We start from the raw sequence: 69438 nt of genomic DNA on the forward strand, positions 1-69438 counted from the left end.
GTGAGAGTAGGTGCGAACTGAAGCTCCTTTGGGCCTTTTGTGTGTGCGTGAGCGAGCGCGTGAGTGGGCACGCACATGCCTGAGCGCCATGTGTGCGTAAGTGGGAACGAACGCGGTTGTGTTTGCAGGTCTGAGTCTGCGAAATTTACCGCGTTTGCCTGTGCATCAGTGTACGCACGAGTGCACAAGTTAGTGAATGCGCCCCGCCACTTGTTGAAGGAGCCCGTGGGGTCCTGGTTCCCCGCAAGGCCAGAGGTTCTCACTCGCTCCCCGAACGACCCGCGGCGCCGGAGACAAAGCTGCAGCGATCCGCCCTGCGCTTTCGTTTTCCGCCCGCGCTCGGCTCCAGCGGCTGCCCGCCTGCTCGCGCGCTGCTGGGCGAGTCCGAAAAGTCCCGGGCGCGGCGCAGTCCTTCCCGGGGCGGGGAGAGAGGGTAGGCGGTCCCTCGCTGGAACACCCGCCCGCCGGCCGCGGGGACTCGTAGCCGAGCCGGCTGTGCCCGCGATGGCCACGACCCGGCGGTCACAGCCGCCACTGCAGTTGCGATTCGCCACCGGGCAGTACGCGTCGGGGAAGGCCTGGGACTCCGGCTGCGTTTTCCTCCGCGCGGCCCGGGTAGGGAAGGCGGGGTGGGGGGCGGGGGGTGGTGGCCAGCGCCCAGCTGGGCTGAACCCCGGGCCGAGGGCGCATTAACACTTGCTCGCCAGGTTGGTGGAGGCGGGGCGGGTTCCGCAGGCGGCCGCTGGGAGGCGAGGGTGGGGGCCCTTTAAGCGCCCACCACCGCGGGGTGCTGGAGGGGGGCTGGGAGGGGAGGGAACTCCTGGAGGGTCTTACGCCGGCCCGCGCGAGACGCAGCCGCCGAGAGACGACACGGAGCGGGCGGCCTCGGCTGGAGTCGTGGAGCCGAGCGCCGCGGGTGGCGAGGACCGAGCGCTGCTCCCCGCGGGGGCGCACGGCCACAGGACCGAGAGGGGGGCGCCTCCCCCCTCAAAAAAACCGGTGTGTGTGTGGTGGGGGCTTCCTCGCGGCCTCCGCCCAGGCTGCAAAGAGGCTGTTCTCAGCCTCTGCTCGGCTCCTTCCTTGTGGGAGGGCGGGAGGGAAAGAGGGAGGAGAGTAGGGGGGAGGAGGGAGCGGGAGGGAGAGCGGGGGGCTCTGCGCCAACCGCCCGCGGACCCGGCCGCTCCTCGGGGAGGACGGGCGGGCGGGGGAGGGCGCGCCGAGGCTCGCTCCGGAGAAGCGGCCGCCGATGACGGCAGAGGTGCAGCCAGCCCCGCGCGCGCAGCCCCCTCCCCCTCGGCCCCCTCCCCCTCCCCCTCCCCCTCCCCTTCCTCCTCCTCCTCCTCCTCCTCCCGGCTCGTCGGCCGCGCAGAGCAGCAGCGGCAGCGGCGGCGGCGGCAGCAGCCACCCGATGTCTTCGGCGCCCGAGAAGCAGCAGCCACCGCACGGCGGCGGCGGCGGCGGCGGCGGCGGCGGCGGGGGAGGCGGCGCGGCCATGGACCCCGCGTCGTCCGGCCCGTCCAAGGCCAAGAAGACGAACGCCGGCATCCGGCGCCCGGAGAAGCCGCCCTACTCGTACATCGCGCTCATCGTCATGGCCATCCAGAGCTCGCCCACCAAGCGCCTGACGCTCAGCGAGATCTACCAGTTCCTGCAGAGCCGCTTCCCCTTCTTTCGCGGCTCCTACCAGGGCTGGAAGAACTCCGTGCGCCACAACCTCTCGCTCAACGAGTGCTTCATCAAGCTGCCCAAGGGCCTCGGGCGGCCGGGCAAGGGCCACTACTGGACCATCGACCCGGCCAGCGAGTTCATGTTTGAGGAGGGCTCCTTTCGGCGGCGGCCGCGCGGCTTCCGAAGGAAATGCCAGGCGCTCAAGCCCATGTACAGCATGATGAACGGGCTCGGCTTCAACCACCTCCCGGACACCTACAGCTTCCAGGGCTCTGCCGGCGGCCTCTCGTGCCCGCCCAACAGCCTGGCGCTGGAGGGAGGTCTGGGCATGATGAACGGCCATTTGCCGGGCAACGTGGACGGCATGGCTTTGCCCAGCCACTCGGTGCCCCACCTGCCCGCCAACGGCGGCCACTCGTACATGGGCAGCTGCGGAGGCACAGCGGCCGGAGAGTACCCGCACCACGACGGCTCAGTGCCCGCCTCTCCGCTGCTGCCCGCGGCGGCAGGCGGGGTCATGGAGCCCCACGCCGTCTACTCCGGCTCCGCGGCCGCCTGGCCTCCCTCTGCCTCGGCGGCTCTCAACAGCAGCGCCTCCTACATCAAGCAGCAGCCCCTGTCCCCCTGCAACCCCACGGCCAACCCCCTGTCCGGCAGCCTCTCCACGCACTCCCTGGACCAGCCGTATCTGCACCAGAACAGTCACAACACCCCTGCTGAGCTGCAAGGTGAGTGGGGAGACCCGAGCTGTCCCCAGGACTGGGGGGTGAGGGGGTACGGTGGACATCTGTGAGCGCACTACAGACCTAGCCCCCAGACTGCTGGCGCCCTGGTCTGGAGCCTGCGGCCACCTCCGTGGGGTGCCAGTCCCCAAACTGCACCATGGAGGCCTCAGCTCCCTAAGGTGTCTCTCTGTCCACCTCTCCCCGTCTGAGGGCTGAGTGCAGCCTGGAGTCCCCCCATAGACTAACATTCTGTTTTCCTTTCTGTTTCAACACCCAGATAGATGCTGGCAGCCCCAGCCTGGCCAGGTAGGCCCCATCCTCACCTCAAAGACTTAGACTGCAATATTCTAAGTCCCCTCAGGTCCCTTAGCCCCCTGACACCTGGGCCAGTTCCCAGGATGGAGCTGGCCCGTCCCCAGGGCAGCTGACTTGTTCGCCCTGCTTCGGGAGAGCCGCCTCTGCTCTGAGCCGGGTTGGATGGAAGAGTTAGGCCCAAAGCCGGCGGGGCTTGGTGCTGGCACTCAGAGGCTCAGAGCCCGGCCTTTCGGGAACCAGATTGAGTTGGGGGCTTTTTGTGGCAATAGAGGCTAAGAGGGGCCCAGATTGAAGGTCTGAGCTGCGGGCCCCAACAGACTCTGTTTCTCAGGATCCAGGTTTCCAGGCCCACAGGTACCGCTCCGCTTCCAATCCCCCCTGAGAAAAAAGATGCACAGCATCTTCTTCTCTGGACCCTCCGTCTCAGCACGCGCTAGCAGGCTTCTGGGTCTGGTTCTTGAAAGAGCTTGGAGGGATCCAAGCAGAGGCCTGTCAGGAGTCAGCTGTCAGCAGCCAGCGGGAGGCAGGAGCCGGGCCTGGAGAATGGAGGGCTCTCTCTACAGGGGTCGCACAACTGCGGCTGCTTCAAACTCCAGTCGGGGTTCCAGAGGTCCCGCAGGCTTGGCTCCCCAAAGACCCTTCCTCTGGAGAAGTCCTCTTTGCCCCTGTGTTGGCCCCTGCTGGCCTGGCTCGTTGCTCTGGGGACACCGCTGCCTCCAGGGGCTGGAAGGTGGCTGCCCGGCGCCAGGCCCAGGCCTCAGGCTGCCCTGGAAGTGGAGGCCGCTGGACCTTCGCTGCTGGCCCCTCTCACCCCTTCCCTGTCCGCCACCGGAAGCCTCCCAAGCCAGGCTCAGTATCCACGGAGGGAGAGGCCGGGGCAGCGGGCACCCAGGGTTGCAGGGATCCTTGACCGTGTCTGGGGAATCTTCCCTCTGGGCGCCGGCCCGACTGAGACCGGGAGCTGGGACGCGGGGAGGCCTCGGCCCAGCGCCGAGCCAGGCAGGCCTGCCCCCCATAGTAACGGTGCTTCTCCACCTGGAGCCTGGGCCTCCGGAGGCCACCCTTTAATGCCCCCTTTCCTGTCGCCTTGCCCCCGCAGGCATCCCGCGGTATCACTCGCAGTCGCCCAGCATGTGTGACCGAAAGGAGTTCGTCTTCTCTTTCAACACCATGGCATCCTCGTCCATGCACTCGGCCGGCGGCGGCTCCTACTACCACCAGCAGGTCACCTACCAAGACATCAAGCCCTGTGTCATGTGAGGCCACAGCTCCGGGGCCCCTCCGGGCAGGGGCCAGCCGGGCGCAGGGACTTTGGAACCCGTCACCAGAAACTGCTTTATTTTTTATTTTTTTGAGGTATAACCGTCAGCAGAAGAAAAGGGCTTGACCCCTCCCCAACCGGATTATTGGGAAAGGGATCCCGTGAGGCAAAGACTGAGCGAGGTCGGCACCTCCCCCCACCACCACTCCCTCAGCATTTTTTTTTTAATGGTGATGGCGGGGGCCTGATCTGACTGCAGCTGTTGATAAATAAGTATCTATTTTTGATCCGACTGAAACCGGCTGAGAAGGTGCTGTGTTGGGGAAGAATTCTCAACATCTGAACACGCATTTCTGCTACGGTCTCTCCCCCTCTCCCCCTCCAACGGCAAATGTCGGGGAAGGTTTTTAGGAGAAAGGCAAACGTGTGAAACCGTCATTATCAAATACTTTTATTTTTTGGTTGAGTATTTATCGTTTTATTTTTAATTTTTTTGGAAAGAATGTCTTGGAATGCGCGTCTCCTTTTTAGAGCCGTCTTTTGTAGGGAAAGGAGGGGGCGACAAGAAGTCGCCCTCTCCCTCCCCACCTCAGAAGTCCTCCCGTCAGCCACAGGTGGATCCTTGTGCGAGTAACTTGCATTTCTGAAGCCACTGCTCATCTTAGGAAAGAAACCAGGAGCCCAGAAGCAGGCGGCTCTCCCGGCCTCTGCCACCGTCCTCCTCCGCCTTCCTCTCCTTCCTTCTCTTCAGGCTTTTTTGGTTTGGTTTCGAACTTTGTTTTGACTTGTTTGGTGGGTGTTTTTTCTCCCGAGACCCAGCTGTCTCCGATCTCTACTGTAAACCTTCTGGTGGGAGCGTGAGGCAGGCAGGGCGCCGTGGGGACGGGGAAGGCCCGCAGAGCGCCTGAGTCAGGATTGCGGTGACGCAGAAAGGTTAAGGCACTTTTTAAAAAAAACGATAGCAAGGCTCATCCTGTTATTTATTCTACTTTCTTTCCCTAATAATCGAAACACCGCATAGGCTCCTCCGTTTATCAGTATTAATGGTGTAACTTTGTTGGCAATATTTGCCGCGTAGAATTTTTTTTTAGATATCCATTGTAAATTTGAAACTAAGTCTGATCTGTGTAAAGACAAATTTCCATATGTTTTATATAAATATATATATATATAAAATGAAGGACTTCCCCCCCTTTTTTTTAGTATTTTGGCTGCTGGGGTGCAGCGTTTGTGACACGTATTTTAAATTTCCTTCTGCACTGTATAAAAATGACAATTTGAGGATGTTTTTGCCTTTTGTGTATTTTTTCCTAAAGAAGAACAAAATAAAAATGTATAACATTTGTATATGGCCTTATATTGTATCAACTAGAAATAAAATTGCATGAGTATTTTATTGGGATTGCAGAATATCTTCAAAATACCGGCCTGGGATCGCCAGTCTTATTTTTTTTCTTTTTTGTATTTAAAGTATGGATGATTCTTAATCTTTTTTTCCCCTTTTTATTTGTTGGCTAATCCTTCTCTTTTCACTCTTCATTTCACATTGAAGTGAAATCTGGACAAGAGTAACTATTTTTCTTGGCTTCTGTTTTTTAAGAAGAGCCCTTTGCCCCTCTAAATGTCATTTCTTGTTTTAAAAAAAAATAATCAAACTTAAAAAAAAACTAGTTTTTCCTCCCCCAGGGAAAATCATACATATATATATTGTGTGTGTGCATATATATATATGTATATAATATTTTACACTTTCTTTTTGGTCACTCCAGGACCAATGAGAATTGTATTTTGAGTTTCAAACTTTACTGTTTCCAACTGTTATTGATCATGGAGCATCTTCTAAGGTTTTATTTTTTGATAGGATTTTTTTTTTTTGGTGCCCTACACTTGGTTTTCCCCAATGGTGAAGCAAATAAACTTTGAGCAAGAAAAAGGCTGTTGGTGGGAGAGCAAGGTGATAGGCACGTTTCCCCCCTAAATCTTTAGGGGGGAAATCCATTTTAAAAAGTCTGTCTCCCCTACTGACCCGCTTTCTATTCCAATTCCTAGCTACCTAGGAAAACAAACACAATAAAGTCACATTGCCGGTGCAACCGTTCAAGACCCACCACAGTTTCTCCGCGTCGTGGGGTCATGAGCCTCTGAACCTGGTTCTTCTCAAATTTGACATTTTGGACGTGAGGGCAATTTATCCGGTGCTCTGTTACATCAAAATTATCAATAAACTCGCCCAGGCAATTAATGCCCAAACTAACAGCTGTCTATAAAACGGAGATAAAGGGGACAGGAAGAAGCCGGCGACTTTGTCCCTCGAGTCTCAGGCGGCCGGAGCGGCGGGCAGCGCGTGGGGAGCAGCTTCACCGAGGGCAGAGGAGGCCCTGTCTTTGGGGCGGAGGCCACCTCTCCTTATCCCCTGCCCCCACTGATGCCCTGGAGAACATGGCCAGAGAAAAGCCCTCAGGCCTAAGGTGCGGGAGCCGCTGTGCTGGGGATCCAGACTACCTCGGCAGGCAGGCGGGAGGGGCCCCCTCCTTCCTCCGTTGGAGCCTGCGCCCCAATTAGGACGGAGGCTCCGGGGAAGTGGGGCTGATTAGGAGAAACCCAATGCCAGCCCAGTCAGCGTGTTCCCCGGTCTTCTGCTGAGGCGTCTCCAGACCCCGCGCCCACTCTCTTGGCTCCTTGGCAGGCCAGAGGCCACTATGCGCCCTGGTATACAGGGCTTCGGCGCCACTGGACCAGAGTCTGGGGTGGCAGTGAACCCCGGTTTTCCTGTTCATCTCCACTGCAGCACCTTCATTTCAGCGGGATCTCCCAGCGCGCTCACATCCCCTCCAGGCTGGATGGGAGGCACCCAGAAGGACTGGGGCAGGAAAACCGGCCCTGGGGAGCCCAGGAATCAGGGATGGACCTGACCCGGGGCCTGGGGCTGAGAGGAGTCCAGCCTTTCCCTCAGAGAGGGGAGTCTGGCTTCGGGCAAACCCGGAAGGGCCAGATTCTACAGGCGTAACTGCTTCCACATCCACAACCAAGATTTCACAAGGCCTGCTCCACAGGACTGCATTTGCTCTCGCCGAGGCCTACCCAAGGCCCATTTTGGTCCGGCTCACACCGACTGCGGGACGAAACTCCCACTGCCAGGTGTCTGCACAGTTCCTGCAAGTTACCAGCCTAAAATGCAAACGCACTTCTAAGGTGGTTACAAGCCCTGCCCTGGGTATGTCGAGTATACTTCTAGCTTAGGAACATCCTCGAGAGAATTAATTCAAAAGTCCTGTGCGTACCTTTAGGATTTGTCCTGGAACAATGCAGACGAGATACCCTAAAGGTATGAATACCCTGCAAAGCAACAGGCCTGGGGGTGGGGAAGCGGCCAGGACAGAACTCGATAGGGTTTCTATAAGAGGATGACACATCCCGCCTCGGCTGCAGCTCTCTGCAGCTCTCCGCGAGGGGCCGACGCCCTGGACACAGCCGCGCCTCGGCTGCAGGCCATGGCGGCCCCAGGCAGCAGCTGCAGCAGTGCCTTGGCGCTGCGTCCTGGCTCCCCAGCCCCTGGCGGAGGCAGGCCCAGGGACCAGTCTGCACTCAGGGTGTGCGCTTCAGAAGGAAGGGAAAATGCCCGCCGGGTCCTGCTGTTTTCTTGGCTTTTGGGGGGAAACCGAAGGGGTAGGGGTGGGGAGGGTGAGGTACTGAAAGCCTGGCTCCCCACCGGCAGCACTCCTGGAGGTAGTGCAGAGGGAGCTGGAGCTCCAACCCCGCAAGGCTTGACCCGGCCAAGCCACGTCACCTCTGAGCCTCAGTTTTCCTCCTGTCTAATAGTAACGTCATGTAGACCTATGGGCATGGTGGTCAGCGAGGTGATGCCTATCGGGAGCAAGACAGCCTAGCTCCGGGGTGCCCATACGGGAATGGCTATGAGATCCAGGCATTTCTTATCCTTCTCCCCTTCATTGTGGGGATGAGTGCCAAGCAAGATGCAAGAACTCGTATTTTACAGGGCCGCCCTCTCAGGGACTTGAGTATCCAGCTTGGGGACCGCTGGATTCCCCATCTTCCAATACGATGCACCTGGACGTTTGTTCCCTCTCTTCCCAGGGAGGAGGAAGACATCATCCCATTTGGCTCAAGAGATGGAATTCTGACATGGGGTTGAATCAGAGGTTCCGATAAGGACCCACCCCAGGACCTCCTAACCTCTGGTCAGGAGACCCCTGAGCTCAAGGGCTTCCCTTCTGAGAGAGTGACTCAGGGACTGTCCCCATCAGAAACACCAGGGCTGTCTGTCTGCTCCAACTGCGGGTGGAGGGTATGTGTGTGTGTGCTGAGAGTCACTGCGTTAGAATCTCTGGAGGAGGGACCCAGGAATCCTCAGGCCCACAGACTTCCAGGGGGTCCTGATGGGCGCCAGGTTTAGAGTCTCTCCTCCAAAGTTCTCTGGGCTCCTGAGAAAACCTAGGAGAAGAGGCCTCACTGTGGCCTCTGCTGCCCCCTCCCGTCCAGCGGCCCAGCCGGCTTGTGATGTTAATGGAGAAGCAGCTGATGCAGGGTGCCTGGAGACACAAGCACAGGGCTCGCTCACATTCAGAAGGTGCCTGGGCTGGGTGTGGCCGTCCTTTTTACATGGCACCTCCGTTTACCTCCTCAGCAGCCCTACTATGCAGATCCTATAACTCACTGCTCCCGCTTCCAGATGAAGAAACCAGCTCGAGGAGGGTAGGGGACTTCATCCAGACAGTCCTGGTAAGAGGTAGAACTGAATGCAAAGCCTATGTTCCCAACCACTGTATTAATACCACATAGCTCCTGGACACCCATTTTCCTCCAGCCACGAGGCCTAGTGAAAAAAGGGAGAAGTCGAAGTCTGGTCCATGATCCAGCTTCCTACCTGTACTGAGGGAATGATGACGGGCAGGGTCTGCACAGGGGACTGGGTCTCTCTGATCCCCTTACTGGCCTTTGGATGGGGTGGGGAAGCTCCCTGAGCAGCCCCAGCTCACACCCCTGACATTTACCTCTTCTCTGGGACAATGAACCTGGTTTTCATGGGTTCCCACCATAGCCCCCCTTGAGAGATCCCTTCACTTTCTCAACTCCCGCTAATCCAGTGGAGAAAAACTCAAACAAAAGTTGAAGCTCAAGGCAAGTGAGGCCAGTTGGAGCAGGATGTGTGGCTATAGCCTCTTGCTCTGCTTCTGGCATCTTTTGGGCATCGATGGCTCAGAGTTCTGAGCTGTTTTAAGGAGGGAGGGGCTTGTTTAGCATCTCCCGCTGGCAAGGTATGATGGAACACTGACTTACTGTGGGACCATGACAAACCACGGCTGCATTGATTTCTGGGCCTTGGGGGTGGGCGGGGGAGAGGGATATTTGAGTCTGCAAATGTGGAATACTGTTTTGTCAAGAAACACGGGCAGAGGACGAGCTGGCACAAATTCACTCGTTCAGAATGCCGAGCACCCACTACCCTTTGCCACTGGGTCAGACAGGATTCAGCGGCTGACACGCCGCTGCGGTCACGGACCCACAGACCAGCACAGTTTCCAGCCCCAGGATACTTGGGGTCGGTCATGCCAACACCCCGAAGAGGCGATGTGCACCAAGGCCAAGGCACCCAAGCCCTGAGTAGAGGCAGAAAGCTGGCGCTGTTTATGACCCTGACGTTGGATGGTTGGGCTTCCCAAGTGGGCACAGAGGTAAAGAATCCACCTGCCAATGCAGAGGACTCGAGACTCGGGTCTGATCCGTGGGTAGGGAAGATCCCCTGGAGAATCTCGGACAGAGGAGCCTGGTGGGGTACAGTCCATGGGGTTGCAGAGAGTAGGACACGACTGATCGACTGAGCGCACGTGCATGTTGGCATGGTCACCAAGGTCCCCTCTGACGCACAGAGCCGGCTGTCTTGAGGACGTGCACAGGGCGAGCCTGCTGAGAGGACGGAGGTGCTGGGGGCAGGTGGCGGCCGCGCCCTGCGGCTGATTTCCCGCAGTGCCTCGTGTCAGTGGGACAGCAGCCCAGAAGCCGTGCAGGTGGACAGTGGCTGAGGAGTGACAGTGGTGATATGCCTCCCCAGGCCGGACCAGGGAGGTCCAGGGAGCAGGCCCGGACCCTGAGAGTCCTACTGTGTCTAGGACTTACCACCACAGGGCACGCCAGGCCCTTGGATGTCCCCTGGAAGAGGGTACGTTTCTGTTTCAAACCAAGCCCCAGAGTTCAGCAGGCCTGCGTTTCTGGATCCTGCAGTAACACCTTCTAACGGTCGCAACTCAGGTGAGCAGGGGGGGGGGGGGCATCTCTGCCCAAATGGTGCGAGGCCCAGCGAATCCTTCCCTGGGGGAGAGCTAGGGGTGTGCGGGTGAGCAGGGACCCTCCTCGGGAGAGGCCTCGCGTCTGAGGGTCCGGGAATTCCGCCGCTGGCTGCTTCTGGGGCGGCAGCGCCACCTGCTGTCCACTTCGCACTTTACACCGGGACAACCGCAGGGGCCCTCCATGAAACCCGATCTCACATGAACGTGGACAGAAGCTGTGCACGTGAACCCGATTTTGAGGTGTTAGGACCTTGGACTTTTGTTGAGGGGCAGCTGGCATTTTTTGGAAGAGGGTCAAACTAAATGAATTTACTCTTTTCCTAATTACACAAATGAGAGGGCTTATTTAAAATAAACAAACTGTAGAAAAGTGAATGTTAAAAAAAAAAAAAATAAAAATAAAAAAAAATAAAAAAAAAAAAAAAAAAAAAAGAAAAGTGAATGTTAAGAAAGCAAACACTGATTCAAACCCATCCCTGGAGACAGCATGTCAGCCCCAGGAGACATCTCCCTGCACACAGAGACCCTGCTGTCCCTGGAGAAGGATGACAAGCCCAGGGGTGGAGACCCTGGGAGTCAGAGGGCCTGAGTCTGAGTCCTGACTCCGCGACGCCCAGCTGTGAGCTTGGGTGGTTGTGATGGCTGAGCCTCCTCTACACCTCAGCTTCCCTGTCTGTAAGATGGGGTCATGGTAGGAGTACTTCTCTCAAAGCATTCAGTGAATCAGAGAATCGATGAAGGGCTCACAGGTGAACCAAAAGAGGGCAAGCACTCTGCCTGAGGGCACAGCAAGGGCCTGTGGAAGCGGGATTCACTGCAAACCCCGGTGTGTACGGCTCCCACACCACATACCTCCAACACCAAATCAACCGTCTCTGCTGTCCCCATGGGCCACCGTGTCTCCCAGTTCCCCAGGAGGCCTGCTGGTGGTCGAGAGGTGATGGATCCGTGTCTCCCTAGAGGACAGGCTTCTCCCTTGATGGTGGGGAGAGGTCCTGGGGCTGAAGGCCAGCTCTGCTGTGTGACCTCATCAAGTCGGATAACCTGGGAGTTGCACCTTCTGCAGTGGGGACAACCTCTGGAGTGGGGATGACAAGGGCTGCTCCGTGGGATTCTTCTAAGGGTTAAGTGAGAGAATCCACCCTCAGAGCCAGGGAGGGATGTTTTAGTTTGCTCACAACTCAGCACTTCAGGGTCTGAGTTTACTGCTTCCAAACCATCCGGAGTCCAAAATGTCCACATTACATGGTCACATGTCAGTTCCCATCATAACCTTTGTGGATTTATGGACGTTGAAAATAAAGAATTCCATTCACAGGAAGAAATCCTGCCCCACTAGAGGAACGGGAGTGTGGGTTCCACTATTTAGAAGTCTCTGCATGTTTGAAAGATTGCCCAGGCAGTCTTCAGTGAAAACCTTGGATGATGACAAGGATTGAGGAGGCGATGGGAACACAGAGGGGAGGGTATGGTGGCGTGGGGGACAAGGGGCTCTGCCTCACACCAGGGAACAAGCCAGTGAAACTCTGTGCCTGAGTTTCCTCACCTATCCAGGCAATAACACACGGGTCTGTTTCTAGCAAGAGGAGAGGCTGGCCCGGTGACCAGCAGATGGTGGGCTTCCAACGGGACAGATCAGAATGGACGGGATAGACTTGATACGGTGAGTGGACAAAACCCACCGCCTGCTGCCAGGAGACTCCCCTGCAGGCTCCCAAACTGAGCAGACCCAGCCCCAGGGGCGTGTCTGCCACTAGCATGCGCACCCTGGGGGAATCCCCCCCACCACCAATCCTTCTTCTAGAAAACGACCCGGTTTTGTCTGCCTCTTTCTACCACAGGTGGTCAGGCGACGGTGACCCACAGGGATGGGATAGAAGATACATAGATAATCCTAGTTCAGCCTATGATCAGCTACATCCTGACTCCTGGCTTCACTACCAAAGCTGGGTAACTGTGGGCAAATTACCAGTCTGTGAATAGCAATGTCCCTCAAAAGTGCCTATGAGGATCAGGTGAAATTATGCATTAGCATTATCTATTTAACTTGTATTTCTAAATTATACCTTCAGTAATGTATGGGTATTTATAAATATGTTACATATTAACATCATTATAATATAAATGAAACTGTGCAACTGATCATTAATGAAGAACAAATTACCCTCAAAACTGAAAGCAGCAAAAATCACCCACTTCACTCCTGACTGCAATCTGGGCAAAGCTCAGTGGAACCAGCCCATGTCTGCTCCAGCAGGCATCGGCTGAGGCAGCTCTTCTGGGGCTGGGACTCACTGCCAAGACGGCACGCCCACGAGGCTGGTGGGCTGGCAGCGCTGGCTCCTCTCTGTGAGCCCTCTCCACGGGCAGCTTGGGCTGGCCTCTAAGAACAAGTGTTCCAAGAAGATAGGGTGGAAGCTGCCCGTTCCGTAGCCTCCTCAGGAAAGGTGTTCGACAGTGTTCACCCACTTGTCTCAGAGCCCAGATTCAAGGGGATCTGCACAGATCTCTTCTCTCAATGGGGCTGTTAAAGAACTTTGGGTGGCATTCTACAACTTCCACAGCACTTAAAACAGCTCAATGAGTTAGAGGCATTCTTCTCAGGAGGAAAGACACAAGGTACCAGCAGAGGATGTCACCCCACTCCCAGCTCCAGGACGGGGCAGGCGTCAGATAGGCAGCGCCCCCTACGGCATGCTGTGGAAAGTGATTGTTCGTTCACGGGCACTCTGACCTCTTCTTCCTGCTTTCAAGTATGGAGTTTTGTGTAAGATTTATTTTGAAGACAGACTTCCCCACCGTAGCCCTACCCCTCAAAAAATCCACTTTGAAAATGACCAGAGAGTCCACGGTACCTGTTGTATGTGGAACACTGGACAGGTTAGATCCAGATACAGGGGGCGGGAGTGTAGCAATCCCCACCTGGTTATTTCTGCTGAGTGCAGGGGGTGTGAGGACTGAAGATCTGGAAGCATCCTCTGCAAGCCAGGTGCTTCCCTGGAGCCTGTGGGGGAGGGCAGATGGCAATGTGTGGCCATGCTCCCGAGGAATAAAAAGAAGAGATTCAGGGAAGGACCCTGTTTTGCTCCTTTGGCCAAAATGCAGAAAGCTTCAGTATTTCATACTGGTATCTCATATCTGGCCCTGGTTCCTTAAAACCCAGGGCAGTTTTCTCAAGCTTGGCCAGTAGGGGTGCTGGGATCTGTCACTGATGTCTGCGTGGGTGTGGGTGTGAACGCGGAGCTGGATTTGCCCCGTGTTTACTATCCCCTGCACCTGATTATGGTTTTCTAAAGGTTGCTCTCATCCGACATTTTATCTTCTCACCAATATCCCTCTTCACCAAATGTGCACTGTTGCGGTTTCAGCTCCACAGGCTCTATTTTCCCGGGTAGCTGACCCTCAGCCTTTCCTACTTGTAGCCTGTTGCCATGTCTCTTTCCCCCTCTGCGGCACCTGGGAGCAGGTCTGTGTGTGTCACTGGAGGGGACCCGGGGTGGCCAAACGATGGCTGAAGGACGCGAGGAGGGCGGACCTAGAGAAGTTGTGGCGGGACCCCTCCCCTCAGAGTCTAGGGGGTTGGCTCCCCCACTTCCTGGCAGCTCAGGGGTTGGGGGCTGGGTTGGGGAGGGTGCGGTGTGAACAGTGCCGTCCTGGCTCCTTTGCTGGAGGTTAAGATACAGTCATCCCTTGGTATCTGTGCGACTGCTTCCAGGAGCTGCTGTAGATACCAAAATCCACTGACGCACAAGTCCCTTGTATAAAATTGTGTCATACAGTTGGCCTTCCATATCTATGGGTAATGCGTCCTGTAGTCAAAATTCTCAGTTGGTTGAACCCAGGGATGGTGAGGAAATCAGCAGCTGTCGATGGCCAACCCATAATACAGGAAGCCAGCAGAGTTCTGGGGGCAGAGGCTGGGGTCCAAGTGACCACCTCACCTGGGCCTGGCCTTGAACAGGCCGGTCACGCCTTCTGAGAGCCCCGTTTCATCTCTAAGTCGCCCATCTGCTGGTGCAGGTAAGGCACTCTCAAAAGGCAGAGCTCTTGTCCGCTGGGATGTGCAGTCCTGGCCTCGGGGAGCCTCCAGTTCAGACGGCCCAGGTGTGAGACGGGGGCAGAAGTGGGCAGAGACCTGAAGTGACCATCTGTACCAGGCTCAGCACTGCCAGGACTGGCTGCGGGGCCAGGTGGGGGCCCACTGCCCCCTAAGTGGCCTTATATGGGTAGAGCGCTGTGCACGGCTTCACAGTTGAGACAGTGTGTGCTGGGACCTGCGCCCACAGAGAGCATGGCACACATGTTACTTGTCTGCACTGGGTGGCCAGACTCCAAGAACTAGGATGGACATGCTCACCTGCACGTACTGAGGGGCCACTAAGTGCTACCCTGAGCAGTCCAGACGCTGATTTTAGACATAGGAGACACATGCTGTAACACTCCAAAAATGATTTCAGTTCACTTCAGTTGCTCAGTCATGTCAGACTCTTTGCAACCCCGTGAATCACAGCACGCCAGGCCTCCCTGTCCATCACCAACTCCCAGAGTTCACTCAGACTCACATCCATCGAGTCAGTGATGCCATCCAGCCATCTCATCCTCTGTCGTCCCCTTCTCCTCCTGCCCCCAATCCCTCCCAGCATCAGAGTCTTTCCCAATGAGTCAGCTCTTCGCATGAGGTGGCCAAAGTACTGGAGTTTCAGCTTCAGCATCATTCCTTCCAAAGAAATCCCAGGGCTGATCTCCTTTAGAATGGACTGGTTGGATCTCCTCGCAGTCCAAGGGACTCTCAAGAGTCTTCTCCAATACCACAGTTCAAAAGCATCAATTCTTTGGTGCTCAGCTTTCTTTATAGTCCAACCCTCACATCCATACATGACCACAGGAAAAACCATAGCCTTGACTAGATGGACCTTTGTTGGAAAAGTAATGTCTCTGCTTTTCAATATGCTGTCTAGGTTGGTCATAACTTTCCTTCCAAGGAGTAAGCGTCTTTTAATTTCATGGCTGCAATCACCATCTGCAGTGATTTTGGAGCCCCCCAAAATAAAGTCTGACACTGTTTCCCTGTTTCCCCATCTATTTCCCATGAAGTGATGGGACCAGATGCCATGATCTTCGTTTTCTGAATGTTGAGCTTTAAGCCAACTTTTTCACTCTCCTCTTTCACTTTCATCAAGAGGCTTTTTAGTTCCTCTTCACTTTCTGCCATAAGGGTGGTGTCATCTGCATATCTGAGGTTATTGATATTTCTCCCGGCAATCTTGATTCCAGCTTATGCTTCTTCCAGCCTAGCGTTTCTCATGATGTACTCTGCATAGAAGTTAAATAAACAGGGTGACAATATACAGCCTTGACGTACTCCTTTTCCGATTTGGAACCGGTCTGTTGTTTCATGTCCAGTTCTAACTGTTGCTTCCTGACCTGCATATAGGTTTCTCAAGAGGCAGGTCAGGTGCTCTGGTATTCCCATCTCTTTCAGAATTTTCCACAGCTTATTGTGATCCACACAGTCAAAGGCTTTGGCATAGTCAATAAAGCAGAAACAGATGTTTTTCTGGAACTTTCTTGCTTTTTCAATGATACAGCGGATGTTGGCAATTTGATCTCTGGTTCCTCTGCCTTTTCTGAAACCAGCTTGAACATCTGGAAGTTCATGGTCATGTATTGCTGAAGCCTGGCTTGGAGAATTTTGAGCATTACTTTACTAGCGTGTGAAATAACTGCACTTGTGTGGTAGTTTGAGCATGCTTGCCTTTCTTTGGGATTGGAATGAAAACTGACCTTTTCCAGGCCTGTGGCCACTGCTGAGTTTTCCAAATTTGCTGGCATATTGAGTGCAGCACTTTCACAGCATCATCTTTCAGGATTTGAAATAGCTCAACTGGAATTCCATCACCTCCACTAGCTTTGTTCTTAGTGATGCTTTCTAAGCTCCATTTGACTTCACATTCCAGGATGTCTGGCTCTAGGTGAGTGATCACACCATCGTGATTATCTGGGTAGTGAAGATCTTTTTTGTACAGTTCTTCTGTGTATTCTTGCCACTTCTTCTTAATATCTTCTGCTTCTGTTGGGTCCATACCATTTCTGTTCTTTATTGAGCCCATCTTTGCATGAAATGTTCCCTTGGTAACTCTAATTTTCTTGAAGAGATCTTTAGTCTTTCCCATTCTGTTGTTTTCCTCTATTTCTTTGCATTGATCACTGAGGAAGGCTTTCTTATCTCTCCTTGCTATTCTTTGGAACTCTGCATTCAGATAAGTAATGCTAAATAAAATCATCCATGCATAGTGACAAATTTTAGAGAACATACAGAAATCACGATGCAGAAAACACAAGGGTTAACACTGCAGCCTGGAGAAGCGCCCAGAAGACAGCTCATCCTGGAGGGCTCATATGGATTCCAAGGGGGATGAAGGAATAAGCTCTTCCTTAAATTCAAGGTCTTGTCCATCCCTTCCTAACCCAATATTATAAAACATTCTCTTCTGTTATCCCCAAATTCCTTTACATTTATTTTTATGTTTAGATACTTAATTAGGCTGGAATTCATTTTTACACATGGTATTATTTAGCATAACTGACATAATGCACATAAATTTGAGCAAACTCCAGGAGACAGTGAAGGGCAGGGAAGCCTGGTGTACTGCAGTCCATGGGATCACAGAGTTGGACACAACTTAGCGACTGAACAACAATTTAGAAATCCAGGCTGCTTTATTCACCCTTCAAAATAACAAATCTAGAGGAGATCCTGTCACTATGTCCATTCACAGCTGAGCATGTGGAAGCTCAGAGAGGAGGTGCCTGGCAGTGGCAAGACAGATGCTCTTGGCCAAATCTGTGTGGTTCTGAAGCATGTGTGTTAATGCTAGCTATGTCTTAATACTGTGCAGAGAAAAGACCAGAGGTAAATAAGAGGCAATATCAAGGCTGCTTATGCGGTGGGGTGAGGGATGACACCCTTTGTATAATACTTCTGACAGCCCCAAACTTCCAGAATGGAAAAGTCTAAGTGATGGCGAGCAGTGAACCTCAAAAGAAACAGAATGTTAGAACTGGCCAGGACTTAGGAACAGCACACTTGACCCTCTCACTATAAAGCCGAGGACACAAATGCCCAGAGAAGCTCCACGATGTGGCCATATCATAGGAACAGACAGAGGAGATGGCACAGCCCCAGGACCTGGCCCCCGTGCAGAGCGGAGGCTGGGTTTCTGGAGAGGGTGCTGCTCCGGTGTGGTCGAGTCTCCTTGCACGCAGGCAGAGCTGCACTGCTGCTCAGGAAACAGGATGGGACCTAGGAGTCACAGCAGACCCACTTAAAAAGGTTCATGCAGTCTCAGCAACTTGTCAAGTGCTCATTTTCCATTATTCTCTTATTACGTGAATCATACGATTATGACACTGACAAATACTCAAGAACCCTGGGAACAAAAAACTGGATCCCTGATGCCCCTCCTGGCAGGGCTGAGAACTCTGGCTCCAGGGCTGCCCGAGGCGGGCAGAGGGGAGGCACGCACATGATACATCGGGGGGGCTGCTGTTTCAGGCCGTCTCCCACCTGCTAACCTACTGTCCCAATATGAAAGCAATGAATGCGTTCAGATTATCTGTGTATCAACACACCTGGGTTCTTCTGGCTAAAAGTGACGGGGAGTCCAGCAACCTGGCCCAGCCCACAGGGGTCATCCCTGAAATGCAAAGCTCAGCAGTGTGAGGAGCTGGGTCCAGGCTCACCAGACACCCGGCCCCAGGAGCAAGGCGCGGACACAGCCTGCCCCTCGGCTCTGACTGACGGGTCCCTTTATTTCTGCGCACGCATCAGCAGGCGGTTCTCGAGGCTAGGGGATGGATGGCGGAGAGCACAGGCAGGGACAGGCTCACTTCCTAACCTCCCAGGGCGCTGCTCCAATGGTGGCAAACCAACAATAAAGACATCAACCAAAACTCAGCATGTCAAACCCAAGAGGTGTTCTGGGAAAAGGGGGAAACCCAAGGGGGGAGTGAGGAGTTCAGATATCAGGCCGCTACTCTGGACTGGGCAGTCAGCTGGTCTGGAATGGCCAAACTGAACACAAGTCACCAAATGACACCAGCTGAGGGAAAGGGGCGTATGGTTCGGGCAGAGAAAGGTGAGCCCAGAGCCCTGACAGTATGGCCTGTGTTAAGATATTCTACTCCTTGATTCTGTTCACAAAAATGTGGAAAGAGGCGGCATTTAATGAGCAAATCTAAGGGTCGATTCTTTTCCCAAACTCTCCACCAATGAGAAAATGCTTTTCAAAGAGAGACTGAGTGCCTTGAGAACATTTTCTTCAAAGCGCAGGCGAGGCCTGCCCCCTTGAGGCGTAATGATGGGCTCAAATCATGCTCAGTATGACCTTCTGGTGAGAAAATAAGCACTTCCAATGAATATGCATTTGAAAAAAATAAAATAAAATCTCCACTTAAATGCTTATCTTGACTTTTCACCCAGGATCAACTGCAAAAGCGCTTCTGTTTAGAAAGCACAGTTCAGCCAAAGTCCAGCTTGATTTTAGGAGAGAAATGGAGGGAAAGATGCAGAGAACACACAGCAGTGGGCAAATGAGTGTGAGAGCATCTGTTTGGCCTCATCTGTGACACAGGCTGGGACCCCTCACTTTTCAAAGCCAGGATCTCCTAGAGGCAGAGCTTCCTGCTGTGTGGGGGCAGCTGGCCGACAGCGGGGATGGGCCAGGGGTGGGGGCGGGGTGGTGTGGGTCACCCAGAGGGAGAAGCCCAGCTGCAACGGTGAGGAGGGGACAGAGGTGAGACCACACGGCCAGGAGGCCCCGTTGGACTGGCCACCATCTCCAGCACCAGGGCTGAGATGAGATAAGCAGACTGTGCCCCAGGGACTGGACTAAACCCCCTGGCTTCTGCGGGGTGACCGTACCTTTTTCCCTCCAACAGTGAGAGGCCAAGAAGCTAGGAACAAAAGAGTCACTTCTGGTTCCACCCTGCTGTGCCTCTGCAGCTGGTCCCTGCCAAGGCCTCTCCTGGCAGGCTCTTCTGTGCACCTCCTAATCCCCCACGCCTCTCAAGTTCAGAATGCAGACCCTCTAGACTGCTGTCAGAATTTACTCCTGTTCTTTTATTGCCCACTCAGTCCCCTCAACCAAGAAACCAGCAGGGCTGTGACATTCTGCAGGCTGAAGGGCCAGGATGCGCAGAAGCCTGAATTTGAACTTCCTGTCTCCAAGAGACTCCAAGTCCCTCACAGGCTGACTTCCTGCCCCCAGGAGACACTGGGAAGCAACTGAAGCTCTGACTTCCCAGAAAGGACCAAATTCAACAGCAGCTCAGGCAGCAACGGCTCCACCACGGCCTGCTATGCTGGGCTCGGAAGATCGCTGGGGACCGGAGTGGCACGTCGTCATGGGCCAGCAATGGCCGGTTGATGGTCAGGTAGTGGCTCTGTGGTGTGGCTGCCCACCAGATCACTGGCCCTCTGCTGCCTGGCCAGCACCACCCTCACCGTGTTGGCGCCCAGGCGGAAGCCCTGCAGGCAGGCAATGGCCTGCTGGGCCTCGGCCGGGTCCCGGTAGTGAAGGAAGGCCCTGTGCTGTGGCCCCTGCCAGGTGAGCCGCGAGGGTGCCACACCCAGTGCGCTGAGGGCCTGCTTCAGCTCGCTCACCCTGGCATCCGGGGGGAGGTTCCCAATCTGAACAGAGCTGAGAGGCACAGAGCCCAATTCTGGTGGGGCCAGGTCCCGAGGGCTTCTGGTGGCACCCGGAGGGCTCCGGGGCCCGTCCCGGAGAGTGACGTCCTTCCCAGCCTGCTCCTCTCGGTGGCGCAGGCTTCTGAGGATGGGCATCTTCCCCAGCATCTCACAGCTGATCTGGAAAAGCAAAGCAGTTCCAGCTATTCTCAGGGCGTCAGTCCCAGGGAAGAAGCATCGGTCATGCAGGAGCCTCTGCCACATGTGCTCGCGGAAGACTCAGCACCCTCAGGCCAGCTGTCTCCCTCTGCCACTCTGTGTCCGCCCAACAGGACACGGCACCGGGTAGCTAGATGGCTAAGGCAGACAAAGAGGCGTCCTATGCAAAAGAGGAGCTAAGATCACTGGTGTGAGGGTTACAGGGTTGTAAATGGCAACTGCCCTGGCGACCTCCCAGGATAACAGGGCACTTTCTACCTCTGTATCTGTCCCCTCCCCTGACCTACACCTTGGGTGGGGTGAGGTCTTTAATGGGGCCGTGGGATCTCCTACCCCTCCTCCTAAGGGCCAAACCCATCTAGGCATCACCGAAAAAGCACAATTAAGGCAAATGTGGAACAGAACACTACACTGAGAATACTTTCTAGCAATGGGTCATCAGGCTACAAAACAACAGGTTCCACACACAATGTTGTATCTCAGCCAGTAGGACTTTCATACAAAGGACCCTTTTGGCTTTTTGGCTAAGTTGATCAAAGAGCACTTGTAGCAACGGAGGTGACAAAAGAGCCCCAATACTCGAGGCTGAGGCCCTGTGCTGTGTGCCAGGGACACCGGGGGCTGAGCAGGGGCAGAACTGGTCTCACGTGTCCTAAGGAACCACACAGCAGAGAAGGAACTCTCTCCACCAGAAGCCCTCACCAGCACTGCCAGGAAGACAAGCTCAGGTCTTTTTGACAAATCATTCTTTAGAGGTGCATTCTGGCTTCTGTTTGGGGCATAAAGCATGTAAACAATCAGTCACCAAGGGGATTCCCTGGTGGTTCTGTGGTTAGGACTCCTCGCTTTCATTGCTGAGGGTGCAGGTCAATTCCTGGTCAGGGAACTAAGATCCCACAAAAAAAAAAAAAAAAAAAATTCAATCACCAAGAGGCAAGCAATGGTCCAAATGCAGGCTTCCAACAGACATGAGTACAACACAGATCAGCACACAAAATGAACAGGTCTAATTTTTCTACAAAAATAAATAGTTCAAATAGTACCAGAGTTCTCAGTATATTCAGAATCACATGTGACTTAGGGCAATGGTTCTTATCCTTGGCAGGGTGTCAGAGACCCTGGAGAGAAGCTGAGGTTCCCTCCCACAAAGGAATCCCCTAAAACTGTGTACAATATCCCAACACTTGTGAATGGACCTCCAAACTGCAAGAGACACACAGGTCCCAGGTTGAGAATCAATGGATTAGGATAAGATTGAGAAGAAACAAGAACACCCAAGCATGTCAAGTACCCTCTCAGAGACCTGGAGGCTTCTAGCCCCCACTGGCTCCCACTCCCAGTGCTAGGCAGGTAGATGACTCCACCGCAGCAGAGCCTCGCCCAGGAGTTAGGCCTCCCCAGCCAGACGCTGTCCTTGGCACTGGCACAGCTGAGTCAGGAGCCATGCGAGTCTTCAGAACAGAGCACACTCTGGCACAGAGAAAAACTTCCTCCTCCTCACATTTCCCATTGAAGCCAAGTGAAGTGAAAGTTGCTCAGTCTTGTCCGATTCTTTGCGATACCATGGACTATACAGTCCATGGAATTCTCCAGGACAGAATGCTGGAGTGGGTAGCCTTTCCTTTCTCCAGCAGATCTTCCCAACCCAGGGATCGAATCCAGGTCTCCCACAAAACAGGTGGATTCTTTACCAGCTGAGCCACAAGGGAAGCCCAAGAATCCTGGAGTGGGTAGACTATCCGTTCTTCAGCGGATCTTCCTGACCCAGGACTCTAACTGGGGTCTCCTGAATTGCAGGCGAATTCTTTACCAACTGAACTATGAGGGAAGCCCCACTACTAAGATGCAAAAAGAAAACAAAAACCATGTTTTTGCCATGAAGACACCCACAAGATGGGGCCATGCTTCCTGATCAAAGGGCATGTTCCTCCACTAGAGGCTCTGGGTCCCAAAGAATCCCAGACATCCTGAGTCCGGCCAACCCGACTCCCTCCCACATCCCTGGTCTGCCTTCTTAAGGAGTTCAAATTCTTGGATTCTTTCGAAGTGTTTAGCAGCAAATTTAAACTGGTCATATATAGAGTCATAAGGATTTCTTAAGTTATTGGATCATTTAGAAAGGATGATCAAATTTAAAACAGTAATCACAGTCAGATGAAAAGTGTGTCTTATGTCCTTGTATGGAAGAATGAAACATTACCCCAGTCCCCACACCAGCAGTGGGAGCCACCAAGGCCATACCTCCTGGTAAACATCGTGCATCCACTGGGCCCGCTGTGAGGCTGTCTCGGCCTGATGACTGCCCCTTAAATACTGAAACTCCCGTGATTTTTGCCCAGTGGATCCACAGGGCTGCCTCAGGTAGACGTGCACGTTCTCAAGAAGCCTGGCCCCATGGGGCAAGGCTCCACTCTCACGCAGCAGATATCCATCCTAGAACGTGTGTGCTGCACACACGCATCCTTCTGTGCACGTCCCCGGAACTCACTGACCCGAGCCGGCACTTGGACAGACTGCCATCAGCAGCAGGACAAGGGATGCCCTCCAGCACACCATGAACCGACCGAGTCCACAGCATCGCCACGCTGAGGGGTCTTGGGAACGAAAGTGCAGAAATGCAAGCCTTTTATGTAAAACTGCTCATTTTGAGAGCACTGTGTTCTTTAGGACGGCAAAGCTCAGCGTCAGTGTCCTCTCTGCAGCCTCACAGCCCCACGCCCCATGAGTTCTAAAGGAAAAGCCTCTCTGATGAGGAGGGCCTCTGCTACTTCACTTCCCCAGTCCCCTGGCCCCCGTTGTGCTCCTTGAGGAATGGCACATGTGGGCTGATGGAGGCCCAGAGGTGACGGCCTCTGAGAGCCCAGTAGACAGGCTGGATTCCCACATGGGGACCCCCAGGGGTGCTGTTTTTCCTGGCTGGCAGTTAGGAACATTTGTTAGGTTTTTTGTCAATTTGCTATGTGAAATAAAAGATTTTGCTTGTTAATCAAACAGGAAAAAAAATTATACCTTCTGTAACTAATCATTCCATTAAAAAGCTGGTATAAAGCAAAACTGACTTTTTTGTATGCCCCAATCACTTCTTACTGAAGCATGCAGATGGCAGTCATTTATGAATACATGTTCCCTTTAGAGATTAAGTTTAAAACCTGTCCCCTACAAATGCACACTAAGCCCAACACAATCAGAAATCTGACTCTCGAGGCATCTGCCACCAACCCAAGACGACACTGGCTCTAACCTCACCCCCGGCCCACACTGGGGTCAAGTGAGTCTATGTGGGGAGCGTCACAGAAGGATCAGGATCTGCCCGTATGTGCCCAGGAGCCAAGCTGAAACAGCACTACAAGCAGCACTGAGCCGCCCCCACCACCTCCCCGTCCCCAAGGTGCTCTGGCTGCACACACTGCAAGGCCAGGCAAGAATCTGGGGGCGGAGCGTCCCCGCCTTCACAGGACCCACACAGAGGGACGGCCAGCTGGTGGCAGAACTGAGAACTCAGGACCCACAGTGAGGGATTCTCGCCATGGCTGCAGTGACGATTAGCATCCCCCAGGAAGACGGTGAGGTCCTGGCAAGCAGGCATCGGCGTGGCTGAGGGGTCTCAGGAAGCTGTGGCTGGACTGTGCTTCTCTTTCATCTAAGAGGGATTATATTCATCTAACACAACTGATGACCTAACTTGTTCCTGTTTTCATCTTTTTCTTACTAAATTACAGGTATTCTCCGAGGCAACCATCTCCTCTCCCTGGCGAGGCCCCCAGAACCCTCCCTCCCTGCACCGCAGCTGGCCCTCAGCTATGAAGAGCGGCCCCTCTGGTGCATCCTCCAAGACCACATGCTCAGCCCTGAGCACAGCCCCCTTGCTCCCATGGCCAGTGTCTGGGCCACCACTCATCTATAGGGAGACTGTGGGCCTGGATTCCAAGGAACCCTAAGTTCTAACCACCCTGAGGGATGTTTCAACAGCCATGAAGGATGCTGCACCTTCTCCCTGCTCTCACCAGGGGTGATTCCAGCAGGAGTGCAGGTGTTCTGCAGGGAGACCCTCGGGGCAGGGTGAGAGCACAGGATGTCCCCTGTGGGCCATCTTTGGCGGTGGACACTGCTGATTCCCACGCCCAGAGGAAAGCAGCCTTCCAGCCCTGGATGACTCAAGTGTAAGGAATGTGAAATATGGACAAACATGCTAATTTGACCAAAAGTTTCAATTCAATCGGAGCACAACTTCTCCAGCTTTCTCAGTAACTCTGGCTGTTTTCCAGCAGACAGCATCATAACCTAGAGGTTGGCTTCTGGGGTCAAACTTCTATTGCAGACCAGTCTGTGATACATGCTACTGCCTACTCTGGAGAGAAAGTCACCATGGCATCAGCTTATGAAGCTGTGGGTACTGCCTCCTACCAATTCCGTTCTGCATGGAGATGCAGAAGAGGCACTGAGAAAGTTGGCTTACAAAAGGAAAGCCTGATGATTGGGGCCGTGTGTAGCTGGGGTGGCAGAAGACAGCTCTTAGAGATGAAACCAGCTGGCAAGTAGATTCACGGCATTAGCTCTCCTAGTAGAGCTGGTCACCTGCCGCCGCTACCGCTGGTGTCATGAATCCTGCCTGCTTGGAGGATCTAGTGGGCTTCTTAAGTATGTTCTCCAGCCCACGCCTGGAGACTGATTCAGAAGCTGTTGTTCAAAAGCTCACAGGTGGCTCTAACACACAGTCACGCAGGCCTGGGGACAGCAGTCCTGACAGAGAACGCAGGGAGAGGAGGTGTCTGTGAGCCACAGGCCAGCGCTAGCCTCGCTCCACCTCACGTGACCCACCTTGGACCATGCGATTCCCGCTGGCTTGGGGCGCTCACACCCTGTGGTGATGACTCGAGTTGGAGTGAGGATATAGTCCACAGTGAGGTCGTGGTCCTCGAGGAGTGCTTCAGGTATGTCGACGACCTGGTTGAACAGGAGCGGGTGAGGGAGCTGCTGGGGATGCGGCCCCGGCCGCATTCACCGTGCCGCTCAATGGAAGGATGATGTCCCCCAAACCCGTCCTGCTCCAGGCCGAGCTGCCGCGCCACCAAGCACATCCAGCCCAGCAAGCCACACCCGACACGGTGCAGAGAGAAGGCAGAGGCCCAGCTGCCCCGCCCCGGCCCTCGCGCTCCATGCCCAGTGGCGGCTCTGCTTGGCCTGTTCCCAGGAAGCACCTGGCAGTCATGGACGATGGTGACCACTGGCGTCCCCTGGCTGACCGCTCCCATCGACACCATCATGGCGTATTCAAGGTCGGCATAGCCTTCTCCCTTCCCAATTCTCCAGCCTAAGAGGCAATGCAGAGAAGCAGCACGTGTGGGTTCTGGGGAATCAGGCAGGAGTGCACTTCTCATCGTGGACTTGGGGGAGTTCAAAGGGAAGTGCCATGCAGGATGGGTACCTCGGATAACACAGTCAAGGAACTTGGCACCCTGTGCACCTTTACAAAGGAAGTAGAGCTAGAACTTACGTGAGCTTTATGTTAACAGATCCACATTTAAAAGGGATGGAAGAGTAGTTTTTAATGCACTAAAAACAAGTTCCTACTAAAGGCAAGTCATTTTCATTGTGCAGAGAAAGCAGGAAGTCTGCATCAGGGGCCCGGACGTGAGCTGGCTCAGCCCTGCCTGAGGCACTAAGCAGGGGCCTCCCTGGGGGCCCGGCGCTTAGCACTCTGCGCGGCCACTGTGCGGGGCGCCGGCTCAGGCCCTAGTCAGGGAACTAAGAGCACAGCCCCGCAACTTGGAAGGAGGCAGTTTAAGCAGGGCTATGTTGCAAATTCACAAATGCGGCACCAAGAAAAGGATTTGTTATCTGAAGCTCAAGGACAAGCTAAGCAGGGGGAAAGGACACAAGACAGTGGACGTGAGCGTGCTGCGAGCTCCCAGCCAAGTCCAGTTACTCCTCTCAGTAGGACGCCCAGGCCAGCCAGGAGTTCTGACTTCTATGTGACGTCAGCACCATCTCCAAGCACGGAAGCACCATCACTCAGGCATCCTTCTAAGAGTCAGACCTGACTGTGCTACTTTTATAATGAGAAGTCTTCAACCATGCATGCAAAGAAAAGAAAGACAATTCAATAGCAGGGCAGCAGAGGGTACAAACGGACCAGAGAGACAGGCAACAGTGTTCACAGGAGAAACATTCAAGCTCACCCAAATCAGATGTAAATCAAGAGGCAACTCAAATACCATTGCTTACTATCAGACACAAAAAGTGAGGTGTGCTAATCCTAGTTATTAACAGGGGAAGAGAGAGGGAGGCAAGGCAGATGGTGTGTGAGGATGTGAGGTGGGCACCCCTGCTGCGGTGTAACCTGGAAACATCAGGACTTAAAAACCCATTGGCCCAGCAATTCCTCTCCTAGGAGTCATCCCACAGGTAGTCCTCAAAGGCCCCCCTAGACCATAGGACATGACTACACTACACCCTCTGCGTGTCTGCACACAGAGGGTACCCTGGGGACATAGGTAAAGCGTCCATAATGGGAACACGTGGAAAACAAGGAACCCAGAATTGTAACATCCTGCTCCTAGGTGTCTCACACAGTAGCTCAGAGCAGGAGCAGAGGAAAGAGTAAATTTAGGGCGATAATGTTAAAGGCTGACACTGAAAAACACAATGCTCAGGGTTGGGAGCGAGAGACTTAGAGCACTTCTCACCAACGACTTACTGGGAATCGCCAGCGAGTTACTGGGAACCTACTGAAGGAAGAATGTGACTTTGGCTGATAAACTTCCAAAGAGAGATTTGGGATGAGCATCTCCGGACAATTTCTTGGTGGGAAAAGAAGAAAGAGAACGCTTTCCTGGTGGCAGGGGCCCCAATCGTACACACAGGTTCAAGTCTGCAATGTGCTGACCCCACTCCAGAAGCAGCAGCTTGTTCCCAGACAGCATCAAGCCGAGCCTGGAGTGGCGCAGGGCAGGGGGGAAGAGGCCCCAGGAAAACAAGTCCGAGGGCGGCTCAGCACAGCACCCAGATGACCCATGCTTTCCCGGCTCGCAGGCTTGTGGGGAGAAGCCTCAGGCCCCACAGGCAGGCTCTGGACACCCCGCACTGACCAGGAGGCTACTGCTACACAAGAAAAAAGAGGTTCAGAACCCAACGTTTCTCCATTTACTGGAGGCTCTCCAAAACCAACTATTTACTGACACACTGCAAATAAATCCAGCTCCAGTTCCAGTTAACTTAAGAACAGAGAGGAAATCTTTCACCACCTGAAAAGAGATGACCTCATGTCATTTCTCCTGTTAAGGAAAAGTGGAAATGCTGTAAAGGTGTTGAGTGGGGATAAGAGTGGGAGGGACTGAGTTAATTCTTCAACGTGAGCGATAGATGCAGTGGTTTCGCAGCTAGGCATGCATCCAGAAAGCTGAAATTACTCACTGTCATCATCTGTAAGGCGACCGGAGCGCTGGGGGAACAGCAGGCTGCAGAGTCAGTGGTCACATCTCAGAGTTTCTGTTTTTTAATCTTACCTTTTTCAGAAACAGCCACGGACCCCACCACAACTAAGTCCACAAGGACCTTGGAGTCCAAGCCCACAGGAACGCTGTAGTTCCTCACGCCCTGTGAACAGACACGCGACCTGAGAGCTCCCGGCGCAGCGAGACCGCCTGCCTCATAGCCCACGGGGAGGTGCGCTCAGGCTCCAAACCTCCCTCGGGAAGCAGGTGAGCCGCCCCACAGCAAACGATGCAGCATTGCGGAAGCAGCAGCTCAGGAAACCATGCATCAGAACCATTTTAAGGCAGTTCCCACAATTCTTCACCAGGGGGGTCTGACAGCAAATGAATAGGACTTTCATTGCATAATATTCAGTAAATCATTCTCTCCCAGGAGGCAGGAGAGCACAGTGATTAGAACCCAGGGCCGGGAGTCACAGGAACTGGGTCCAGACCCCTCCTCTGCGGCCTCAGCAGAAGGAAGCTCTCTGAACATGAGTCTCTTCCTCTGTGACACAGGGACAGCAGCCCTGCCTCGTCCCGCACGTTGGAATGAGACGGCAGAGCGCAGGCAAAGCATCCAGCATGTAGGACATGGCCGTTAAGCGTGTGGGACATGTTAGTTCACCATGAACACTGGAGGCCTCTCTGCATGAACAGCCAATTATTCAACCAAAGAGCACCCAAAGGACACCCACTTATCCTAACTAACACGGCCTGAGTGGAGGGAGGCTACTGCGGCCATGACTCTGATGACAGGCCCTGGGGAAATCTAGGGAACTAGAGTTGGACACTGCGTGGCCCAGTACCCTGCAGGAGTGGACACCGGACAAGTGCCAAGTCCACGACAAGTGACTGGTCCAAGGAGCGGCACTATGATTACCTTGGGGCCTCCCAGCAGTCAAACCACAGTCATTGGCCCCAGGGGCCCCCACTGTGGGAAAGCCTGTCTTTCCTTAAGCTCATCACACCCATGCAGCCAGGCATTTCTCGCCCATGGCCGGCATCTTCAAGCCTGTTTCAGGGGGCTCAGCGCCTGGCAGCCTTGGGTAGCAGACACTGGCATCAGGTTTTCTGTGCTGTAACCCGTCTGTCAGGCCCCCCTTTCTCTCAGTGGTCAGCCTCACCTGCTCAGTCTGACCAGACAGAGCATGAGCAACCAGGAGTCTCCCTGACACTCCAAAGTCCTGTTCTATTTAACCAAGAGTCACCAGAGGGGAAGAGGGACTTAGGCAGTTAACAGACCCTTCTATCTTCCCCTGGAGTGGTTCCCAGAACACTCCTGAGTCAAAGAGTAAATGCAAAGACAATGATGGCAGACACAGGTGGCTGGGGCATGACAGTGGCAGGAGGCTGAGGCACAAACTCAGTGACTTGCCTGCCACGAAGTAAGGCGACATCACAGTCTCCTAAAGTGATATACATGGCGGCAGCATTTCACCACTAAGCTTTGGCCACCTAAATAATAATCGTACTAAACCTGCATCTGCATTAGACACATCTTTATGACTCTCTATTTGCCATTTTCCTCTACCACAGAGAAAACAACACTCTGAGGTTCATGACCCTGGATCTCTGATTTCTAGCTAGTATCTCATGATATAAAAGAGCCCAAACACTGTTCAATTTGCACTCAAGCTCAGTCGTGAGAGCTGGCCTGGCTTCACTCTGGCCAGGCCATACTTTCAGGAGTGCCCATGAGAGACCGGCCAGTGCTGGCGCGTCAGAGCCTCCTGGGAACGACCTGAGCGTTGGTCACTTTTCAAAGGGGAGGGGATGCTGTGAAGGGGGACACAGACCACTGCACCGGCACCACAGCCACATCTGACCTGGGCTTCAGTATGAGGAAAAGGGCTGCTTTTACTGTCCACAACCCATGATTATAACTGACAAGATTCCCTGCCAGCCCTCGGAAGTGTGGGCCCAGGTCTGTGGCCGCATCCACCAACTGCAGGGGAGCATGTGGTGGGCACTTTGAACACTGACCAGAAAGAACCAGGGTCATCTCTTATATTCTCACTTTTGTTTTCCCTTTATTTTTTTTTCCACACGTTTTGTTATCTTACTTAATTATATGTATTTTTGCATGTCACACCAAATTCTGTTTTTGCAATAAGACAGGTTATCAATAAATGACAATAAAGCTTTCACTTGTTATACACTAGACTTAGGTGGAAAATCCCTTTTAGAAAGGTATTTCTTGATGGTCCATTTCTCATTTTCACCAGATTAGGAATCAGATGATCTGGGGTCAACTCTAGAACTCTGAAAAAAGTCACCAAATTCTATTTCTTTGTCTATAAAATACTAGACAAATTTCATTATAAGGCACTCTAATGTAATGTTTACAGTATACTGGTTTCATGGCATTATGAGGCAGTAAAAAAAATACTGCTAAATTACTAAAGCCTTTATTACTTCAGCACTTGGTGAGACAATTTCCAATTGAACATATTTTGGAAATTCTATCCTGTTTCTGGTGGTATCAGAGAAAATGCCCTAGGACACTGAACAGCATCAAAAGTTAACTCTAGAGGGCGCCAGAGTACCAGAAAATTGGCTTTTCCTTTTCTCTTTCTTACCAGGAATTTACTATTTGTCACCTTGGTGCAAAAGAAAAACCAAGTGCCTGGCAGCTTTTCTGCTGGGTTCCTGTAACGACAAGATTGCTGAACACCTCACACCACTCTTCATTTGGTTTTACTAAACACAGACTTCAACCCTGTGGCGGAGTCACACTGTTCTAACTCACCGGAGGGCATGGCTGAGAGTGGTTCTTCCCTGCGGCTGGTGCTGCTTCCAAACTCACCTGGGAGGTGGCACATTTTCTCAAGATGTCTTTAGTTGCCCCAGGGGGTGGAGTAATCTTATTAAACAACCCCGTTCTCAGTCGTGGTGTTGGAACCAACAATGTTTTTTTGCTCTTTTAAAAAAAAGATAGTGAATAAATTACAAAATTTAACATGGGAACTTTCTTACGTATTGTTTTAACATTTAGAACAGAAGCAAGCTACTATTACCTGTATTTTGGGGTATGTGTCAAGAAGATGAGCTGGTTTGCAAACTCAACTAAATAACACTTGGGCACGATTTTACTTAAGAGCGGTTTACACTACCCTGACTCAGAATAAAGGGGCGAGGGTTTGTAAAACTTGCTGATTCTATTCTACTTGCCATTCAAAACTGTTCCCAGTGAAAATGATGATGCATATCCAAAAGAAGTCTGTCCTGAAGAAAACTCCAACCATAATCTTGCTGTGCCTTATGCTCCTTGAATTAAGCCCTATCCAGATACAATGATGTTTTATTTTGAAGCCACGTTAAGACATTACCCCATCAAGCACTTATATCTAATTTGCTGCTCAGTAAATCAGTCTGGGAGATCAGTACCCATTATAATCAATAATTTACACTGACTTGTATCAATAGTCGTTTTCTTCTATTTAATTCTCAAATGTTTATTGCAAGACCCAGAGCAGAGGTTTTCAGAGTGGGGGCTCCTGGGCACTGTTTGACATGATCAGAAGCTCTGGGGTGGGGCCCAGCAGCCTGGTTTAATAAGCCTCCCCAAGACTCCTGATGCACAGGCTAAGTTTGAGAACCACGGCCAAGGACACTGCTGCAGATTATACAAGGGTGGGCCATGAGGCAATTATAAAATTTATAAGCTGTTTTATGTAAAAAATAGCATATTTTACTTTTTGAGCAGGAGATGACAGCCTAAGACCAATAAAAGTCCTATAAAATTAGTTTGGCTTTCTTAAATAAAGGCTTTTCAACCCCAAGAAGTGTATTTCAACAGAAGTAACAACAGAGGTGGGTGACTTTGTCTGCAGTCTCCAGATTCTGGTGTACTGCCCAATACTCTGCTAACCCATTGGTTGCAAACTAGAGGTCCCCTGGGGAGCTCTGAGGCTCACCAAAGTCCAGGTCCACTCAAGCCTGACTCAGAACTGGACATCAGCAGCAGTCTTTCAAAGCTCCCCGGCAGGTGCTAACTTACAGACAGGATGCTCAGAACTGGCGGTCTCATAGTGCGTTTACTATGACCAAGTTCTAGTAATAGCACCAGAGGAGGGTCTGGGGTCGAGCCTGGGAAGCTGTACCCCCAGGCATGCTCTGCGGTCGTGTACATCACCATCCTAGCCTGATTGAGTATGCACCCCCGCACCCAGGATGGAAGGTGCCTGCAGAGCAAGGCTTCTCAGGAGGTGTAGGGAAACAGAGTCGCCACCTGAGGCCCAGCAGCATACGGCAGGATCCCACAGACCCCACATCAGCCATTAAATGAAATGAAGGCTGTCACCTGAACGTTACTTCTTTTATAGTTTTGTTTATATTAAATTTACATGTGTATTTTGATTTTACAATCACACTGGAGCTATGAAATTAAAATTTATGCCAAGTTTTATATTTATGCCTATTAAATGAAATTATAAATTAAGGCAACCCTGGGGGTAATTTTTCTTCTTGAAAAGGGACCTATTATATATAAGAAACACTGTTCTAATTCATGTGTTTGGGGAACTCATTTATCAGATTTCTTACTTGTAAGTCATCAAGTTTCAAAGAATTATAGTATCACAAATGTAGTAGAAGAAATATACATATTGTAATTGTTCTCTTCTGGAGAGGTACATCAACGCCTTTTCTCTTTAAATTCAGACACGTTCAGGACTTCTGACTGACAATGAAAAGAGTTCTGAATGTCCTGGGAAAAACAAGTCACGGACACATTCTGCATGGAGGGAGTCGGAACCCTCCTTCCAAATGGAGGATGGTGCCCACTCGCCAGCCACCTGCGGCGGGCAGGCTGGCTAGCAGCCAGGGCTCTGGCTCAGGGAACGGGATTACCTGCAGGGCCAGCAACCGGACGCCCTCCAGTGGTTTATCAGGGTCCACTTTAAGTTCCTGCGTTCTGGCAAAAACCTCGAGGTCTCTGATGTTTTGGCAAGCCAGATAAGAGCCCTGGTTAGGTAGAAAGACAGAGGTGCACTTACTTCAAGGACGAAGAAACGGGCGTTCTTCTGGGGAGCATCAGGGTTGACTTTAATGGTTCTGGCCATTTTGAATGCCTGCAAACGTGGGAAATGCTCGGCAGCCCGAGAAGCACCCTGTTTTTAAATGCAAGTGCATGTTACCAAGAGGCCACTGCCCTGAGCCACCTGCAGCCTGACGCTCCAGCACCTTCCCCGTACAGGCATGGGGGCCAGTGCTGAGACCAGGTCTGGGGCCACCCGAGAAATGTCTAAGGGGGCAGCCAAGGTACAAAGGGCTTAGAAGCCAGCCCCACTGGCTGGGGCTCCCTCTCAGAGTACGTCGGCCCTTAGGAGCCAGGTGTGTGAAAAGGCACCACAGGATCGAAGGCTTCCAGCAGGGAGAAATATTCCACTCTGTACCAAATGGGTAGCAGTAGCCTCAGTACCACCTCAGGGCAAGATGCAACTCAACCACCAATCCTGCACAGAAAGGCAAGAGGCGCTTGAGAGTGAGTGTTAAGTACTAATAACATGATGAAGGCCATCTCTAAGCATAGAGACATCCTGGCCAGCTGGTTCAGATTTCACACCACTCACTGTTCAGCGAGTTCAAATTCACCGTGAAGCGGGGTGGCAACTGTCTTACTACTGTTACTCCTTCAGGAATATCCCAATTTCCTTGTGAATGTTCCAGGAATGCCTCAGTACCTTGAAGTTGGGAATCCTGTGATGAACAGGCCGGGGAAAATCAGCTAAATTTTGTGATTCCATGTAGTCCCAAATTTGCTCACGAATGTCCTGTTTGGAAACACCTACAGCAATAAAGGGTGTGACTGATAAACACACAGACAGGAACCCCACAGCACAGCAGTCCCAGGGCCCAGGGCCCGCCTGCTCCCACTGCACCCTCAGCTCTGCCACGCCAGACAGAATCTAGGGCTTCTGACCCCTACGTTGAAAAACCAAGGCCGGTGACATTTTACACCTCAACAGACTGTTATAGTCCAAACACAGTACACATTTAACATAACCCAAGTGCTTAATGAAGCCTATTCTATGAACCTGTAGCAGCAGTACAAACACCACTCAAGCCATCAACCCAGGCATTCCTAAGTCCTTTCTTGGAGACATGATCCTGCTCAGTCAAGGCTCTGTGATCTCACTCTGTCCGTCAGTCTTGAGACAGCTATGATTACTTCCCTCCTTCTGCAAGGCCTGTTCACTTGCCTGAGTGATGTGTAAGCCAGCTGCTACTCTGGATTACCTACTGCAATCCACTTTATTGCAAGAGTCTTTATTCTATATCTCACTTTGGAAATGAATTTTCAGGCAACAAATATTCCTTAATTATTTGATTAGGGAAAGCCTTTAGAAACCCTGCATTAACTACATGCTCCTCTTGAAATGGAGAACTACAAAAAGCAGTTTCCAGTCGAGCAGGAAAAAAATAAAAATGGCACATTCATATAAACTCATTTATATGGAGTTTTGTTTTTCTTAGTCCAAAGGGCTATCCTTGCACCTGTGCAGAAGTTTGCGCCAAATCACTCTGCTGTGACACGGCACCTCTCAACACCTGGGCGGGAAAGAGGGGCAGCTTCACCCTCTCAGGTCCTCAGTCTCCCCTGAGTGAGCAGAGGCTGCTCAAAAGTGACACAAGGAAGCGGTCCCATAGCAGACCTGGAGCCACCAACCCGGGCGGTGGGATGTGGCTGGTGGCTGGCTTCTCACCATAAACATTTATGAATTATGCGACTTTGAATCTTGTGAATAAATTACATTTTAATTAACTGTTTTGTAGATGGAGTTTTAAAACACACAAAGGCATCTATATAATGAAGAGCCTCTCTGTCTACTGAGTACCAGGTCCCTTCCCCTGAGATAGTCAGTTGCATCCGTTTGTCCTGATGAATTTTTCCCCAGGCATCTCAGGCTTCAGACAAGAGACACTCCACTCCTGTCCCTCATTCTCTTTCCCTAAGAGGGCGCCTGAGACAAGCAGCTACATATACTGCATTGGGTTCTGTTGCTGTTTACTTATTATCCTGCAGATTGGCCCATACGGTATATAAAAAGCACCCTCATACTTTTCTGCAGTTGCATAGTATTCCATGATGCGGGTAGGTCAAATTTTACACAAGCAGTCCTTGACTGATGGGCAGGGGGGTGTCCAACCTTGCTACTGACATATGCCTTTACAGACCTCGCCAATTTATAATGCTTTATTAAACTTTTACATGTAGTTTTATCATGTTAAGGACCAGAGCCAAAGGTTTCCAGTGCTTGTGCCCTCAGGCTAGACACAGATCCCTTTGGAACAGCACCCATACCAGGCCCTTCACAGGTAGACCCCAGAGCATCCTGGAGCCCACTGCAAACACTCTGGTGCCTCTTGACCCTTCTGAACCACGGCAGAAATCAGGACTGCAGATTCAGGTGTATTTAGGGAACAAGCATCTCCAAGGATGGGGAACTACAGTGCTGTCGGCCTGGTTAAGGCCACGTAGGCAGTTTCCAGGACTTGGCTTGTTCTTTCCTGCTGGGAGCTCTGCACTTTCTGGTCTCTGCCGGAAGTCTGTTTTACACCCTGTCAGTCAAAGCCTCCCTCTTCAAGGCCCAGCTTTAGCACCACCTCCAGAAGTCTCTCCTCCATGCTGCTCCAGTGCTCTGAGGATCCCTGACACAGAGTGTGGAATGAGCTACAAAGCCCTGCTGTCTGCTTCAGCCTCATCTCCTGCCACTCCCCACCTTGAATTTAAAAAGTGGCCCAGTGTTGGTCCCTGGCCTCCCACATCTGTTCCCCCGTCTTTTTCAGGTCTTTGTACCTCCTCTCCTCCCTTCTCTGGTTCACCCCTCCTCTCCCGTCAGGGCTAGCTGAGACAGACATTCCTCCTTTGGGACCTTTGATTCTTGAGGAACCCAAAACGCCCTCACTGTTTGTTGTCTTTTTTTTTTTCAAAACAGAAACCATTAAAACAAATTCCCTGGTAGCGCACTGGTCAAGAATCTGCCTGCCAATGTAGGAGACACGGGTTCGATTCCCAGTCCAGGAAGATCCCACATGCCGAGAGACAACTAAGCCCAGGAGCCACAACTATTGAGCCTGTGCTCTAGTGGCAGGAGCCACAGCTGCTGAAGCCTGAACGTTCTACAGTCTGTATGCCACAACAAGGAAAGCAGCCTCAATAAGAAGCCTGTGTCCTGCATCTAGAGAGCAGCCCCTCCCTGTCACAACTAGAGAAAAGCCCCTGCAAACAATGAAGACCCACGACAGCCAAATAAACAAACTTTTTTAAAAAGCTATGAGATTACTTTCACTAACAACTCAGAGGTCCAACATCCCCAGCACTGTGCAGGATGCTGTGTGGGACCCAGGAATTGTAGGAATTGCGGCCCTTGCTCCAGAGTCAATTAATCATCACATCTGAGTGACTCCCATTTAGAACGCAGTGGACTAATTGCAAGGGGAGGGAGAGAATAAAAGGGCAGGTCCCTGCCCTTGGAAAGTTACCAAAACATGGGAAATAATTCGGTCAATAAAAGGCGACATATATTAATGTGAGAAATGCATGAACCCTGTTCTGTAACTGCCCGTTAGGTCAGCCTGGGTCTCCCTCCTCCTTCTATCTCTAGCCCCGAGCGCAGTCCTGGCACTTGGCAAGCGTCTCCAAAGGTCTTGGTTACCATTCCACCGAGCTACCAGCACCTGTTTCCCGTAACGGAGGAGGGGATTTATTCACATTTCTCGAACTCGGCTTTAATAGACCGTGGGGCAGCGAGAGCCTCAGTACCATCTTTGCCAGGCAATCCTGCAATCAATCACCGAAGCTCAGGGGCTCTGGGGCGAGCCTCCTTAGGGCCTGGGGCAGACGACGCAGGAGACAGCGCTCATCGCGGGGAGGCGGGTGCGGAAACGGACACCACCACCTACCCAGAAGGCAGCCCCGCTTCTTCTTCTACCTACTCCACCGACAGCGTCCCAACCCCGCTCAGAACCCTCGGAGACCCCGCCCGTCCATGTCCCCTTTCTGTCTCTGGTGGTTTCTCCTCTCAATCCCCGGGGACTCCTCCGCGACCCCTTGCCAGTCCCTCACGTGGCCCTTCCGCGACCACCGGTCCGTCTCTCAGGCGGCCCCTCCGCGTCCCCCGCCCGACACTCAGGTGGCCCCTCAGCCTTGCCTGGCCCGTCTCTCAGGTAGCCCTCAGCGTCCCCTGCCCGACTCTCATGTGGCCCCTGCGCGTCCCCCGCGCGTTTCTCAGGTGGTGCCCGGGGCCGCCCCTCACCCGCCCTCGGCTCCATGGCGACGCTGTCAGTGCGCGACGCCTCCCTCGGCGGAGTCCCGCGCGAAGTGACGTCACCGGTGCGCGCAGTCCCCGCGCCTGCGCACTGGTCTGGACCAAGGGGTGGGGGCACGGTGGCCTTGCGGCAGAGGCTGGTGGGAACGCTCCACTTCACGCATGCGCCTGCGATTCCGCGCGCCGGGAGGAGGGCGGTGCGTGTGGCCCCTGAAGGTTTATTCTCAATTAGGCCAGCACTGAGCGCTAGGTCTGACGGGCATTTGCCAGGAGTGGGTGGGCAGAAGAGGGAGCTACCGAGTGAACACCCGTAGCCTAGCCGAGCCCACTGCCAGTTCAAACACACCCACCTCCACTTCTAGTCCCCAGAGGCCCCCTACTCCGGGAAGCCGACCGGGATTGCTCCTCCATGACTCAATTCCTCTCCTGCGAGACTCTACAGATGTTAAACGGCACGGTCTGCTTTCTGCTCCCTCTCTTCTCTCTGCATCATCTTCACACAAACACCTCCTAAAGTGCTAAAAAGTAAATAAGTAGAATAATAAAACAATTCTAATAACAACAGAAGCTGGCTCCCAGGAAGCTAGATTCCCTTCCCCCTGGGGAGTGAGTCACTCTGCTTCGTTCAGTCCTTTGTAGGCCCCTAGGATCCCCCTCTCTTGTGGTCACCGTGAGACCCAGTGGTCACTTTGAGGGAGGATGGTGATTCTAAGCCTGATGTATTTCCTGGAGCTCAGAATACCCAACCCACAGTCTGCAGACTCAGTGAAAAACAGCTTCCTCACCTCTTTCTCTCCCTGCCCTGTCCAACAATCAAAGCCCTGTCTGCACCTCCCAGGGAGCAGTCTGCTTTTTCTGGGCTCTGATAATGAATCCTTTTACCCCACAGGGTTAATTACAGGCTTGCAAGTTGGTGGTATAAAAAACTAAAATGTCATAGACATTGAGTCATGTGTTCAGCAGTCATGCCTTCACGCACACACTCTTGACTGTGTATATATATAGTCATGAAATTATATAAATGTATGTTTCCACATAGACTATTTACATAGAAGTTTGTATTTTAACTTTTTAAGTTGTCTCTAATTTCCAAGACACTAACCCTAATCTCAAAGAGGCAGCAGAGTAATGAGTTAAGAGATCCCAATTCCCTCACTTGTAGCTGAAAATTTGGGGTTACTTAAAATCTCTAGACTTAAGTTTCCTCACCTTTAAAATGGTGATAATAACAGTACCTACCCCAAAAAAGGATTCAATGAGATGTCACAGGCAGAACATCTTGGCACACAGTGGGCATGCATTATATTTTCTCTGTATTTATTAGGGAGAAAAGTCTTGGAAAAGTCATACATTCATTCAATAAACACTTCCTGTCCACCTGCTCCGAGGTACCCCGCAAGGCACTAGGGCTGCAGAGAAACAAGACAGAGTTGCCACTGCCTGGAGACGTAGGGCTTGTGTAGCAGACATGAGGTTGCCAAACAAAAGTCAGCTCATCATCTGCCTGGGCCCAGGGAAGACTGAACTTCCCGTCCCTGGGGCGTGTTGGGGCCACGTGATCAGCTCGGTGAGTTGCAAATGGAAGAGACACATCACTTGGACACTTAATTTCCAGGGCAGAATCTCCCTCTCTTGCCCCTGCTGAGGTGACAGGAGAGGCAGCCTTTGAAAACCCAGGCTCCTGAGTGACACCCAGCTGTTGGCTCAAGACTACGAAGTCAATGAGACTTGGGTTATCACTGCAGCATATACCAGCCTCAACTGACTGATACACTGTGTAAGCAAACCAACTATACAGCAACAAGGAAACGGCCAACTAAAAGGTTTGGCATCCATTTAGCTCTCTTTAAGAAGAAACCCTGGTGCTTGGAAAGATTGAAGGCAGGAGTAGAAGGAGATGATAGAGGACAAGATGGTTGGATGGCATCACCGACTCAATGGACATGACTTTGAGCAAACTGGGAGATACTGAAGGACAGGGAAGCCCGGCATGCTGCAGTCCGTGGGGTCACAAAGAGTCAAACACAACTGAGTGACTGAACAAGAAGAAGAAGAAGAACATACGTATATCTTTAGTACTCTGTTTTGGAAACATCTACAGTACTCTATTAGATTTCTCCAATTTTGATTGTGCTAATTGGGGCAGTGCTTGAATTATAAAGATAGAGAAGCTCCTTAGGGGCTTCCCTGGTGGCTCAGATGGTAAAGAATCTGCCTGCAATGCAGGAGATCCAGATTCGATCCCCAGACCAGGAAGATCCCTTGGAGAAGATAATGGCAACCCACTCCAGTATTCTTGCCTGGAGAATTTCATGGATAGAGGAGCCTGGTGGGTTGCAGTCTATGGGGTTGAAAAGAGTTGGACATGACTATATTTTTGAGGTCAAATCAGTGGATCCTAAAGGTAATCAACCCTGAATATTCATTGGAAGGACTGATGCTGAAGCTGAAGCTCCAATACTTTGGTCACCTGATGGAAAGATCCAACTCATTGGAAAAGACCCTGATGCTGGGAAAGATTGAAGGCAAAAGGAGAAGGGGGAGGCAGAGGATGAGACAGAAAGCCTCACTGACTCAATGGACATGAATTTGAGCAAACTCCAGGAGATAGTGGAGGACAGCGAAGCCTGGTGTGCTACAGTCCATAGGCTGCCAAAGAGTCAGACACAGTGACTGAACAACAAGGCTCCTTAGACAATCAGCTTTAACAAACAAACAAACAGAATAACCACAAGTTAATGTGATAAAATCCACGGTTGTTCAAGATTGTTTTTCAGAAACTTGGAGAACACAAGGAGACGAGACACTGGGGGCCAGGTGGGCCCCCACAGTAGTTTACAATATGGAAACCCTAATTTCCTTCCATGGAAAGATGTTTGCTCTGTGTCACATCCCTTTTTAATTTCCAAAATAACAAAGATGGTTTTCTCCCATTTGTTTTTAATTTTGAAAATTTTCAAAGTTAGAGAAAATTTGCAAAATCAATGAATACCCACATACCATAGGTTCAGCAATTGGCCTCATTTTAGATACATTTCTCTTTCTGTCTCCTCTCTATACACACCCTCCCTCTTAGTTGAATCTTTTAAAAGTTGCAGAGATGATTAATATCAGCTCTAAATATTTTGACATGCATCTTTTAAAAACAAGACATGCTCTTACTTGATCACATATAATTATCACAGTCAAGAATTTTAACCTTGATACAAGACTACTACTGAATATGATGCCAGATTAAAATTTCTCCAGGTATTCTCAAACCTGTCGTGTAGTATTGTTTTTTTAAATTTCCTCCATCTAGGATTAAGTACTGCATTCAGTTGTCAAGTTTCTTTCATCTTTTAGTGAAGAATAGCCTTTACCCCTGTTATTATGTTGTTCATGGTGCTACCTTTTATGAACGGTGGTTTGGAAAAGTTTCTAGCAGTGACCACTTTCTGCCCTGGAAAACATTTCTAGGTGCTGGATTGCAGTGGATTTTTAAGAAAGAGCATTGACTGTGATGAACCCAAGGGTTCATCAGATCCCAGGTAGCTTTTGGAAGCCTGAGACTGCTCTAATTCCTGGACCCTTTCCCTAAAACCTTGTGAGCCCAAGAGGAAAATGTACTGAAAATAGTGAAAAGAGACACAAAACTCCTTTCGCTTGTCCAATCTTTGAGTTCTTGGTTGTGCCTCAAAAGCAGAAGCTGTTGCAGAGATGTTGAAGTCTCTTTTAACTTTGGTTATGGTTATGGGTTGTTCCTGCCAATGTCAGGCACACACATGCAGCACAAACATTTTTGATGAATTCCCTGAACTCACGCTACACACGGGGCAGAAAGACAGCTGCCGCAGGGAGACATGGAGGAGAGCAATTTGTTAACAGCCCTGGAAAAAATATTGCCAGACTTGTAGACACCTAAGAGGAGCAGGTTTTATTTGCTTAAAACCTCAGCAAGTCTCCCTAGAGAGGATTTCTTGCTCCCCAAGCAGTTTCAAAGACATTTCTGTTTTCCAACACATCATGTTCTTGACACATTGCAAAACTATGGAAAATGTTTTGTTTTTTCTTGATCCACGCTAGGCACAGTTTATTTACCTTCTTTCTACTTTATTCCTGCCATGCAATGCTAAGGTGCCTCCATAAGGTGTCAGCACCTCCATTGTAACCAAAACGGTTGACCCCCCCACCCCACCCCCCAACTATTTTAAGGGTAGTTCCCTAGTAGGCCTCAAGGTGGCGCCGACACCACGGGGCCGCCCCAGCTGCCTCCAGGTGCAGGAGCCCGAGGCGCCCAAACTAGGGCTCCATGCCGGGTGGCGGGGGATTGACTTCGGTATCTTCTGCCGTTATAGTCGCTTATTATTCTAGTGATGCACGGGGCCCTCTGGGGCCCGATTAGGCTTTCAGCTCACTGACAGCAAGGTCAAGAATGGTAAAAATCAGCAGCCTCCAATCCAAAATACTTTGGCAGGAAAAAGAAAAGATCGGAAACATGGTTTTTGCAAAGTCCAGGTGTGTGGAAGGTGTTGTTTTAATAACCTGAACAAACATCTCTCCCGGAGTCCTACTGAGCGGAGAAGAAACCTAATTCCAGGGGCAAAGGAAAATGTCTCTCTCACCTCTTCTGTCTTGATTATAAGGACTTTTCCCCTCCCACCCCACATTTTTTTTTTTTTTTTTTGCATTGGGGGGATAATTTAGGCAGTTCAGCCTAGTTCTTTTCAGATATCATTGGTTTAAACCTGGACACCCTTGCAAACAGAAACTCAGACAGAAACTGCCATTTTGGGATTTATTTTCCGTGGTCCTTAGCTATTTTGGTTTTTGTCCTGTGATGTGATAAGTCTTTTAAATTTTTTTAAACGCACCTCAAAAAGCAGAGTAAATAATATTCCTGCAAGAAGTCTACAGACTGAGGGGTGTTTCCTGATCAATAGTTTGCATTTCCAGTAAAATTGTGAGAACTTGGGCTGCCTGTCACATAGTCAAGGAGAAAGACAGTTTTTGCTAAAGGTGTTTTTTTTTTTTTTTTTAATGGATGTGAAAATACTAGAGGTATGAAAAAAATAATAAAGTTGTAGTGGAAGCTGGAGGGGTGGGAGTTCAAACCATTCACCTGTGAGTGGAAGAGTGGGCAGCCTCATTTTACTTCGTTGCCCCCCTAAAAATCAAATTTGAGAAAGAACCCAGAGTGCCCATAAAAAATGGAGTGAATGTTTCAGAAGCAGAATATTCTAGGTAATAGGAATCTATTTTGTAATAAATACTTTTCCTTTGATTTTTAATTTATCAGGACATAATACCATTCATCGGTAACGAACTTAAGTATTTTTCTTTTGTTCCGTTTTTGAAAATGAATGAAGTGTCCCCAGCGCCTTCTATTCACCTCTCCAAAAGCTAAGGCTGACGGTAGATTCTCGAAAACCCTTTTCTTGGGGACCTTATAAACAACTGATGGGGACAGTGAGGAGGGGAAAAGGAATCCTGAAATACAAAAGTTTTATCCGAAGTCTTCTTCCACTACCCAACCGGGATAGACAACTTCCAGAAGAATTCTGACCAGCGTTTAGCCCGTCACAGAGTGTCCTGCCCTTCGGGGAAGCGAGCGAAAGGGGACCTGATTATTCGAGGTGTTGAAGAAATAAATACTCAGCGCACAAATAAACAAACTTCCCGGGATTCCTCGAGAGAAGGAGAAAGCGCTGAAGGGCTAGGATCTCCGAGTCGCTCTAGGTTCTTATCCAGAATAATACCGTCTCCCGAGGTGTCTTGAACCATTTGCAGTCGCTTGCCCCATCCTCGCATGGAGCCCGGGTGCCCAGATCACCTTATCAAACCGCAGCCAAACAAAAAAGACTAACATACAGAAAATCAACGCGGAGACTCCCGAGGGGGCTTCGCCAGGAGCGGGAGGCGGGGGCTGCGCGCGGGGCTGAGGGTTCCTGCCGGCGGGGCCGCGGTCGGGAGCCCGCGCCATGGACGCGCGTCCCCGGCGAAGCCCCCACCGACTGCGGCTCGGGTTTCTCCTCGCGGGCAGGGGAGCCCAGCTCTGCCGCAGGGCCGGGTGGCTGGTGCATTGTTCCCGGCTTCGGGGAGAGCGGGAGTCAGCCTGTCAAAGGGAATTTATCTCTGGGAAAAGGGAGCGACGCGGCGAGGCTGGGGTTGGTGGGCTACGAGCGTCTACGCCGGAGGGCAGAGGGGGAGATGAGCAGAATTATTTCCCTCTCTTCCCCAAACCCCACAACACAGCAACCGATGTCGGGGATGCTTTACCGAATCCACGGCGGGTTTAGAGGATTATATTCTGGAGGCATCGCTACGTTCCCCACTTCGCTTATCTGCCTATATCCCCTATAGACGCCTGGGCCTGCCTCCTCAGGTGGGGGTGAGGGGCACTCGGTTTCTATAATTCGCCTCTTAAACATTTATAGGTTATTCTTGACGGCCCTGAACCTGAAAACTCCCCGTCGATTGTTAATTATTTGCTTAAATAATGACCACATCCAGAGGAGGCCTCTCCATTCCAATTCAGCACATTTACTTGGAATCCATTACACCTGGGCCCCCACAATTAGGAAATCTAATTATTCGCCTCATCACTCATTAATAAGAAAAATAGTCCCAGGTTCTTTGCTCCTTACAAGGTCTTTGGGGAGATATTGGACTACATTAATTCGATTTTATATCTCAAACTCACTTTTATCTGCAAAGGAGCGCTAGTTTTTTTTTTTTTTTTGCTCTGGGCACGTGGGCCCATTAACCAAAATGTGATAATAAAATAAATTTTAATAAGATATAACTTTTTAAGGAAAAAAAATCTTTTCAAGTTAAGACTGGGCTGCAGGAAAGTCTGGTTCTGCGCGGCTGGGTCTTAGAGCCGACGGATTCCGGCGCTCATCGTCCTGATTGGTTCCAAGTCCCTACAGCGGCCGCCTTATTGGTCCAAAGTTCCCGGAGGGGGCGTGGCCGGGGGAAAGTAAAACCTCGCTTTCACCAAGAAGACTTTTGAAACTTTTCCCATTCCCTAAAAGGGACTTTGCCTCTTTTTCCGGGCTCGGCAGGGCAGCACTCTGGACCCCGGCTCGCCGACCCTCAGGGCTGCCGATTTGCTGAGTGGGGGGGCTTGGATAGCCGCCTTCCCTTTCCTGACGCGGACCGAGCGGCCTGCCTTGGTCCACCGCGCGCGCGGCGTCTCCGCTAGGTCCCCGGCCGCCCGCCGAGTCCCGGGAACGAGCGAGGAGTGAGCCGGGGCCGGCGCTGCGTTCGCCGGGGCGCGCCTTCCAAGATGCTGCTCCGCCCGGTCCGCTGAAAGCGAGCGCCCCTTCCCGACCCGAAGGCGGGCGCCCCGCGCCGGCGCCTCCTCCAGCTCACCCCTGAGGCTTCCAGGCGCCCGGGGCTCCCCCCACCGGCTCCCTTCTTTCCTCTCTCGCTCGCGCTCGCTCTCGTAAGGGCCTTCCTCGCGGTCCGTGCGCGCAGGCGGTGGCTAGCCGTCTCGGACGCAGCATGCAGGCGCGCTACTCTGTGTCCGACCCCAACGCCCTGGGAGTGGTGCCCTACTTGAGCGAGCAGAATTACTACCGCGCGGCGGGCAGCTACGGAGGCATGACCAGCCCCATGGGCGTCTACTCGGGCCACCCGGAGCAGTACGGCGCGGGCATGGGCCGCTCCTACGCGCCGTATCACCACCACCAGCCCGCGGCGCCCAAGGACCTGGTGAAACCGCCCTACAGCTACATCGCTCTCATCACCATGGCCATCCAGAACGCGCCGGAGAAGAAGATCACCCTGAACGGCATCTACCAGTTCATCATGGACCGCTTCCCCTTCTACCGGGAGAACAAGCAGGGCTGGCAGAACAGCATCCGCCACAACCTCTCGCTCAACGAGTGCTTCGTCAAGGTGCCCCGCGACGACAAGAAACCTGGCAAGGGCAGCTACTGGACCCTGGACCCGGACTCCTACAACATGTTCGAGAACGGCAGCTTCCTGAGGCGCCGGCGGCGCTTCAAGAAGAAAGACGTGCCCAAGGAGAAGGAGGAGCGCGCCCACCTCAAGGAGCCGCCCCCGGCGGCGTCCAAGGGCGCTCCGGCCGGCCCCCCTCTAGCGGACACCCCCAAGGAGGCCGAGAAGAAGGTGGTAATCAAGAGCGAGGCGGCGTCGCCGGCGCTGCCGGTCATCACCAAGGTGGAGACACTGAGCCCCGAGAGCGCGCTGCAGGGTAGCCCGCGCAGCGCGGCCTCCACGCCCGCCGGCTCCCCTGACGGCTCGCTGCCGGAGCACCACGCGGGCGCGCCCAACGGGCTGCCCGGCTTCAGCGTGGAGAATATCATGACGCTGCGAACGTCGCCGCCCGGCGGCGAGCTGAGCCCCGCGGCCGGGCGCGCGGGCCTGGTGGTGCCGTCGCTGGCGCTGCCCTACGCCGCCGCGCCGCCCGCCGCCTATGGCCAGCCTTGCGCGCAAGGCCTGGAGGCTGCGGGCGCCGGGGGCTACCAATGCAGCATGCGCGCCATGAGCCTGTACACCGGGGCCGAGCGGCCGGCGCACATGTGCGTCCCGCCCGCTCTGGACGAGGCCCTCTCGGACCACCCGAGCGGCCCCACATCGCCCCTAAGCGCCCTCAACCTCGCCGCCGGCCAGGAGGGCGCGCTCGCCGCCTCCGCTGGCCACCACCACCAGCATCACGGCCACCACCACCCGCAGGCGCCGCCGCCCCCGCCGGCTCCCCAGCCGCAGCCGGCGCCGCAGCCCGGGGCTGCCGCGGCCCAGGCGGCCTCCTGGTATCTCAACCACAGCGGGGACCTGAACCACCTTTCCGGCCACACGTTCGCGGCCCAGCAGCAGACTTTCCCTAACGTCAGGGAGATGTTCAACTCCCACCGGCTGGGGATTGAGAACTCGACCCTCGGGGAACCCCAGGTGAGCAGCAACGCGAGCTGTCAGCTGCCCTACAGATCCACGCCATCCCTCTACCGCCACGCGGCTCCGTACTCCTATGACTGCACGAAATACTGACCTGTCCCGGCCCTCCTCTGCCCTGGCCCGCTCCGGCTTCGCCTCCCAGACGCGACCCTCTCAGACAATTCAGGCTGCAGAGACGCAAAAAGAACCAAAACTTGCCCACCGCTTTTTCCGCAGACCCGGGAGCAGAGAGAGCGCGCATGCCAGCCTCCGCCCTCTGCGAAGCTGCAGGTAACTTTAACTCGCCGCCCCGTTCTGAGATCCCAAGAAGCCCCAGTACAGGGACGCGGCCCAACGAAATGAATAATGATTTAAAAATCCCCCTCCCCTTCCAAGATGGCTGTGCTCACTGCTCCATTCGGGGTTTCAAAAATTATAACTTATGGACCAAATCCCATAGCGACCCAGTAATGACTCTCTGTAGAGACCCCCATAGGTCTATGGGGGTCTCTATAGATTATGTATGTGCTGTGTGTAATTTTAAATTTCTCTAACCGTGCTGTACAAGTGTGTGGATTTGTAATCAGGCTATTTTTTGTTGTTTTTCAGAGCCATTAATATAATATTTAAAGTTGAGTTCACTGGATAATTTCTCATCTTGCCCGACCATTTCTAACTGCCAAAGTGAAAATTCAAGAAACCTATGTGGGGTTTCCTCCCTTCCCTGTACAATTATGAGACATAATTCTTTTCCCAGTTGTAGGTCTTTTACAAAACAAGAAAATAATTTATTTTGTTGTTGTTGTTGGCGGATAAAGAAGTCAAGTATCTGATACTTTTTATTTACAAAGTGTGATGGTGTTGTATAGTAGATTCCTCCCCCAGCATTCCTAAAAGAAAAAAAAAAAAAACACTAAAAATTTAACTTCACCTGTGTTTGTCTTATGTGGTCTTAATTGTTGTACTTGCCTTAAAATAAACCCATGTTGTTTTTCTGCCCAAAGTCCGGACAGTGTGTTTGTATTCTCAAATTTTAAAAAATGAGGTGTGGTCACCAATCCACCTGTTTTGATTATTTTTGTTACACAGGTGGGTAAATGTGTAGACATCTACAGATGAGCACAGAGGACTGCGGGAACTCCCCTATTGTCCGGCTAGTGTCAGAAAAGGCTTTTGATTAATTCAGAATCCCACCCTGACCCAGGCAGTTGAGAACCAGTCCTGGTTGGATGTGGCTGCCTGAAGGGCTGTGAGCCGTAATGACATTTGCTGTAATGCATTTTGTTAAATGCAGAAAAACAGGCCAATAGTCAAAATAAACACTACCATTCCATCCCAGTGTCCAACCAGCTCCAATTTAGGAGGTGAGGGAGGGGAAGATAAACATTTTCCATTAGCTACCAGCGAACCAGGGGGAATCCTGCTTTTCCTCAATTTCCTAAAATGCGGGCTTCCTTCCTCACTTTAATAGTTCTCCAGAAAAGGATCTGAACCAGGATTTCGAAAATCCAAAGGGGATTGATTCTGTACCATTTAATGACGGTCCCTGGGAGTGGCCAGATCAGAGGTGAATTTGAGACCTCTCTACTTCTGGATTTGATTTCTAAATCTTTACCCTATTGCAGTGAAAAACTTTAAAGCCTCATAGCACTTCAAAAATAATTTACAATGCTTTTAGAGTTTTAAATTTGTCAGACTTTACAAGATTTTAAGTGACAGATGACTTTTCAATTTTGATATCCCGTCCTTAAAATTTTAAATAGCAACACAGCCTCTGTGAGGTACAGCTGCGGGGGGAAATGGCTTTACTATCTGTTTCACTGGCTGAACCCCTCCTGGTCTCTCTGTGTGTGACTTTGGGGTCCAGAGCTCCAAACTGAGAATGTGTTTCCCACCCCAGCAGGTGAGCTGTAACCTTCCCTGGAGTGCAGCTCCCTGAACTTAACACTTCAGGAGATAATGATTTTCCTGGATACGGTGGCCTTGAATGTAACCTGGGTATTCTGTTGTTTTTAACATGCCATTTTGTCTCTGTATTATGCCTAAATAGCACTGGGGAAAGTTTGAGCATAATAATTTCCCCCATATGTGCAACACAGATTCTTTCAATCTATGGCCCCAGAGGTGGCAGCTGGTTAAGACATGAGGGCTGCATTTTATTCCTTTTTGTGACCGCAGGAGGGGTGAGCCAAGGTGCTTGGTGCTTAGTGAGTGGGAAGGACCAGAGACAGAGGGAGAGACCCCGGAGACCATTCTCTGAGCGGCAGAATCAGGCCGCAGATCGCTGCTTGCGGCTCAGGGCACTGGGGTTTCACTTTGCTCCCCTCTAGGAGAGGGTTCTGGAGGGTTCTTCTTCCCCAGATGTTTTAAAGAGTCCTCCCTGAAAGCCTGCTCTCACCTTAAGATCTGGAACTCAGAGGAGGTCTCAGAGACACAGGGAAAACAACCGAGAGAGAAGTGGAACCCACCGGTCAGACACCTGATCTGTCATGACACCCGCTGGGGTCTCCTAACTTTGCGAAAGTCTCTTAAAGAAGTCCCCGCTGTGCGTGGGCCGCTCACCTGACCGGGTAGCTCCAGAAGGCCATGGAGCCCGGGGCAAGGGCCCTTTCCAGTCCCGTAGAAACCTGGACACCTGGGGAATGTGTTGGGAGCGTCACCCTGGGCCTCTGGAGGCCGTGGGGTGGAGGCGAGTCAGAGCCTGGGGCGCGCGGAGGCCGGCGCGTGCGGGGCCCGGCGCGGCTCTCGGAGCCAGGCCCAGCCCCGGCCTTCGGCCTTCGGCAGCCCGCGCGGCCGCCGGGCTCCGCGGCCTGGGGCGCCAGTCGCTCTGCGGAGTAGGAAGGGCAAGCCGACTAGGCTGAGCGCGGGGCCGAGGCACCGCCGGCGGCCTTGCTGGTCTTCGCGTCTGCCGCCGGAGCGCCCAAACGGCGCGCGACGCGGGGCGGAGGACCCAGGGCGGGGGACGTCCTGGCCCCACGGATCCATCCACACGCAGCTCCTTCCCTCGCCGTTCTCCTCGGGAGTCCCGGGGCCTTGGAGGAACTGGGGAAAGGAGGCCGGGGCTGGAAGGGCCGGAATGCCCGTCTCAGGCTGCCAGGACTCCTTGCTTGGGCGGCTCTGCGGTCCACAGATGCAGTTTGCATGAAGCCGCGTGTGATAGCCATGTTTCTTCCTGACCCAGTAAGATACAGCCGGGCAGGTCTCAAAGATACTGCGAATAAAACAGAAGCGACCCGAGCACCACGACAGAGACCGTTTCCCATAGACATAACCCTGCGTCCCTCACTGGCCTTGGCTGGGTGGACTTTGTCTCTCCCCAAGGTCCGGTTTTGAGAGGTAAAGGCCGTCAGAGAGACCCAGTGGCCTTTGAGTACCCTGGTTCTCAGCCTTGGAGGGGCCGCAACTGGAGTAGCCGCTGCTTCTTGTGAGACTCAGAGAGCTTTCATCCAAAGCTGAGAGCTGGGCCTCTCTCCCGCGGCTAGATTTGGGTCTACGGCCCGGCGGCCCTCACTGCCCTGGTCCAAGTGGCTTGTCCCGGAAGACGCCAAAATCGGTGTCCATGTGCACTCTCAAATTGCTGGAGCAATGGGCTAGGGGGTCATAGGAGCACATCTCGCAGTGTGAACAGGTGCCTTTCCTTCCTGGCCTCAGTCTTCTCATCTGTAAAATGAGCAGGTGAGTGCAAGGGCAGTGCTGGCTGCCAGGTGTGCTTTTTCCTTCATCCTCGGCTCCTGCGATGGGTCCTCACTTAGCCTCGCTCCTCTGCTCTGCTCCTAATAGGTGACGACCAGAAGTTAGAGGGAGAAGAAAATTCAGGGTCCCAGGAACGTCAGCATTTGGCTCATAGATCTTTGGGGGTCCACCTCCTCCCCTTTACCCAAGACTGCCTGGAAGGTTGCCTCTGAGCCTGGGAGAGGTTGGTGAGCTTCACCCGAAGTACAGAACAGAGTTCCCAGGTCCCTGGAGGCTGAGTGGTCACTGCCTCAAACCTCATCTCCATCCTCAGCCCCAGCCCTCATCCAAAAAACTGGACAAGGGTATTGAGCCAGGTTGGCCAATGGGAATGTATGTGCCCAATGGCTCAGTCGTATCCAATTCTTTGTAACCCTATGGACTGTAGTCTGCCAGGCTCCTTTGTCTGTGGGATTTTCCAGGAAAGGATCCTAGAGTGGGTTGCCATTTCCTTTTCTAGAGAAGCTTCCCGACCCAGGGGTAGAACCTGCATCTCTTGCATTGGCAGGCAGATCCTTTGCAGATGAGCCACCGGGAAAAGACTCCCCTGAAGAATGAACAGAAGGCACTGGGGGCTCAGAGCCTGTTCAGGGTGTCTCAGGGGATGTGACAACCTGCATTGTCAGGACCCTGGGCTCCTGCGCTCGGAGTGTGGGGTCAGTGGAGAAGTAGAGCTCTGAGGTTCAGCGCCTGTAGGTGCGGCCAGGCCAGGGGTGCTGGGAGGCCAGACTCCAGGTGAGTGGAACACACTGGTCAGAGCCACCCAGTGTGCCTGCTGGTACCACATACTTGAAATGCTTTCCCAAACTTTGAGAAGCAATCCCTGCCGGCCTCTGTCTTGCATGGCCTCAGCTCACCAAGGCATCTGAGATGTTGCTTTTTGACAGAGGCATGTGAGAAAGGGGGGAAAGCTTCAGGCAGCTCCGAAGGCTGGGACCTCAACTCACGCAAGGCTTTTTTTCTCCGCTGCGGCAGCGCTTCTGCTCTGCAGCAGAAGGACGGCACTTGTGTGAAGTTTGGATCTCAAAGGTGTCTTACTGGTGTTACAGATTTTGCTGTGTCAGGTCTGTGGGGCTTTATCCTGGGGCTGTGAGTGTGTGGAGGCTGAAACACAGGAAGGGGGTGTGTGGACAGCTTGACAAGCTTACTGGCATCCATGGTCCCTTTGAGGGGGATGGAGTTGGGGAGCGCTTTGTGCTCTGTCCACATGCCCACCCAGGCTGGGAGGTCACTGAGGCCAGAGAGACGCGCTGACCTCAGGGAGGCTCAGTGGCCCTTGACCTTGGGTCCTACCTTTCCAGCAGCCCCTCTGGACACTCTCTGTGCCCTCATGTTATTTTTCCAGATGGTCTCCCCAGAGGAAATTTTTTCTCTAACCGGAACCCAACTCAACCAGAGCACCAACTCAAGCCCTACGCACACAGGCCAGCTGAGGGTTCATGCACCTGGGGCATGTTACCTCAAGCTCTCTGAGCCCCTTTCTCAACTGAAAAAGTGACAGGACCAAGGAACCCAACACCCGTGTGCAAAGTGCTTCCAAACGTCCAGTCCATCATAAGGACTGTTGCTATTAGGATGTACCTGGACAACAGAAGAGAAAGGATCCTTGGATCTCAATTAGCTGCGTACATCGAGCTACATGCTGATGTGCTTGGGCAAGGCAGTGCCCGGGCCCCAACTGCCCCTGCTCTTTGGGACTAAATCAGCATCAGCTGACCAGCCAGCCCTTACCTTCGTGGCTCACTGCCCCTGAAAGAAGCAGACGACACTGCTCCCCATCCTTTCAAAATGGGAGAGGAGAGCAAGGGAGGAAAGAGTCTCCCCGGTTTTGGCAGGGTGTAAGTGAGGACTCTGGGTCTCCTACTCAGGATGCCCGAAATCTCCCAGCTCTTGGGGGAGGGGCAGCACAGACCTCTCCTCTCCAGAGGGTTCCCCTTCCCCCCACCTTGATTACTCCAGACACACCTCTTAGCTTCTGTGCTCAACTGAGGGTGTCAGACCGCAGTGAACCCACCTTTGGAGGAAACCATGTGGATTCCAACCTGTGCTATTTATTACCTTCATTGTTTTCTGGTGCTCTCTGCCTGGCCTCAGTCTCCTCATCTGTAAAATGGGCAAATCCATCCTCCCATCTTCCGTAGATGGTGCCAGGGTTCTCAACAGAATTTCCACAGGGTCCTTGGCATCCACACACAGTAGCTATTATAATGTGACTGTTTTCCTGTCTTTGGAACACTTCCTCTTGAAGACCTGAGGCAAGTCAAATTCCTGGCCTCAGTTTCCTGGCCTGCAGAATAGGAATGATTTCTTTAAAAGTTCTGTTTCTTAGGATTTCTGTGAGAATGGAGTGACTTAATACAAGGAAAGCACTTAGAAGAGTGCCAGTGCATAGTAATTCAAGACAGAATTAGCTATTAATGTTATCCTTATTCTCATCATTCTCAACATTTTAGATCGTCAGTAAAGCGATCTTGCATCTTTTTAGCGCTACTCTTCTCAGACTTAAGGAAGAATCGTTCATTCACCCCACCTCTACACACACACACACACACACACACACACACACACACTGTGTTAACTGTCTTCACACTTAGAAAAGCCAGGCGGATAATCGGGAACACGACGCAGATCATGGTTCACTTGAATGTCAGCCTTCTTTATTTACCGGTGAAACAGAAGAAGGGCGTATGGGGGTGGGGCGCAAGAGCAGCCGCTCTCCCCCAACCCAGCCTTTGTCTGTGAGGCCTCTGTGGTCCCGGCTGGTTGCCTGACCAGCCCCAGGAGCAGGCTTCCTGCCAGGGCGCTGGGAATGGTTCGTCCCACGCTGAACCCAATTTGTTCTTGGGCCCCCGAGTTGGAACTGCCGCGGTCCTTCCGGAAGCATGATTTCTGGGAGACCCGCGCCCACTGACTTCACAGATGAATGTGCTTTTCCGGGATCTGAAGACTTCTGAACCTGCAGGGAACGGTCAGTGTCTCCATCTGGCTCTCTGAGTCACCCTGTCTCCCCGCCGTCTCCCAGGCTCGGCCGGTCTCCCAGTGAGAGTCTCCCGACAGAGCTTCCGCACGAGGGCGCATCCACACTCGGCTCTCGGCGCCTGTGTCCTGCGCTCCCCGGAAATAAGCCTCCGCTCGGGGCTCCTGCCGGCGGCGTCCTCGGCTTCGGTTACACACTTCACCTGGGAACCCAGGATCCGACCCCTCGCCGGAGCCGGGTTGGGGCGCCCTGCAGGAGTTCTGTGGCCAGAACCTCCCAGAGAGGTTGCTAACTGCTGCCAGCACGTGGAGCGGGACGCGCCTCTCCAGACGGCCGCTAGAACTGGGGTTGTTTTTTCTTTACTATCAGTGCCCTGCCCACCAGCCGCGCGTGTCTCCGCCTGCGTCCCGCCCATGCCCAAATTGGGCGGTGTTTATCATTGTACGAATTCAAGCTCGGATTTGCCTCCTAGTTTAGAAGGAGCGCCGCGGTGGCGCGCCTCAGGCAGGGCAGTGCGTACTGGACGCTGGGTGTCCGGAAAACTCCAGGGAGGGCTCGGGTCAGGAGGTGGGGGGCGAGGGACCGCGGAGCAACACCGGTGTGTCTCTCGCTCTGGGTCTGTTGGGGCCGGCACCGAGGCTGGATGTAAACTTGAGCTTGCAGGAGGCGCGCTGATCTGGAGGGTTGGGGTGACTCTGGAGCCCGTGGAGCCCGTGGGCTGCAGAAGCGCAGACACTGAGGTTCTTTTTCCATCCCAGGATCGAAGGGGGGTGCTCCGATAAAAGCACCCCCTTTCTGGGGATCCAGAAAGAATACAGAGTCCCGCCCTCTCTTGGCTAGAGGGCCATCCTCAAGACCGAGGCGGGGACCAGCGGGACACTGGCTTGAGTTAAACAAGCAGCGCTGGGGACAGGGGCCTGAATGTGTCCGGGGCCTGACCTGGCACTCCCTCAAGCCCTGCCTGCACCCAAACCGGTTTTTCGACCCTGTCAGCGAGTTCCTTTTAGGTATTTCAAAGGTCCCTGCTCTCCTGTGGTCTCTCCAGAACCCCCAAACACAGGCTTTACCTTCTGGATCCTCCATTTTAAAGTTGGGATTGTCCCTGCTTTTCCACGTTCAGAGATGGCCCGCGCCCCAGCGGCTGGTCCCCAGCATGGTGCTGCCTGTGTGCCAGTGGGACAGCCCTTAAGGGGTTAAGCAGCAAACGTGCCTTAAGGCACCTTTAGTGTCCTTCCTCAAGCCACCCCCACGTGCCATCTTCACCCCTCCCTCTTCTTCTTGGGCATCCACATGGTTTACTCAATGAGATGTTAATTTAGTTATCCTGAGCTTTTTCTTTCTTTTAAAATATATCCAGCAAAGATCATAAACAGGAACTAGTCACGTTAAGTGCCAATCCACCCCTCTCCCCAAAGGCAGCAGAGTAGGGGAGACACCCCCTTCTAAATCAGCATCATCAAGGTTTTTGATTCAAACCAGGACGTGGCTAAATGTAAAATGAGTCAGGGTGGGGAGTGCTTACACCCCAGGGTGAGTGGGTGGGGTGGGGTGGGGTGGGGTGGGGTGGGGGGGAAGCTAACAGGCTTCCCAAATGCTTAATGTAATCATGGGCCAGCTGCGTGCACTTGTAAAGTTGTTATAACCCCCTCCTTGTTATAAACAGGAAAGCGCAGAATATAAAGCAAGAGACCCGCATTCACAAATACCAGCTCTCCCGCGCCAGCTGCCAAATTCCCCTTTTATGGTGTTCCTCCTTGCAATCTCAGCCCCATCAGAAAGACCGTAGCTTCTCCCCCTCGACTCTCCAAAAGGGGTGATTTTGAAACTTGCCCCCAACCAAGCTGTGGACCCGCTACTGCACACCTTTGCCAACTCTCAGTGCCCTGTGCCATCGGCATCGGAAAAGCTGGGCTCCTGGGGTCCTCTTCTTGGATCCCCAGGGAGCCCTAGGGGGACAGGCCTGCCCGTTTTTGGGATGCGAGGCCCCTGGGGAGTACACCCCACCCCCAGTTCCTCCAGGGCATCCTGAGGATGTCTCCCAGGAGGGCTGCATCCTCTTCTAATCAGACGTTCATCTATCTCCTCTCCCCTGCTAAAATATCTAAGAGCTCTCCAAGACCTCAGAAGGCATTTATGAGACTGTGTCATCTCTCCATCTCCTACTAAGCCTGGGAGAAGAAGAGGTCTTTTGTGGGAGGCCATGGGATTTCGGGGGCTCCCCTAGGCCAGAGGTAAAACACCCCTGCGCCCCTCCCACCTCCACCTCGTCTTCCTGGCGGGGCAGACCCTGCTCCCGAGCCACCTCGATCCACATCCTGCCTGACTGACTGTGTGTGCTTACAGCGTCAAGGGGTGGACGTGATATTTCAAACATCAGATCAGTGCGTTTATATATTGGGTGCCCGGAAATTTTTCCAAATAAACACAGCTTGATTCAACTTGGGTGGGCGGACTTATCAACAGACTAATTCTATAAACAAATGAAGGAATAACCCTGAAACCGATTGGCTGGTATCAAAAAGACACGTGGAGGGAAAAGCTTGGAGTTTTTCAGCAATGAAATTTTAATTAATGTGGGTGGGCTGAGAACACAGCGACTGTTTATCATAGACAATTTATTTTCCAGCGCTAAGTCAACATATAATAGCAAACTTACAACAATTATTTAACATTTTTAAAGCCATGAAGAAGGGACAGAGCGCGGAGCGGCTGGGGAGAGCGGCAGAGCGGGAGGCAGACGCAGGGCAGGCTCCCCGGGAGGGCCCTTGCGGCGCGGGGCGCAGTCCCTAAGCCGCCCGGTCGCCGGCGTCGCCGGGAGCGCAGCGCGGGCTCCCGCTCGCCATGAGCCACCTCTTCAGCCCCCGGCTGCCTGCTCTGGCCACCTCGCCCATGCTGTATCTGTACGGCCCCGAGAGACCCGGGCTGCCTCTGGCCTTCGCCCCCGCGGGCGCGCTGGCCGCCTCGGGCCGGGTGGAGCCCCCCCAGAAGCCTCCCTACAGCTACATCGCGCTCATCGCCATGGCGATCCAGGATGCGCCTGAGCAGAGGGTCACACTCAACGGCATCTACCAGTTCATCATGGACCGCTTCCCCTTCTACCACGACAACCGGCAGGGCTGGCAGAACAGCATCCGCCACAACCTCTCGCTCAACGACTGCTTCGTCAAGGTACCCCGCGAGAAAGGGCGGCCCGGCAAGGGCAGCTACTGGACACTGGACCCTCGATGCCTGGATATGTTCGAGAACGGCAACTACCGGCGCCGGAAGAGGAAGCCCAAGCCCGGCCCGGGGGGCCCGGAGGCCAAGCGGGTCCGCGCCGAGACGCAGGAGCGCGTCGCAGAGGCGCCGCCTGAGGTGCAGAGCGCCGGAGGGCGCCCCCGCCCCGCGACCCCCATCCAGGAAAGAGCGCCCGCGCGCCCCTCGCCCCTTCGGGAAGCCTCCTCTCCGCCGCCGGCGTCACTCCCCTGGCCCAGGCCAGGGTCCCCAGAGGGTGACGCGGGCGACACGCTCCAGGGCGCAGCGGCGGTGGCTGTCGGCCAGCCTGAGCGCACGGTGGACGGCCGAGGGACTCCTCCGCGCCCCACCTCCCGCAGCTCTCCGAAGAGCTCGGACAAGTCCAAGAGCTTCAGCATAGACAGCATCCTGGCCCGACGGCAGGGGCAGAAGCCGGCTGGAGGGGGTGAGCTCCTGGGGGTCGCCAAGCAGGGGCCCGGCGGCTGTCTGGGCGCCTCGCTTCTGGCCACCTCCTCCAGCCTCCATCCGCCTTTCAACGCTTCCCTGATGCTCGACCCGCACGTCCAGGGTGGCTTCTACCAGCTCGGGATCCCCTTTCTCTCCTATTTCCCCCTACAGCTCCCGGAAGCGGTGCTTCATTTCCAGTAAAGCAGACGGCGGCTCCTTTCCCTCGCCCAGGTCTGAGCTCCGTGTGAGCGAGCAGGGCTTCCACCACTGGGAAAGAAGTCGCATTTTTAAATAAATGATTTCCTCTGCCTGCCTATGGATCGTGGGAAGTATTAGCATCCTCAGCTGCACGAGTGAGCACACTCCCCTGCCTCCTGCAAGACGGACCTTCCCAGAACCGGAGCAGCTTCGGAGATTGAAAAGACCCTCCCCACGCTGCGACTTGGGCATCTCAGACCTCCTACCGCAGGCACAGGAAAATTCCTTGAACCTTAGGTCAGTCTGATGGCATGATCTTCCACTAGCACCCAGACAGGTCCTGCGCGTCCGGAGGGAGTGGGGGAGGGCCCAGACAACCGGAGGGCAGACAGATGGCCGCAGTGTGGTCCTTTCTGTCTAAGAGCCATGGTCTGACCATCGCTAGCTCGGCTGTTACTGTGGCCCGGGCGTTGGCTTTTGGCCCCACGGAGTGATGGGTGTTCACAGCTGGGTTTGTCCCTAAGGTCCAGGTGTGGGGACACCAGGGCCAACCCGTTTTTTAGGTTCTTTAGCAGATCCTAGGGCTTGGTGAGGACTTAGGACCAATGTTCAGGCGGAAGCTGAGAGACCACACTTTCATTGTAAATAGAGAAATCGTCTCTCTTTTCCTTTTAGATAGTAAAAGGAACACGCTATATTCTTTGGCTAAAAGCTTGATTCTTTTTACTATAAGGGTTGCCCTGTGAACGTCTGTATTAACATCTGCTATTAAAAAAGTGCACTCTGTGTAACTTAGCATTTTGTTGCATTACAATAGATAGCTCGATAGGTCCTTAGTCAATACACATGCTCTCCAACGCCTGCTACCAACCACAGACATCCTCCTTTCTCTTAGCTTTATTGTTTAAGGGGTCAAAACATTTCTAGGGACACCGGAAGTGCGCGAGGGTTAGGGAATCTTGATTGTTGCCACGTTTTCCAGAACTGTGTAGTGAAGGACTATTTTTAATCTGAAGAGTTGGGTGAAACAAGCACACGGAAAGCAAGTGAAGGTAGGGATGGGTGAGCGCTTAGAAGAGCAAGGGAGTCCCCTGGGGTCTGCGGGGGGTGGGGGCGGGGGTGGGAGCAGCTCTCCGGGTCCCCAGGAACAGCAGGCTTGGTGGGAGGCTCTCTGGCCAACTGCAGCTGCCTCCTCCCTCCAAGCGCCAGCCAGGCAGGCCCAGAGCCTGCAGCTAAACAAACACCTATGGAGGTGACTGCCAGGCTGGGGCGAGGAGTGGGCGGGAGGGCAGGGGTCTGAGACAAAGATGTGGTTATGAAAACTGAGATTTTCACAGCCCACTTCAGCTGGGAACTTTGGGGGAATGCATCTAAGCTCTCACAGTATCTCTTCGGGTTGTTGTGGCGGTTCTGAGACTCGATTTCCTGAACCTCCAAGCTATTTTAATTTTATCAAATGTGGGAAAAGCACAGTCAGTAGTTCCTGGAGGGAGGCGGAGATGGGTCTTTGAGATAATTTTTTAAAGCAGATTAAAGCAGTTTCCAGAACTTATATAAAAGTGAATACAAACTTCACATCTGAGAGCCTGTTGGTTCATATGCTGGAAAGGATATTTCAGACAAACAGAATAATTTAAGAATTAGCAAGCACAGAGCTGACTGAGAATTCATGCTGAAGGCCATTTGCTACTGACCCCCAGGAGCGTCCATGTCCAAGTTCTGCCCAGGCTGGTGGGAACACTGTGGTGGGCGAGCTTCGGGGTCCTTGATGTTAAGAACTCTGATGAACCATGCTGAGATCCAAGATCACTGTGATTAACTTACAATGTGCTGGAAGGGCCATTGTTGGCTATTTTGTTATCCCAAAGTCTCAACCTCTGTGAATAAAGTTGTTTTTTCATTAACCTCTCAGGGACTGGTTCAGTGGATTACTGGGGGGAATAAGCAGTGTAACAGGAAAGGGGAGACTGGGATCATATCTGGGAACCCCAGCAGTGTTTCCCGGGTTCTGGCTTCTGAGGGAGGAGGGCTCGTGCGTGGACTGGAGGGCAGGACGGAAAGCCCCAGGACTGGAGGGTGTTGCCTGAGGGTCCCCAATAAGATGAAGATTCTGCTGAGTGGGATATTCTTTTAATGTTTTCTCTTTATGTTTGATTTGCTATCTTTTGTTAATGTATGATGGCTCATGTCTGGAGAAGCAAATATTCTAATACTGTCATTTAAAAAGGATGGCATCTTAGAGTTACAATTCCAAAAAGCATAATACAGACATTATTTTTCTGGCGTAGAAGGAAAAAGGCAGGAGTATGTGTCACTCCGTCAGTATTTATACATACATAAGGAGGAATTCTCTTACCTCAGCCCCTCATTCATCTGGTTGAGGAAAGCAGACAGAAATGGACAGTGGGATCATTTTCTGTGGATTCTACACAATTCCGTGTGTGCTACTCCCTGCTAAGGAGAAAGAGGCGCTTTGGGACTTAGGGATCCAAATAGCTGATCTAATGTCCCAGTTTTAGTCCTGTGCTCCTGATTATGGATCAATGAGACCAAGAACAGGTTTCCAGTCTTAATAAAAGCAAAATCAGCGAGATTTTGAGTAAACTGGAAGCAACCATATTGTCCTGTTCTTGGGCAATGCAAAGTATGTCTCTGTGTTCTCATCTACACAAAAGGAACAGATTCTGTTTCCTGTAGGTGACCTTTCTCTTGTGTACACACACACACACACACACGAGTACACTGATCATAATGGGGGATATGGCAGGTGTATGTACAATGATAAGTAAGTGTATATGTGTGTATGTACACATGTACATATCTGTATATGTGTATATATACGTGTGTATATATACTTTCTACACACACAAATGGTCAGAAATTCATCTTTTTTGCATAGTTGAGACAGATAGACTCAGATCAAGTGCTGATTTCTTTTAGAATAACCCAAATACTGGCACTTTTGGAAAGATTTTGTTTTGCTATAGAATTTGAACAAGGAATAATTTAGTTTTTTGCACTATTATAGTGAAACTAACAAAGACATTATAAGAGAGTCTTGGAAGACATACCCATCTGAGATCTTTACTTCCTGGACTCTTGCAAGGGTGCGGGGACTCTGCAAGGGCCTTTGTGTTGTTTGTTCTTGGGTATTTCCTGGCTCCTGTGGAAGCTGATGGCCTCCTGGTTCTCACATGCCCCACGAGGTTTTCCAGAACCGGAGGAACAGGATATGTCTGCCGTTTTCCAGTACAACCGCACCTCTCTGGAAAGGAGCCTACCTGCGGTCTCTAGCGTTTCACTAAGAGTGCTCAGTGTCTATCCACGTGTGGGTTAATGAATCAACCACACTGGATTTTATTGTTACAGCCGAAGGCCGGAGCCCGTGGCCAGGAATGCCCACGCCTGTGTGAGCGTCATAACTCGGTGTGCTTCACAGCAGCTAGAATCTTATTTCCATGAAGCAGGGTTTGTTTCGTACAGTCAAAAATACACATGATCATAATCCAGCTTCATTATTAAAATTGAAGAGCATGAGTTTGTTGGAAAAGTAAAACCTTTTTTTTTAATCCACATTTCAAGCAATTTGTATACCTGAATACCCAAGTGGCAAGTTCTCATCTACATTTGTCTTTTGTCTTTGCCCCAGACTTGGGGTTCTGCAGGGTCAGACAGATCCCCATAGATGGTACAGTGACCTAGAGAGGGTCACAGTGAGTGGTGGGGCCTGGGCCCAACTGGGCAAAGATTTGTCACAGCTTCCCTTTTCTATCAGTGTGAAAATCAGGGTTCCAGGAGGAAACAGAATCTGACTTAGATGAGCCACTGGAAGGAGACTGGGGTGGAGGGACTCTTTTCAGGGGAGTGGGCGGAATGAGTGTAGATGCGGCCACAGCACTGACAGGAGCGGAGCAGGGACACCCAACTCCTCTTCTGCTTTCCACCCTCACCGTGGTGCTTCCGATGGCTAAACCCACCAGAAATCCAGCCTACAGGGAGCCCAGGTAACAGCAGTTCATAGGGGTTATCCTGTAGGGGCAGAGAGGGGTACAGAACATGCCACGGTGGGGACAATTCCAACAGAGCATGGCCACGACAGGGGGGAGGGGGGTCTTTCCTCTGGGGCCTGGACCACACTGTTGACGTCCAAGGGCCAAGACCAGAATGTCTTGCTGAGTTGCTGGGGCCTGGGATGACTGCTCATAGTTTGTATCCATTTGTGTTTGTCAAGCATTTAAAACAAAGCTGTTCCTTCCTGGGTAGTAGGCAGAACATGACAGATGCTGTCTAACTCTTCCAGAACCTGTGGCCTGCATGCTGGTGTGGGTGTCCTCCAGCCGGAGTCCAGAGGAGGGAGATGAAGGGAGTGTCCCAGCCCAGCAGTGGCGAGGTTGGGCCTCTGGGAAGGGGGGGTGGCTCCCTGCTGCTCACAAGCCCATGTCACCCTGGACAACACCTAGCTTACAGCTGGACTCAGGTCCCCATCCTGTGCAAAGTGAACACTGCGCATACCCTCCTCCCGGGGTCACACTTCTTTCCCAGGCAGTGGTCACCTCCTGCTCCACACGTTCCCAGGTCTCTCCAGACACACCTACTGTGAGGAAAACCCTCCCATTAATGTCTTAAGACTCGTTACCATTCAGTGATTCAAGGTTCAGGTGAAGGAGCATGTTAACCTCATCAAGACTGTGCCCACCAGAAACAGGCTAATAATCCAGCTCCACTAATAACCCAGTTGCTGTGTGACATCAGCAAAATGACTTAACCCTTCTGTGCCTCAGCTTTCTCATCTGTACAGATGGGAGCAACGTTAGTAACCACCTCGTCAAGCTGTTGTGAGGAGTAAATTTTATGATGGGTCTAAGTTCCTAGTTCTCACCAGCAAAATGGACTAGTACTAAAGCCTTCAGCATCAGGCAGCTGTCAGAACTAAATTGGTGACCCCATGGACCGTAGCTGCCAGGCTCCCCTGACCATGGGATTCTCCAGGCAAGAATACTGGAGTGGGTTGCCATGCCCCCTCCAGGGGATCTTCCTGACCCAGGGATTGAACCTTTGTCTTCTGCATTACAGGCGGATTCCTTGCTGTCTGAGCCATCAAGGAAGCCCAAAACAGTAAATATATATACATAAAATATCTGGTGTGCAGGAAGCATTCGGTAAATGGGAGGTCTCATCTCTGTATACAGGCGTAGCCTCTAATCTAAACACTTTTGTTTTACGAGTGCATTTGTGATGTCTCAGTTTTGTAACAAAATCATGAACCCACAGTCCTGCTCGCGTTCCTAATTCCTAGGTGGCGGGAGCCTCCTGGGCGGACTTCTTCAGCTCTTCCTCCGGGGCAGGCTGGCAGCCATTTCATCTCTCCCTTGCAGTCTTACAGCTCTTTAGATGATCCAACCATTTGAACACGAAACCAAAAGCAAAAAAAAAAAAAAAAAAAAAGCTGTCATACCCGGCAGGGGATCCTCAGAAACCACAGGAGAGCGATTTTCACAGACAGAGAGCCAGTCCTTTGGTGTTTCCGAGCTTTGCCTGGGAGCTTAGAAGGGGCTTCCCAGGGCTGGCCATCCAGCCATTGTGAACTCAAGGGCCTTGGGAATGAATGCAACTCTTTATTTTTGCCCCCACCCCCACCCCCACCCCGGCTCCGAGCACCAAGATCATGCTACTGTAAGGAGAGGCTCCACCCCTCTCCCAGGGACAAAGGGACCAGACTGGGGAGCCGCTTTTCCTAAATTCATGTTTCATGGCCCGCCTTATAAAGGGTAAGGAACATTTCTTTAAATGCTGTGTCTAAATATAGCAGGGGCTGGGTCAGCTAGAACATTTTTAGAAAGTACATTACAAATCAGGAATGTTTTGAAGAAATAAATAAACTTTCCCACATTTTTGGACTTTGTGTCTGCCCTGTGGGCTCCATCTTGAGAGCATGATGAGGGGGCGGGGGGCGGAGGCAGTGATGAATAATTCATGCTGGGCTCTTGCTGGTGCCCAGGGCACCCTGCAATGACTCCTTCCCTTCCTTGGGCATGGGAGACACTGTTAGCCTAGGGATAGCCCAGCATCTGAGTAAGGGCCACTCAGTGACATAAGGAAGATGGGATTCAGGAGAAATACATCTATTTCCAGTGTGTTTCATTTCTTGTCTCTGCTGTTTGTTCTAGGGGTTCCTTGGCTTTCCATGTGGGGTGAGAGCAAATCCAGGGGCCGCGTGCTCACCCCTCTGATACAGGATGACCTCCCAGTGCTTGTGTCCTGCTCCCAAGGGCTCCCACTCCGCTGGTCTGTGGTGGGACCAGATGGCATGTTTCTGAAGGCTCCTCAGGAGGGTCTGCTCTGCAGCCAGGACCGTGAGCCACGTAGAGAGGTCCCAAGGCCCTCAGGTGCATCTCCAGGGAGGAAGGAATCGTGCAGAGGGGTTGTTCGCCTCTTACTCTTTCTTCTTATTTATCCACATTTGTACTCAATTTCCACTTGATCAAAATAGTCTCCCCACATGATGGAGGACGAATCAAGGCCACCGGTTCCTAAAGTGCCTGTTCTCTTTCACACCGTCTTTACTGCCCAAGCTAGTGCCTCACCAGTATCGACCCACACTCAGCTCGGCATAAAGGATGCACATATGTGTAGGGATTCCCAGAAAGGAGTAAAAACGTTTCTATTTTCCCACAATCGGGAACTTGTCCCAAGTGCCTTTGTCATCAGAATAGTTTGATATTCTCCATCCACCAAATAGTTATTAAGTGCCAGGCCTGTGGCACACCTTAGTCATACATAAACAGCCCAGACCCGGGTCCTATCCTTGAGGGGCTTATATTCAGCGAAGTATATTGACAGGCACCAGTGAAGGCCCTGTTGATATTTATGGTTACTCAAAATCTTTTAAACACTTTCCAATTCCTGTTAGATTCCCATTCTTTCTATCTCGTCTTTCAAATACTAAAAGAAAAGAAGGCGCCCCTTGCTCACCTGTGTGCTAGGCCAGGGCCCACCACCAGATGTACAGGTGTGGCCTTGGGAGCCAGGTGGGCCAGGAGGCGGGGTCGTGTACCTGCTTGGATGCTGTGGACCACGGGAGTGGTCCTGGGACCCGGAGCTGTGAAAACCACCCAGGATTTGAAGTTCTCAGGTCCTGCTGGAGGCGGCAGCTTCTGCGGTGGCCAGCTCTGTGGTCCTGGCAGCTTGGGATCCACGGCTATAGCCTTTGCAAAGATCCTGTGAGCGGCTTGCAAATTCTTCCTGTATAATTGAAGGAGTGTTTGCAGTAAAAACTTAAGCCAACAAAAGAGTGATAAGATCTCTGAGGGCTAGTCATCACTGCAGTGTTTGCGGAGTACTCAGTCTCTGCCGGGGTGTAAGGACTCAATGTATATTATCACTCATTTACTCTTCCTGGATCTGTGAGCTAGGGACGGTAGTTTCCCCACTTTTTTTTTTTTTTTAAACTTTACAAAATTGTATTAGTTTTGCTAAATATCAAAATGAATCTGCCACAGGTATACATGTGTTCCCCATCCTGAACCCTCCTCCCTCCTCCCTCCCCATACCATCCCTCTGGGTCGTCCCAGTGCACTAGCCCCAAGCATCCAGTATCGTGCATAGAACCTGGACTGGCAACTCGTTTCATACATGATATTATACATGTGTCAATGCCATTCTCCCAAATCTTCCCACCCTCTCCCTCTCCCACAGAGTCCATAAGACTGTTCTATACATCAGTGTCTCTTTTGCTGTCTCGTACGCAGGGTTATTATTACCATCTTTCTAAATTCCATATATATGCGTTAGTATACTGTATTGGTGTTTTTCTTTCTGGCTTACTTCACTATGTATAATAGGCTCCAGTTTCATCCACCTCATTAGAACTGATTCAAATGTATTCTTTTTAATGGCTGAGTAATACTCCATTGTGTATATGTACCATAGCTTTCTTATCTATTCATCTGCTGATGGACACCTAGGTTGCTTCCATGTCCTGGCTATTATAAACAGTGCTTACAGGCGGGGTAGCAGGTTCAGAGAGCTTAGTCACTTCTCAGGGTCCCGTGACTGATGCGTGGCAGAGCTGGGTTTGGATCCAGGCTCTCCGGCTCTGCGGCACCCTCCATCGTCAGGCTCCATCCTGAGGTCTTGTGTGCACAATCTCTTTCATATTGAGGTAAACTTGGGAGCTGGGGAGCACTGTGTCCATTTTATTACTGATATTTTACCAGTACCCACACCTCCCCTGCCCCCCCGCCAGGTTGCAAAGCAGATCCTTGACAAAGCACCACACGCAGGCAAGCATTCCTGTCTTTAAAGCTCATAGCCACTCTTCCGTATCACCCGACCAAGTGTGAAAGCAGGGAGCCTGCAGGGCGAACACCTCCTCACCTCCTGAAGTGGAAGAGACAGGCAGGGAACACACCCGCTAGCAGACAGCATCCTCCATGAGGCCTTCAGTGGGGTCTGCATGTCAGAACCTTTCAGCGAGCTTGACAAATTGTGCTGCCCAGACCCCTCTACCGGAGACGCTGGGGATTCTAATGCAGAATCTTCACCTGGTCTCACACTGGTCGAGCGGGCTGGTTCTCACCAGGTCAGTCTTACCCCTGGGGCAGTTGGCAGTGTCTGGAAGCGTTTTAGGTTGTTGTAACCAGGGGAGGGGTGCTAGCAGCATCTAGGGGGTTGAAGCCAGACATGCTGTGAACATCCTATAGAGCACAGGACAGCCCCTCACAATGGAGAATTATCTGACTCTACAGCCCTGAGATTTGAGAAACCCCAGACAGTCCCTCTGTGTGATCTCCACACCCAAAGAACGGAGCTAGTGGCATAGGCCACATTTCTATCTCCTTCCCATTTCTCTGGGATTTTCAAGCTAAAGGGCCACAGAAAGCCTCTTGCTCAGGGATGCATTTTTGGATCTTCTAGCCCAGCGAGCTGAAGAAGAGTAATTTGACAATTTTTAGGAGCCACCCTAAAAAAGAAAAAGTGAAAAGAAACAAGTAAAGTTCATTTCAGGGGTCTATTTTATTTAACCCTACCTATCCAAGGTACTGGTCTTCCCTGGTGGCTCAGACGGAGACCCGGATTTGATCCCACTTCCGCATGTGGTTTAATATAAAAATTATTGACCTGCTTTACATCTTTTTGGCACCAAGTCTTGGAAGTCCAGTGTGTATCCTGTGCTAACCACACATCTTAGTTTAGACGAGCCGCATTTCACGCACTCCGCCTCAGCCTGAGGGATGCACAGCTTGATTCTCTTCGCTTGCCCTTTCACACACATTTAGAGGATTCTGCAGCTCTTTAGAGTACTTATCCCAACTGCAATTAAGTAATTATTTGCCCAGTAATGAGTTTTGCATCTGTCCCTCCCCACGATGCAATGCGCTCTTGAGGGCAAAGGTCACATCATTCTCTGCTGTGCCCCTTTTTTCCTATCATGTCCAGCCTAGAGCCTGCCACTTAGCAGGCCTCCAAAAATGTTTGTTACAGGATTGCATTTCTCCACGCCTGGCTCTCCTGCCAGAGTGAGCGTCCCTCAGCTTGTGATCCAACGCTTGGTGCAGAGCAGACAGTGAACATTTGTAGAGTGATCCCAGGAGAGTGCTTGTCTGACTCCTGGTGCTTTTCTCCACACAAGGCTGTTCACCCCTTTACTTGCTCAGCCCAGGGCGGGCGGGTGGTGGGGCTCATCTGATGGGTAAACCTGGGCAGACCTAGACAGACATCCAGGGTCCCAGTCTGGCTCTTTTTCCCTGGGAGTGAGCTGCCCTCTATTTTGCTCTCAAGGATCTGCCCACTGCCCCTGGTCCACAGGGTGGGGGCTGTGAGAATCCAGAGCGGCTGCTGACTACTGGGCAAATCTGCTGCTTGCCATGGGTACAAGCCCCCGTCTCCAGCTGAGCTTTCAAAATACATATTTTTGATGTCTCCCTGTCCAATCCTGTCATTTCCTGAAGGGTTTGGGGTTCAGGCAAGCTCCTAGTTTCACTGGCGAGGACCTCTCCAAGAAGCAGGGAGAAGGCACAGAGTTACACAGTGGAGGGTTGCTGGGGGCCCCCAGCTCCCAGTCTGGAGTGCGGGAGGGGGGTTAGGCCACAGCTCATGAGAAACAGGCATGTCTGGACTCTGGATGCGCCTCTGCAGGCAGAGACCTCCCTGAAGAATCAAAGGGGAGGGCGGTCTTCACAGTGCAGTGGACGAGACCCAGGGGTTCCATATTTAATCTCTGCGACTTCCCAGAGGGGCAGGGAGTAGGTTCAGACTGCAGGCGCGACCTCTGGATTTATGGGTTTGCGAGTGAGCTGTATCCCAGTCCCCTCTGGCGAGAGGATGCTCCTTGGAAGCTGGAGTTGAGGGGGCGGGGGTGGGAGGGCTGGGATCAAGGAGGCGGGGTGGCAGCTGGGGACTGTGAGAAACAGGAAAAGTCCTTCGAGCTCCATTAAGAGCAAGCGGTTGTCTTTCCCAGCAACAGAAATTCTCCATGGGCCCCATAATTCATACCGCAGAGCTGAGCCTGAAATCAGCTCCGAGAAGCTGCACTTGGTATGACAGCATCATTAGGATGTGTTCTGTGGTTGCATGTGTGTGTGTGTGGTTGCATGTGTGTGTGTGTGTGTGTGTGTGTGTCAAAGCTGTGAGGCAGAAAGAGACCTGTGGGAGAGCCAAGATGCTCCGTCCCTGACTCTCCCTCCGTCCCCAGATCCCATCCCCGCCAGCACCCAGCATAGTTCTGTGAGGGTCATAAGGATTCCCTCAGTGTCTCCCAGTGCTTCCCAGGACTTTGTTTTCATTAGTAAAGCAATATGTAATAATAGTTGTTAAAATAATTGTATTTCTGTTTTTACATCTGTAAAGATTAAGTTAAACAGTATGAAGCCCATTAAAGTATTTCATGACACGCTGCTGTGAACTGCCCTTCATTCCCACTGCTACTATTATTCCAGAGTAAACTTCAGAGATCGGGCGGCTGCCATGGAGGGTTATTTATAGCGGCTCATTCATCAATAAAAAAACTTCAAAAGGAATCTGTTACTCTTCTATTGGGAAGCCAAAGAAAACTCACATAAAGACAGCCCTGTTAAGAGACAAAGCGGAGGCGACCGCAGGACGGTTTGTGAAGTGAAATCCTGATTTCTAACAAATGCCATGTCGCAGAGAGAGATTGCTGGCAACGTGAATCCATTTAAGCAACTGGCTTCCCATTGGATAGTTAAAATAAGCTGTTAAACAGTTGTATTTACGTTGGCTTCAAAGGGCCCGAGTCTCCTCTTTGGGTTTTAAAAGTGTAATAGGTTTGTGATCTTGACATAGCAAAAGCAAGCTCTTTTTCATCTGAAGCAAGCCCAGGGCCAGGCTCATCCCTGTACCTTTGGGGTATGGTTTGATCTACAGTTTTCTTGGCGCTTGGTGTGAAACTAGATGGAGAGTTAGTCTCCCATGGCAGGTGGACCATTTACTGAGCACTTGCTGTGTTCTTGGTACTTCCCCGTAGAAGCAGGTGTTACTGGCTCTGTTTTACAGATGGGAGAACCATGGTGGAGGGAGGTTGAGTCCATACCCATCAGGTGTCCCATCTATAGGACCCTGTCTTTGGTGGCCTCTTAGAACTGTAGTGACTGGGTTGCTATCGGACTTTGAAGCGTGACGAGATGCAGCCACTTGCATGTTCCCAGGCAGAACAGCCAGGCAGGCCAACGTGAGAGTGTCAGCGGAGACAGACACAGGGAGCCCCAGCATGTCGTTGCGTTTCTGTGCCTGGACCCTAGACAGGTTCTGCGAGGCGCAAGGCTGGGCTACGGAAAGGACACTGTTGCCTGTGAAGGACTCTGTTGTGGAGACACCTTGTCCTCGTGGAGGCGGAGGCTGGAGGGTGGGGGACAACGCAGGCCTGAGCCTCCATAATTATGGGGCAATTAGCCATGCTGGGAACTCTGCCCAGCAAGAGAAGCACAGGCCTTCTGTGATTTATTTTTCCCAGGCTTGGGATGTAAATACCAATGACAGGCCCATCTTACAGATGAGGGGACTGAGACTCAGTGAACGAATCTTCTTGGGGTTAGGGGGGAGGGGGTGGTGGGCTGGGCTTGGACTCTGCACTTAAGATGGCGGGGTGTCTCTGCTTTACCCCTCGACCTCTCCTCAGCTAAGGAGAGTGGATGGCCTTGGATTCAGACAGGCCTGTGGCGACTGGTCACACAGCTGGTCCATGGCGCAGAGCTGGCCGAGGGGGCCAAGGCCAGGCTGAACACCCAGCCCATGCCCCTTGGAGCGGTGGTGCCTTCGGGGTGCAGGCGGCTGGGGAGCCCGCCCTATCTGGACTGGAAATCTGGCTGTGCAGCTCATTAGCAAGTTATTCAGCCTCCTGGAGCCTCGGATTTCTTACCCCTCAAGTGGGGGTGATGACATCAAGGTGTTGATGAGGATGGAGTGGGGTGAGGTCATTTATCTGCAGCGACTGGCACCACATCACCATCAGCACCATGGGCAGGGATGGCGGGTCCCTGGGCCAGACCAACGCCGACAGCCTCACATGGAGAAACTCAAGCGGTCCCTCCAACCGTGCTCGGATGGGAGCGAATAGCATCCTTGTTTTATAGATGAGCCAGCTGGGCCACAGGGTCCCCTGCAGCTTGCTCCACACCGCATGGCTCTGCGCGGTGGAGCTGGGGGGCGGGCCGGCTTCCCTCCTCTCAGCGCTCTCACATCCGCCTCTTGGGCAGGTCCTCTGTGCGCAGGGTGGACGCGGTGACCCTGCAGACAGCGTGACATGCAAGCTGAGAACTGGGGCTTATTCTGGGAGCAGGGGACCACCGATGGATGTGTTTCTGTGCCTCTTCCAGGACACCATCCTCGAGGATGCTCGATGTCAGTCATGCTCCAGAATGGTTCCTGGTGGTGCTCTGAGATGCAGCCTGAGTGTGACCTGGGGATCGGGAATCTCAGCTCCCACACCCCGGCGTCACTGCTGCGTGTCTCGACAGGTGACCCCAGGGGCCCTGGGCCCTCAGCCCTGTCTCCTCACCGGTAATAGAAGGAGTTCTCTGGG

At 52.5% G+C, this 69438-nt stretch overlaps 4 protein-coding genes across 13 annotated transcripts; 3 read left to right on the forward strand and 1 right to left on the reverse strand.

The window, feature by feature from the left end:
* Nucleotides 1–1255: 1255 nt before the first annotated feature.
* FOXF1 (forkhead box F1) lies at nt 1256–4593 on the forward strand. Its single transcript, XM_055552051.1, has 2 exons — nt 1256–2396; nt 3808–4593. The coding sequence occupies exons 1-2, from the start codon at nt 1409–1411 to the stop codon at nt 3966–3968; spliced, it is 1149 nt and encodes a 382-aa protein (XP_055408026.1). The 5' UTR covers nt 1256–1408; the 3' UTR covers nt 3969–4593.
* A 13695-nt stretch (nt 4594–18288) lies between these two features.
* MTHFSD (methenyltetrahydrofolate synthetase domain containing) lies at nt 18289–45945 on the reverse strand. 10 transcript variants are annotated; one of them, XM_055552063.1, is made up of 9 exons: nt 36917–37461; nt 33341–33444; nt 32508–32621; nt 30406–30576; nt 27687–27777; nt 25380–25492; nt 25000–25125; nt 19939–20142; nt 18289–19654 (listed from the first exon to the last, which is right to left on the reverse strand). In XM_055552063.1, exons 1-9 carry the CDS (start codon nt 36930–36932, stop codon nt 19604–19606), a joined length of 990 nt encoding a protein of 329 aa, XP_055408038.1. In that variant the 5' UTR covers nt 36933–37461; the 3' UTR covers nt 18289–19603. The 10 variants fall into 10 exon arrangements, with proteins under 10 accessions (XP_055408038.1, XP_055408034.1, XP_055408030.1 ...); XM_055552059.1 differs by lacking the exon at nt 36917–37461 and adding an exon at nt 45927–45945 and having other exon boundaries at nt 18289–20142; XM_055552055.1 differs by lacking the exon at nt 32508–32621 and adding an exon at nt 32654–32767 and having other exon boundaries at nt 18289–20142; nt 36917–37455.
* FOXC2 (forkhead box C2) lies at nt 43944–46814 on the forward strand. The gene has a single exon (XM_055552053.1). The coding sequence runs from the start codon at nt 44417–44419 to the stop codon at nt 45923–45925; it is 1509 nt and encodes a 502-aa protein (XP_055408028.1). The 5' UTR covers nt 43944–44416; the 3' UTR covers nt 45926–46814.
* Nucleotides 46815–55212: 8398 nt separating this feature from the next.
* Nucleotides 55213–57426, forward strand: FOXL1 (forkhead box L1). The gene has a single exon (XM_055552573.1). The coding sequence runs from the start codon at nt 55362–55364 to the stop codon at nt 56400–56402; it is 1041 nt and encodes a 346-aa protein (XP_055408548.1). The 5' UTR covers nt 55213–55361; the 3' UTR covers nt 56403–57426.
* The last annotated feature ends 12012 nt before the right edge of the window (nt 57427–69438 follow it).

The sequence above is a fragment of the Bubalus kerabau genome, chromosome 17 (genome assembly GCF_029407905.1).
Source record: "Bubalus kerabau isolate K-KA32 ecotype Philippines breed swamp buffalo chromosome 17, PCC_UOA_SB_1v2, whole genome shotgun sequence".
Lineage (NCBI taxonomy): Eukaryota > Metazoa > Chordata > Mammalia > Artiodactyla > Bovidae > Bubalus > Bubalus kerabau.

Bases quoted from the DNA above. Each gene is read 5' to 3' on its own strand.
- MTHFSD (XM_055552055.1), bottom strand. The intron at 25,493-27,686 runs GTAAGATTAAAA...ATTGCCTCTTAG, and splicing joins CGTGGCTGTTTCTGAAAAAG to GCTGGAGAATTGGGAAGGGA. The intron at 20,143-24,999 runs GTGGGTCACGTG...TTGCTTTTCCAG, and splicing joins CGGGAATCGCATGGTCCAAG to ATCAGCTGTGAGATGCTGGG.
- FOXL1 (XM_055552573.1), top strand. From the start codon at position 55,362: ATGAGCCACCTCTTCAGCCCCCGGCTGCCTGCTCTGGCCACCTCGCCC.
- FOXC2 (XM_055552053.1), top strand. From the start codon at position 44,417: ATGCAGGCGCGCTACTCTGTGTCCGACCCCAACGCCCTGGGAGTGGTG.
- FOXF1 (XM_055552051.1), top strand. From the start codon at position 1,409: ATGTCTTCGGCGCCCGAGAAGCAGCAGCCACCGCACGGCGGCGGCGGC. The intron at 2,397-3,807 runs GTGAGTGGGGAG...TTGCCCCCGCAG, and splicing joins CACCCCTGCTGAGCTGCAAG to GCATCCCGCGGTATCACTCG.